General features: G+C 37.8%; 3 protein-coding genes and 1 pseudogene across 3 annotated transcripts; 3 read left to right on the top strand and 1 right to left on the bottom strand.

Moving 5' to 3' along the window:
• Positions 1 to 24,880: 24,880 nt before the first annotated feature.
• Positions 24,881 to 25,573, top strand: LOC150036913 (secreted RxLR effector protein 161 pseudogene; annotated as a pseudogene).
• Positions 25,574 to 49,529: 23,956 nt separating this feature from the next.
• LOC120075226 (pentatricopeptide repeat-containing protein At4g18520, chloroplastic-like) lies at positions 49,530 to 51,931 on the top strand. The gene is made up of 2 exons (XM_090312615.1): positions 49,530 to 50,618; positions 50,706 to 51,931. The coding sequence occupies exons 1-2, from the start codon at positions 49,673 to 49,675 to the stop codon at positions 51,542 to 51,544; spliced, it is 1,785 nt and encodes a 594-aa protein (XP_090168741.1). The 5' UTR covers positions 49,530 to 49,672; the 3' UTR covers positions 51,545 to 51,931.
• Positions 51,932 to 54,659: 2,728 nt separating this feature from the next.
• Positions 54,660 to 61,288, top strand: LOC120075979 (electron carrier/ protein disulfide oxidoreductase). The gene is made up of 7 exons (XM_039029743.2): positions 54,660 to 55,063; positions 55,469 to 56,881; positions 58,840 to 58,895; positions 58,973 to 59,206; positions 59,296 to 59,587; positions 59,981 to 60,177; positions 60,849 to 61,288. Exons 2-7 carry the CDS (start codon positions 55,553 to 55,555, stop codon positions 61,000 to 61,002), a joined length of 2,262 nt encoding a protein of 753 aa, XP_038885671.2. The 5' UTR covers positions 54,660 to 55,063; positions 55,469 to 55,552; the 3' UTR covers positions 61,003 to 61,288.
• A 1,872-nt stretch (positions 61,289 to 63,160) lies between these two features.
• On the bottom strand, positions 63,161 to 67,223 carry LOC120076615 (S-adenosyl-L-methionine-dependent methyltransferases superfamily protein). Its single transcript, XM_039030495.2, has 3 exons — positions 66,919 to 67,223; positions 64,556 to 65,670; positions 63,161 to 63,579 (listed from the first exon to the last, which is right to left on the bottom strand). Exons 2-3 carry the CDS (start codon positions 65,647 to 65,649, stop codon positions 63,492 to 63,494), a joined length of 1,182 nt encoding a protein of 393 aa, XP_038886423.2. The 5' UTR covers positions 65,650 to 65,670; positions 66,919 to 67,223; the 3' UTR covers positions 63,161 to 63,491.
• Positions 67,224 to 72,089: the final 4,866 nt, after the last annotated feature.

The following is a 72,089-nucleotide window of genomic DNA, read 5'->3' as shown; positions in this document are numbered from 1 at the left end:
ACCCTGAATATGTACATATCATCAATATACGAACATATTAACTCAGAACTTAACACATTTAAATTACAGGATTTCGCAGCATTGTTCATACATGAATATTACAACTTAGTGAGCTCCATCTAGAATACTAGTCATTAAACAGACACATATGTACTAACTAATACAGGTCTTCAATTATGCTTCCTTCAACCTGTTTCTTTGAGTGGCAGAGTAGCAGCAGAAAAGTCTTTTGGGAATTGACCGCTACCTAAAATGAAAACATTTGAAAACATGAGCTAGAAGCCCAGTGAGTGACTAACATATAAAGTATAACGTTCATACATAAATTTCATATTAAAATTGAAAGCCTTCACTGAAAACATAAACTTGGCAACTATTATTCATGTTATCATCAACATCATGTAGCACTATTTTATGCTTTGCTTGACTAGGCCTTAGTCCACCAGTCTAGAGTGGCCCTCTTGCTCACTTCTTGTCATCCTTTACTGCATTACAACTTAACTAGGAAGGAACCCTTTTTGTTCACTTCCTACAATCATAACTTGCATCCTTAGTTGAGAGAGTACCCTTACTCAATTCCTCAACGTCAATTCATAGCTAATATGGAGTGATCTCGACACTACCAATAACATTTTTTCTTACATTCATGTAAATCTAGTTTAAGTACCGTCATACCTTAGGTACTACTGCTCAGATACCTTCTCCGTGTACTTTGGTATCGAGCTGCTCGGATACCTTCTCCATGTACTTCAGTATCGAGCTATTCAAATTCTAAGACAAAGCTTCAGTACCTTTTCCATGTACTTCAGTACTGAGCTATTCACATTCTAAGACTGAGCTTCAGTACCTTCTTCGTGTACTTCAGTACTAAGCTACTTATACTTACTTGCATATTCTTATCTCTTAATGACTTAGTTGCCCAAATGCATCCCATACTAGCGCATCCTCATGGTCATTGTAAAGCATAGCATAAATATAAATTTAATGTGTGATGCGTTGCTTGGTAACTATTTGAGAATAGTTATCTTAAATAGCTTTCAGTAAACATGCATTGCTAAACATTCATAAGCATTAGCAATTTACTTAAAACATTTAAAGCATTTAGAGTCACTCACAGTCTTTAGCAATCCTCTTCATGTATATGCTTACTGTGCATTGAACACTTAGCCAAATTCTTAGGCCTTAACTTGACTAGGCAGTAACTTCATTACCATGCGTCCATGCCTTGCGTTAGGTGTTCAAGCCTCCTATGCGTCCAAGCCTTCAGCTCACGCCCATTGCCCATCGCATAGCAACCTTTGCACCTATCATTCAGCTCATGTGCCCGTCTTGTGACACATCGACACATGGCCCATGCATTTGTCCGATTGCACCCATCATTCGGCTTATGCGCCCGTCTTGTGGCACATTAACGCATGCCCCATGCGTTCGTCTGATTGCGCCCATCAACTCCAACGCAACCTTGCACTTATGGCTTCAATATGTGTTGCATGGTCTAATGTTTCTCAGCGCATCCTTGTGCCAATTCAACCTCCAACGCATGCGCTCATCATCATCATCAATCCCTTAAAGCTGCTTGCTGCCTGCTTGCTCAAAATTCCAGATTTAACTTACAATTTCATTAACTAATTTTCCAGGCCTTTTTCTCAAGAAATTTCCTTCTACAAACATTCTCCAAATTGTCTCAGTAAGCTTAACTTAAAATTTCAGCTCTGAATTCTTCATGGTTGTGCTGGAATCCTCAAATTATCAAGGCTAGCCCAACTTACCCGAGAATTTGACCTCCAGCCAGATTCTTCATACTCCAGCTCGATTCCGCTAGAATCTCCCTCTGCCATATTAACCTCAGTAACTAGACATACTCAGGGTTTGAATGGCTCTAGAATTACTTCATTTGCTCGAGCAAATTTCTCCAAACCTCTGCTTGATTTCGAGCTTCTCTTTTAAACTAACAGCTGCATGCTCTCCTTTTAACATCAAGCTGCCACCTCATCCTTAAAAGATAATGTCAAACCTGAGTATGTCAGCTGGCTTAGCTGATCAATCACCAAGATAATCTTTCCCTCTTGGTTATCAACACAAGGTCAGCTCCCAAGCCAACGCTTGCAACTCCATGGCCACCTACCTCCTCCTCAACGCATCGCCCAATCTGGCTAATGCATAACTCACTTAGAGGCTATTGCATCCATCCTTTGGTCGCATACTTCTAAGCCAACGCATGTCCTAGCCCACGCATAGCTGTCTTATCATATCAACCATGCGTTAAGCCTTCCTCGTTTCATAGCATAGCTTTAGCATGCATCACATACTCCATCGTCTAGTACTGCTGCCACATAGCACCAATGCATAGGCTGCATAGCACCAACGCATAGGCCGCATAGCGCCAACGTAGGCCGCATAGTGCCAACGCATAGTGTTGCCGCATAGCACCAACGCATAGGCTGCATAGCACCAACGCATAGGCCGCATAGCGCCAACGCATAGGCCGCATAGCACCAACGCATAGGCCGCATAGCACCAACGCATATTGTTGCCGCATAGCACCAACGCATAGGCCGCATAACGCCAACGCATATTGTTGCCGCATAGCACCAACACATAGGCTGCATAGCACTAATGCATAAGCCACATAGCACCAACGTATAGGCTTCATAGCACCAACGCATAGTGTTGCCGCATGCCATCGGGTAGCGTTGCCGCACACCATCGTGTGGCATTGCCGCATGACACCATCGGGCGCATACCTATGTACGCATATGTTAACTTGTAAAAATGCAAGTTATTTATACTACTTTATTTAGATATTGCGGTTAAAAGAGAGAAAAGTTGCGTCAATTATATGGAAATGGACTAAGAAATACAATAATTATAAGTTGTTGTCAATACACCCACTAACATCATTACGATGGTAGAAAAGAATATTTCAAGTCTATTTTGCAGGAAATCCAGTCACCATATGTGTTCATGGCTCAAGAGAAAAAGATTAACGCATCTACGTCGCATTGCCCCTATCATTCAGGAATGAATAGACGATCAATGCAATGACGGCGCATGCGACAATCGATCCAGAGCTGAACTTCAACTGCATGCGGTAATAAAAACAACACCACATGCGAGCATACGATCGAAAGACACAAATGAGCAACGCAATCGCGGAGGATTTTGACACGTGTACAACTAACCGTGGTGCATTTTTGACGGACTGATTGCATAACAGAAGGAATATTTGTTCCACCATTTTCGGAATTTCCATAACAATAAAGTGGGGACCACAAGTCAGAGAGTCAAAGCTTTTATCTATAAATACCCTCAAAGAATTCACTAAAAGATATACTTGATTCGGGGGATAATTGATACAAGGCTATTGAGAGAAAGGCTGATCTGAGTGCTGATCGGAGAAGATCTGGGAAGAAAAGAGACAAGGCCGAGAGGTGAGTCTCAGGGCGAATCATTCCAAATTCCCGCCGTGAAGCTCTGTACCTAGATCAACTCTACCGGTTGAGCAAGCCTGAGAGGGAAGCTCATCCTTCTGTTCACTCCATCTATGTCGGCAAGAAATCTCTCCATCCAGATCGGTGTCAAGACATTGACACTCTTCTGTATTTGTTTCTAACTCTTATTCATCAATTGTACTTCATCTTCTTAGTCTAAATCATTCACAACCATGTATCAAACGCTTGATTTTATAATTAATTGTCATGATCATTTTCATCTCCACATTTTTGTCTATTTCCGTTCCTCCATTAATCGCTTTCTCCATGATGTTTTCTTAATCCCTTGGTGATTAATATGAATTAAGCAAGTAATTTAATCTGTGCTAAAGAAATAAAGATGTTTAGCTAAAGAATGCTATACGGCATCTTCACCTGTGAGAGCAGAAGTGAAGATGCCATTCTGATCTGTCGAGAGAAAGTTAGAAGAATGCATTAACTAAAGCAAGAAGTACTTCCAGAGATGGAAGCAACCTTGCATTCACTACGTCTGTCCCTGTTTCACCATAGAGATGTGGGAAACGCGACCGATCACCGAGAGGTGTATCCTGTTTCACCATAGAGATGTGGGAAACGCGGCCGATCACCGAGAGGTGTACGCCAAGAGAAAACGGAACCGCTCTTATATCTTTAATGCAATTAAGGAACTTGCGATGTTTGTACTAATTACCATTTCTCTTTCTGCTTCGCACATAAGCCTTGCCATCGCATAACACGACCTTTGTATAATCTTCACAGTCAGTCTCAACCTCGATATCTTGTATCACGTAACCTGTATCTTGTATCATCATAGCTTAGGTTTATTTTATCGCACTTTACTTTTATTGCAACTTACTTTATTATCGCATTTTTATCGCTTATCTTTACTTTATTGTATTTTTAAATACCTATACACACAACTTTTATTAAATTGAAAAACCCCTGGTCGCATATATCACAATTGTAACGCAATTAACCTAAAACAATCCCTGTGTTCGACCTCGGATCACACCGAGAAACTTGCGGTGGAATTATACTTGGTTCCAACGCATAGTATACTACAAGATTCTCATAAATAACGCATATCTAGAAGTAGTATCGCATAAATAAAGTGTGTCTGAATAAGCATAACACAGCATCCACATTCCATTTCCATTCCAAGTCATTGAGTTTATGGTAACATGAGCTTGTATGACCCATCATTCATCACCATCCATATGCCTATTTAGAATCACCGCATCTTAAGCGTTGTAATACATAAGAAGATAAATTTTATTAATTCATATTCATATTTGTCCACATACTTAAAATAGAAGCATCAATTTCTATGTCAACAGCATACCATCGGCCGCATACCTTATCAACGCATCATGGCTTTCAGCTCATGTGTTCATCCTTAGTACCAACGCATAGCTTATCCTTGCCTTCAATACTTGGCCTGTACAAGCCTTGGTTGTTACACATGCAACCTCATGTGTCCACACTTCTCCATCAACGCATGCCTACACTTTGCTTCCATACTTAGCCAAATTTTTACTTGTTATATTATTTAAAACTTACCCAACTAAGTATTTCTAACACTTAGAATTTTTTTCCTCCATCTTCCTACTTTCTTAACCTCCTTTCATAATTTTACTTAATATGATGGTTACTCACTTTTGTAGGAAAAAAGGAGTATGGGGTTGACAGTTACGTTTCAGTTAACTTAAATACCCAAGCCTAGACAGAACCCGCCTTAGACAAAAGGTCCCTTATAGATATATTTGCTACACTTTAACCTTTTATTAGCCAATTTGATCCTCTTAAACTGATTAAAAGATTAAAGCCTTAGGGTTGCTAATCATATTAGAACCATGATCTCAGGTCTATGTTATCCAAGTTTTAAACATTTTAAAACCATGAATTAAACCTAAGTGAGCATGCATGTCTTTTTTATTTCTTTTAGTTCTAATTTCTCTGTAACTCTTAAAAAGAAACAACTAAAACATTATGCTCAACGAGACATTTATAACATTTATAAAAATAACCTATGTGTCATGCTTCATGCAATGTCCGGTCATTACTATATAACTCGTAATAACCAAGCAAACATGCTATCATTCACCCTTATACTATAACATTTATAATATAAAGATGATGCATGTTAATGCTTTTTATGCATGCATAAATATAACTCTTATATTATATGATGCATGAACGTGCTCTTACATAATTAAAAATCATGCTTCTCTAAATTATAACAATTACAATAAAGAGATGATTCATGATCATTGCATAACCTAAGGTGGGATTTACTATATGTGCATACCATATGACATATAAAACATACATCACATGTAATAAACAAAGGATTAATGGACCGGGATGAGCCTTTAAACCAAAAACAACAGAATGAAAAACCTTATCTATTACATTTTTCATCGAGCAAATCGGATCACAGGCGAACCGAGTCTTGAACCGCCAGGAGGTCTTCATCGTGTAGCAAATTCCAGCAGGTAGACAATCGTTCAGCGCGCAGTAGATGATAGAAGCATAAGAAAACGATCGCGTAGACGACGACGAGGCTGCAAAGCCTGTCCGTCCATGCGATCGTGTAGCGCAACGACAGGTAAACGATTTACCTTGCGTTACTAAGCGACTGTTTAGTCAGTTACTCAGCAATAAAGCTTGCTGACCTAAACGATCGTCTAGCATGCGCACTTTAAATAATACGCGAGCATCTCATCGTCTAACTGATGCGTGCAACTTGGTAAACGATGTACCTTGCGATACTAAGAGATCGTTTAGTCAGTTACTAAGTGATGAAGCCTGCTGACCTAAACGATCGTCAAACGCGCGTGCACATTAAACGATACTTAGTGATCGCGTGCCCGATCGTCAACCCGATACGACCAACTCTTGATCACATCCCCTATCGTTTAACCGATGTGTTCAATCACGATCACTTACTCCTCCATCTACATGATGCGATTGACAACGATCGAGTAGAACTTCTTCTGCACGATGCGATCAACCCTAGATCATCTCCTTCCTCGAAGAGCCGCAACCTTTGCCCAGAACTGACGAACGACTCAAGACTTCAAACAAACTTTGAATACAGACTCGATAACAATTATTTATGCCCAAAAACGTAGGGGCTTTTACAAACAACCGCAAATGTAAAAGGATTTATACAAACCGAGGCTAATCATCCCGAAAATATCCATTAATCCGGCACATCCACAGCAGGTTTAACAACTAAAACAGCCTAGAAATGCACCCACCATGAATGTATATGTTATTTCGTTGCAACAGATGAAATCGGAGTATCAGAAACCTGGCTCTGATACCAATTGAAGGATCTCATACCGAGAGTTCCATGAGAGTGTTCAGATCGCTCCAATTTCGCAGTGACCGAAATACAAATGATATACATTCAACACTAACAGTTATGCATATAAACCTAATTATCGGCATGCTCAGAACACAATGAATAACAGGGAAAGGGTTCATACCAGTTGAAGACTCTCTTCGCACTTCTGAACCCAATACAGCGGAAACCATCCAACAGATCTACCAATACCTGGTGGGTATGTCGACTGTAACAGCGCGATCAATACGACCACGAACACTGCAGTGGGGATGACACCACCACTAGTGAAACCCGGGTATCCTCAGAGTGAAAACCCAAAGAGTGGGCTTTGGTGAGTTTGGTAGAGGATGGAGGATAACGCGTCGTGTAGATAAAACTGTGCTATCGTATAGCGGAAGTGCTTTTCGTATAGAAGAGCTACACGATCGTGTATGAAAAGCTGAACGATCGTTTAGGAAAACGTATACGATTGTTCAGAGAAATCGTGAGGTAGACGATCATTTAGACGGAAGAGCTACTATCGTATAGGCTCTCGCGATCGTTTTCACGAATTCCTTTTTGGGCGTTCAACAAATATGAATGCACGATTTGAAAATGAAAACTCTTTTCATTTTTATCCCGCCGGTTACCACAACCAGCGCTATCCACTACCCACGTCCGAACGTGGAAGAATTGGTTAATTATCATATAATTAATTAATAAATATAAATTATATTATATTTATATCCTATAGTTTGATATCACATATCTACTATAGTATTTTCTCCTCTACTTGATATAAATCATATTTATATCTAATTTCCTCCAAATTAATGTATCTTATACATTTAGCCAATTATATCAGATATAATTAACCAGTCCAATTATATCATATATAATTGAACTTCCTCTTGTCAATTTGAACATTTCAAATTAACCCAAACATTGGTTCTCGACTTTATCCAAGCTACCCAGGTGACCTAATGGACCTATGGCTCGAAGCTCCAACGGTACGTGAATAGCTGACTAAACTCTTTAGCCACGAGATCCACCATCTGTTAACTGTCAGTGATTCCACTAAAGACCAACAGATGAACTCTTTTTACCACATATATATTTCTGTGTCCATCGGATATAACCAATCATGAGTACGATGACCTTTCACAGATGCTCGTAAGTACAGCTGGGCCAATTTACTATTTTGCCCCTATAGTTACATCTCATTCCTTAAGTACTACTGATTCCTCTAATGAATAATACAACATAGTCCAACTATGGTCATCCTAGTGAAGTGAAGTCTCTGTCATGAACAGTGTTATATAACGAGACATTAATATTTCATGGTTAGGTCTTATACAAACTGTTTGTATAGGACGCCCCCGCTCGCATGTCCCCAAAACGAATGATCAGGATCAGACCATCTGTGACAAGTCACAACATTTGTTACCATTCCACAAATCGGGCCACGTTCTAGCGTTACCAGGATAAGGTTTCCCTCCTTTATCCATTTACTACAGACCATTTTGGTTATCACTCAAGACATGATCTACTTGTATGTCACCACATACATGCTTGAGTCACGTATAGATAACTAGGGATTTTATGTTCATTAGTATGTGGTAAAGAAAATAAAACAATTAACCAAGAAAAAACAAGATGTGAAGTAAATATCATATATTAACAACACAAGTGCCCGTACATACTGTTTACAAACTACAGAACACGGGACTTTAGGGCATCAACCCCAACACGTTTTGGCTTGCCCCCACGGGTATCATGCGGACATCCAACTATGGGTAAGTGCCATTCACAACTTAACTCTTATCAACATAGGTTTCCCCCCATTGCGTTGACAGTGGAGTTGTTATTCTCAAAATTCTTTTTTTTTTCTTTTTAGAAAATGATCGCAATGTAATGAACACAATTCTCTGGGATCGCTGCCACCCCCAAATTTAGAGGTTGGCAGCGTTCCCACAGCAAAGCTAAAAAATAAATCACAAGAATGCGGTAACAACGTTTGAGCAAAGGTTTGCGCAAAATAAAACTTAAGACTTTGAAATTTTGAAGAAACTATTAAAAGTAAGGTGAGCCTTGCGATGCTTAGTTAGTGGATGCGGTGAATTATACGTACCATCATAGATGGATCGCAAAGGAACGCAATTAGACAAGGAGAATTTCGAAAGGATAAAGCATAAAGGATAACAAGAGAATAACCTTAAGCGAAATAACACATGCGATCATGCTTTGGAATTCACGCGATCAAAGCCATGCGTTGAAGGATGGAGGAATTCTTCCGCTGTAACTGCGCACCGAGGAGAATTATTGTTGCACCTACAAGAAGCAAATGCACCACAACCAAGGAAGCAGCCGCATATCCAAAATAATAATAAAAATAGAAATAAATTAAACTAAGAAAGCAAGGTAAAGATAGAGTAGAAGGCGTCCCTAGAGAAATTGGAGTGTTGTCACCGCAAGAAGTCTCCCATGCAGGAGATTGCTCTCAACTGTTTAGGTCAAGGGATTCACCCTGACCATTGGAACTTCCGGCAATTATTGGGCACATGTTGGCCACCATGTGCTTAGAACTACCTTCAGCTCATGCTACTGATTACCTTTCTATCTTGGGGTCAATACTGGCTTTTGGCGTATTGCCTACACTTCAATATTGGTTGCAGCTTGGTCGCACAAACTACAATACTCCCAAGATAACAAGGTTGCCTGCAAAACACAAAACTCAACAAACTATTAGCTGCCAAGTCCCTGGCAACGACGCCAAAAACTTGGTGACGAAAATTAGTGAATGCAATTGTGCGATGCATGTCTTAGGCTATGCGTTGATTCTCATGCGTCGGTGGTCATGCGTTGGAATGAAACTATGCGTTAACGAATGTATGCGATGACCATGCGTTCTCGTCATAAGTTTTCTTACGCCCGCGCCAAGTATAACGCGAACGCAAGTTTCTCAGGTGATCCGAGGTCGAACTCAGGGACTTGTAACTAAATGTATGCGGTAATATGTTTGCGGCGGATAAATAAAAGAATGATGGAGGGTATAAGTTACAAACTACTCCTACTCCTAACTAACAAATTAAGCGATGAGAATGAGAGGTAGAGACACGACAACTGTTGATGCGTCGTAAATGCATGGAAAAACATATAAAATGTGAGCATGTCTTCATCGCAACCCTAAGCTTGACCGTAAGGGCAAACCCAGCCGACGTCAACTAGCGCGTTCATGCCATACACGCCCGCCAAAAATGCACGTGATTTGTATTAGCAAATGGAACTTATTCCTAAGTCTCAATTCTTGCTATGCAATCTTAATCTAGCTCTCCCGAACATCAATTCTAACCTAGCTCTCTCAAGTCTTAGGTTCTTTCTTTAGACTTTCTCTCGAGTGGCTCTAAAGGTGTGATGGACGCATACATAAGACAACATAACCGCAAAAGCTTGGTTGACGTAAGATTATTTTTATCTCTAGTGAACACTTGCTTACACTGCTTGATGCGACCAACCACTTCCCCTCCTAGGAAGTTAGTTGTTGCTGATTTTACTCATAGATAAGCATTGCGTCCGCCTATAGACAGGCATTGCTACAGCTTCACACTTAACCAAATAAGGTTTTCTCACAATACTCACGCAACGCACACCTCCCGATGGTTTACTACATGCTTCATATTCCTAAGCCGCATGATTAAGTATGTGATACTCTAACAGTCTCACTAAGTGATGTGATGAAAGTTAAGGATGCTAAGTAAAGGAAGATGGAGATGGAATCGAAGGAAATATAGAAATGCATTGAACATATAATGTATTAATTTCTTAATCCAAAATGTAATACAATACAATATAAGAAAAGAAGAGAAAATGAAAGGACTAGCTGGAAACAATGTCTTGCTTCTAGCAAATGTGTGTCAAGGCTGTCGGTGGTGCCATGTATGGGCAGTGGAGCTATCTCTCTCGAGATCTAACTTCGTCGAAAGCTCCGGTCGTCACTCGGAATGGATGAAGGAGATATAGCACTCTTAAGCTTTCTTCTCACACGTTAGTCTGGATCACAAGGATCCGCCCGAAGGCCGAAACTTGGACAAAATGAAATTCTACTCAACGACTTCTATTTATAGAGCTGGATCACCGACAACATTAATGGACCTGCTCTGATTCTGACATTCGCGGCGTGATGGTCCTTTTCTAAATCTCTGCTGCTAACGGCATGGTAGGTGAAATGTCAACATCATCTTTTGATTTTCCCGAGATATGCGTTGATGCTTCCGTTCCACCAACCTTGTGTTCATCCCGTTATTATGGTTATCATCGTGTAGCCGTAATCTTGCAATGACCGCATTCGCTTGATTACCGCAACTTCTACACGATGACCACAATCGTTTGACGATCGCAACTCCTATGCGATGGGCGCATGCGGTAGATTACCGCAACACCCATGCGTTGAACGTATGCGTTCGCCTTTGCAATGGAGAATTTCTCCGCATGCAGTCGTCTATGTGATAGCCTGGCTTCCGCGTCTGTGTCCGATTCCTGCATTAGCTACAAAGATAGACAATTGAATGCATAATAATGCATAATAGTGGGTTAGCCGAGATTCTTAATGCTAAACGACGTAAACTCATTTTCTCGTGAATTCCTAACATAATCGTCGTATATTTCACTTAAAAATCCTCATAATTCTAAATAAAAGGCCTAAGATGGCGTGAATTTCTGCCTGTCATCAGTACACTTCAGCAAAATGGTATAGTAGAGAGGAGAAATAGAACCTTGTTCGACATGGTTCGTTCGATGATGAGTTACGCTTCCTTACCGATCTTGTTTTGGGGTTTCACAGTGGAGACTGCGATATACATTCTCAACTGTGTTCCTTCTAAGAGTGTTGCGAGAACACATCTGAAGTTGTGGAACGGGCGTAAAGCTAGTTTACATCACTTTTATTGGTGTTGATGCCCTAAAGTCTCGTGTCCTGTAGTTTGTAAATAGTTTGTACGAACGCTTGTGTTGTTAATATATGATATTTACTTCACATCTTGTATTTTTGCTCGGTTACTTGTTTTATTTACTTTACCACAAACCAATAAACATAAAATCCCTGGTTATTTGTATGTGACTCAAGCATGTATGTGGTGACATACAAGTGGATCATGTCTTAAGTGATAACCAAAATGATCTGTAGTATATGAATATAGGAGGGAAACCTTATCCTGGTAACGCTACTGACGCAACCCGCTTTGTGGAATGGTCACAAGTGTTGTGACTTGTCACAGATGGCCTGATCCTAATCATTCGTGTTGGGGACATGCGAGCGAGGGCATCCTATACAAAGAGTTTGTATAAGACCTGACCACGAAGTGTTAACGTCTCGTTATATAACACCGTTCATGACAGAGACTTCATTTCACTAGGATGACCATAGGTAACATGACCTCAATCCTGAGTGAGTTGGGAACTCCTGCCATTGAGGGCGATCCTTTGATTTGTATGGGTGCGAGTGGCCAGGTCGCCGATTCAAACCTACTATTTCGAGGATTCGTCTGATTTGGGAGCTGGGAACTTAGCTACACAAGAAGGAATTCACTTCTTCCCCCAAGCAGGGATAAGTAGATAGATGGCTCCCTTAAGGGCTGATTCCGGGGCTTGAACGATGTGGCGCTACACATCTTCTCTTGGCCTGAAAGATATTCACACATAGTTGGACTATGTTGTATTGTTCATTAGAGGAATCAGTGGTACTTAAGGAGTGAGATGTAACTACTGGGGCAAAATAGTAATTTGGCCCAACTATATTTACGAACATCTGTGAAGGGTCATCGTACTCATGATTGGTTATATCCGATGGACACATAAATATATTTGTGGTAAGAAGAGTTCAGTTGTTGGTCTTTAGTGGAATGCCTGACAGTTTACGGATGGTGGATCTCGTGGCTAAAGAGTTTAGTCAGCTATTCACGGACCATTGGAGCATCGAGCCATAGGTCATTAGGTCACCTGGGTAGCTTGGATAAAGTCGAGAACCAGTATTTGGGTTAATTTGAAATGTTCAAATTGACAAGAGAAGTTCGATTATATATGATATAATTGGACTGATTAATTATATATGATATAATTAGTTAAATGTATGAGATACATTATTTTGTAGGAAATTAGATATAAATATGATTTATATCAAGTAGAGGAGAAAATACTGTAGTAGATATGTGATATCAAACTATAGGATAAAAATATAATATGATTAAATTAATTAATTAATTAATTGATAAATTATATGATAATTAATCCTAATATCACATTTGGTCGTGGGTTAGTGGGCAGCGTCGATTATAATAATCGATGAGTTAAAATGAAAATAGTTTTTACTTTTGCATCGTCTGTCATTCACCCAAAAAGTTTTCGTGAGAGTGCGCTGGTGAAATTTCTAAACAATCACTTAAGAAAATCGAGAGACTATATTATAGCTCTTCTCCACCTAAACGATCGTCCACCTCGTGCTAAACGATCACACACTCTCGCCTACACGATCGGATAGCTTCGCTAAACGATCGTATAGTGTGCCGATTTGACAAAACGATCGTATATCTTTTCCTAAACGATCGTTCACTAAATCCTACACGATCGTGTAGCTCCTCCTATACGATAAGCATTTCTGCTATGTGATAGTGACTTTCTCGCTCCCACTTGCTTATCGCCTACACGATTCGTGTTTCCTCATTCCTTTACCAAATTCACCAAAGCCCACCCTTTGGGTTTTCACTCCAAGAATACCTGGGGCTCATTAGTGGTGGTGTCATCCCCACGACGTTCGTGTCTGCGGTCGTTCGTGCTGCAATTGTTGACGCTACTGCTAGGCGTTGGTAGATCTCATGGAGGGTTTCCGCTGCATTGGAGTTCCGAAGTGTTAAGAACGTCTTCAACTGGTATGAAACTCTCTCCCTTATTATTTATCTTGTTCTTAGCATGCCGTTAATTAGAGTTTATTTGCATAACTGTATATGTTGAATGTATAATGTTGCATTTCGGTCACGGTGAGATCGAAGCGATCCGAACGCACTCATGGAACTCTTAGATATGAGATCCTTCAATTGGTATCAGAGCCAGGTTCTGATACTACGATTTCATCTGTTGCAACAAAATGAAATTTACATTCATGGTGGGTGCATTTCTACGCTGTTTAATTGTTAAATCTGTTGTGGATGTACGGGATTAATGGATGTTTTTGGGATGTTTAGCCTCGGTTTGATTTAGATCCTTTTACATTTGCAGTTATTTGTAAAGGCCTCTGCATTTTTGGGTATTAATAATCGTTATCGAGTTTGTATTCAAAGTTTGTTTGAAGTTTTGAGTTGTTCGTCGAAGTTCTGGGCAAGCATTGTGGCTCTTCGAGGAAGGAGGCGATCTAAGGTTGATCGCATCGTGCAGAAGATGTTCTACGCGATCGCTGTTGATCGCATCGTAAAGATGAAGGAGTACACGATCGCGATTGAACGCATCGGTTAAATGATGGGGAATGCGATCAAGAGTTGGTTGCATCGGGTTGACGATCGTTGAGTATCGTTTAAAGCGCGCGCGTTAGACGATCGTTTAGATCAGCAAGCTTCATCGCTTAGTAACTGAATAAACGATCGCTTAGCATAGCAAGGTAAATCGTTTACCTATCGTCGTGCTACACGATCGCATGGACAATCAGGCTTCGCAGCCTCGTCGTTGTCTACGCGATTGTTTACTAATGTTCTTATCGTCTAGTGCGCGCTGAACGATCGTATACATGCTACAGTTTGCTACACGATGAAGACCTCCTGGCGGTTCAAGACCCGGTTCGCCTGTGAACTAGTTTGCTTGATGAAAAATGTAAAAGATAGGGCTTTTTCATTCCAATTTTTGGTAAAGGCTCATCCCGGTCCATTAATCCTTTATTTATTACATGTGATGTATGTTTTTATATGTCATATGTGTTGGGGTTGATGCCCTAAAGTCTCGTGTCCTGTAGTTTGTAAACAGTATGTACGAACACTTGTGTTGTTAATATATGATATTTACTTCACATCTTGTTTTTTGTTCGGTTAATTTTTTTATTTTCTTTACCACAAACCAATAAACATAAAACCCCTGGTTATCTATATGTGACTCAAGCATGTATGTGGTGACATACAAGTGGATCATGTCTTGAGTGAGAACCAAAATGGTCTGTAGTAAATGGATAAAGGAGGGAAACCTTATCCTGATAACTCTATGAATGCGGCCTGCTTTATGGAATGGTCACAAGTGTTGTGACTTATCACAGATGGTCTTTTCCTAATCATTCGTGTTGGGGACATGCGAGCGGGTGCATCCTATATAAAGAGTTTGTATAAGACCTGACCACGAAGTGTTAATGTCTCGTTATATAACACCATTCATGACAGAGACTTCACTTCACTAGGATGACCATAGGTAACATGACCTCAATCCTGAGTGAGTTGGGAACTCTTGCCATGGAGGGCAGTCCTTTGATTTGTATAGGTGCAAATGGCCAGGTCGCCGATTCAAACCTATCCTTTTGGGGAGTCGTCTGATTTGGGAGCTGAGAACTCAGCTACACAAGAAGGAATTCACTCCTTCCCTGAAGCAGGGGTAAGTAGATAGATAGCTCCGTTAAGGGCTGATTCCGGGGCTTGAACGATGTGGCGCCACACACCTTCTCTTGGCCCGAGAGGTGTTCACACATAGTTGGACTATGTTGTATTGTTCATTAGAGGAATCAGTGGTACTTAAGGAGTGAGATGTAACTATAGGGGCAAAACGGTAAATTGGCCCAGTTGTACTTACGAGCATCTGTGAAGAGTCATCGTACTCATGATTGGTTATATGCGATGGACACCGAAATATATCTGTGGTAAGAAGAGTTCAGTTGTTGGTCTTTAGTGGAATCACTGACAGTTAACGGATGGTGGATCTCGTGGCTAAAGAGTTTAGTCAGCTATTCACGTACCGTTGGAGCTTCGAGCCACAGGTCCATTAGGTCACCTGGGTAGCTTGGATAAAGTCGAGAACCAGTGTTTGGGTTTATTTGAAATGTTCAAATTGACAAGAGGAAGTTCAATTATATATGATATAATTGGACCGGTTAATTATATATGATATAATTAGCTAAATATATGAGATACATTAATTTGTAGGAAATTAGATATAAATATGATTTATATCAAGCAGAGGAGAAAATACTATAGTAGATATGTGATATCAAACTATAGGATATAAATATAATATGATTATATTTATTATTTAATTCAATTGATTAATTATATGATAATTAACCAATTCTTCCACGTTCGGATGTAGGTAGTGGACTGCGTTGGTTAAGGTAATCGGAGGGATAAAAATGAAAAGCGTTTTCATTTTTCAAGATAGAGCATTCATATTTTTTGTCTGCCCAAAAAGAATTCGTGAAAATGATCGCGAGAGCCTATACGATAGAAGTTCTTCCATCTAAACGATCGTCTACCTCACGATTTCTTAAAATGATCGTATACGTTTTTCCTAAACAATCGTTCAGCTTTTCATACATGATCATGTAGCTCTTCTATATGATAAGCACTTTCGCTATACGATAGCACAGTTTTATCTCCCACTTGCTTATCGTCTACACGACATGTTGTCCTCCGTCCTCTACCAAACTCACCAAAGCCCACTCTTTGGGTTTTCACTTCGAGGATATCCAGGTTTCACTAGTGGTGGTATCGTCCCCACTGCAATGTTCATGTTCGTTCTGATCGTGTTGTTGCAGTCAACATACCCCCCGGGTGTTGGTAGATCTGTTGGAGGGTTTCTGCTGCATTGGGTTCAGAAGTGCGAAGAGAGTCTTCAACTGGTTTGAACCCTTTCCCTGTTATCCATTGTGTTCTGAGCATGCCGATAATTAGAATAATGTGCATAACTGTATGTGTTTAATGTATATCTTTTATGTTTCGGTCACTGTGAAATCGGAGCGATTTGAACACGCTCATGGAACTCTCAGTATGAGATCCTTCAATATGGTATGCACATATAGTAAATCCCACCTTAGGTTATGCAATGGTCATGCATCATCTTTTTATTGTAATTGTTATAATTGAGAGAAGCATGATTTTAATTATGTAAGAGCATGCTCATGCATCATATAATATAAGAGTTATATTTATGCATGCATAAAAAGCATTGACATGCATCATCTTTATATTATAAATGTTATAGTATAAGGGTGAATGATAGCATGTTTGCTTGGTTGTTACGCATTATATAAAAGTTATATATAGTAATGACCAGACATTGCATGTACCATGACACATAGATTATTTTATAAATGATAAAAACGCCTAGTTGTGAGCAATGGTTTTAGTTGTTTCTTTTTAAAAGTTAAAGAGAAATTAGAACTAAAAGGAATAAGAAAGACATGCATGCTCACTTAGGTTTAATTCATGGTTTTAAAGTGTTTAAAACTTGGATCACATAGACCTAAGATCACGGTTCTAATATGATTAGCAACCCTAAGGCTTTAATCTTTCAATCAATTTGATAGGATTAAATTGGCTAATAAAAGGTTAAAGTGTAGAAAATCTATCTATAAGGGACCTTTTGTCTAAGGCGGGTTCTGTCTAGGCTGGGGTATTTAAGTTGACGGAAACGTAACACCCCTACCTGGGAACTTACCTGGAAAGGTGAATTAGATAGATTTGATGCATGCATGCAAGTTAAGGATAGTCCATTAAAGTGTTTAAATGTGACTACTTGAACTTGTTCATATTTCATAGACAAACGTTGTTTATGAGCAGAGTTTAAAAAGACGACTTAGACTAAAATTAGCAGTCGGATTTTCTAGGTTAATGAATCCCTAGGTAGAACATTCAGTGGGAGGTACTTGAGGCATAAGATGCTTCACTTAAACCTTTCACGTTTCTCCTAAATAGTCCACACCGTGAGATCTATCCTCGGCCTCGTGGCACTTTTGGCGTGTCCCCCCAACAGATGGTGTTTGGGTAGGCCAATATCAAGGTGGATGGAGAGAGTGTTCATAGTAAGTGGGAGCAGGAAATGCGACAGCATATCCCTCGGTCTCCCTCGTTAGATTGAATAACATTACTGCATGTCGTCTCGAGGAACCCTGGGAGTGTCCCCCTAAAGGATGGCAATTTTGCACGTTTCTTTATTTGATCTCCTGTAAGAGGATAAGGTAACTTGGTCTCTTGTCCTAATCTGGTTCTTCCCTATGGTGGGCTCATTAGGGTGGGACTCTGGCACCTAAAGCGAGGGGTTACACTTACGCGGAATAGTTAAAGGTTAACGATTCTGGACCGAAAATGGTGGTTGTTAAGTTCAGTTCCAAGAGTTGGTTCTGCCTAATGGTTGAGAATGTCTCATCCCAGCGAAGTGGCAACTGATCACCCTACCGGTGGCGTTTTTCCTGCCTCACTGGGGCATCATTGCAAAATAGAAGTCTATAACTTAAGGTACTTGAAACTGTTTTACAAAACTGATTGGTTTAAAAATGGTTTAGCAAAATTTGATAACGTTTTGTTCGTATTTTCAACAACATTTTCAAAATGGCAACAGCCACGTTGGCTTTCTTAAGCACCGAAAAACTAATTGGCGATAATTTCAGAACGTGGAAACACATGATCATGACGATCCTGATCATCGAGGATCTCATTTTCGCTCTCACGGAGGCTTGTCCTCCTATTTCAGCTCAATGCCGCTTGAAATGTTCGAGAGGCATACGAGCGATGGACAAGGGTGAATGAAAAAGCCCGAGCTTACATCTTGGCAAGTCTTTTTGATGTCTTAGCTAAGAAACATGAGCCTATGGTCTCAGCGCGTGAGGTCATGGAGTCCCTGCGGGGGATGTTTGGATAACCGTCTGAACAGCTTATACATGAGGCTCTTAAATACATATTCAACTCCAAAAGGCAAGAAGGCACCTCTATTCGTGAACATGTGCTAAGGCACCTCTATTCGTGAACATGTGCTAAACATGATGGTCCACTTTAATATGGCGGAGTTGAATGGGTCTATCATCGATGAGGGCAGCTAGGTTAGCATAATCCTGCATTCTTTGCTAGAGAGCTTCATGCACTTTGTTAGCAATGTGATTCTTAACAAAGTGAAATACAACCATACAACTCTCCTCAACGAGTTGCAGGCATACCAATTTTTACTAAAAAGTAAAGAGAGGCAGAAGGGTGAGGAAAATGTTGCTTCATCCTTCAGGATGTTCCATAGAGGTTCGACCTCAGGAACGAAGTCTACACCTTCTACTCCTGACTCTGCAAAGGGGAAGAAGAAGAAGGGTGGTAAGGGAAAAGGAAGGGACCTGTTAACCCACCGCCTGTCGCCCCAAGGAGGCGTCCACAGGTTGATAAAGGAAAGTGTTTCCACTGCAACCAAGATGGACACTGGAAGAGGAACTGTCCTCGGTATCTGAAAGAGAAGAAAGCAGCCAAGGTTAAGGCCAAGGCAGATAAAGGTAAATGTGATTTACTTGTGCTTGAAACTTTTTTAGTGGAGAATGATGATTCTGCCTGGATAATTGATTCAGGCGCCACTAACCATGTTTGTTCTTCTTTTCAGGGGATTAGATCTTGGTGACAGCTGAAGACTAGTAAGATGACAATGCGAGTAGGCACCGGGCACGTCGTCTCAGCTGTGGCAGTGGGAGGACTCCAGTTAGCTTTACAGAGCAGGTTTCTTGTTTTAAATGATGTATATATTGTTCATGAACTAAAGAGGAACCTCATTTTTGTCAAGTGTTTATTGCAATGTAAATATACTATCTCTTTTAATATGAATAAAGCGTTTATTCATAAATATGGTGTTTTTATTTGCACAGCAAATCTAGAATCGAATTTAAATGTGCTAAGGCCGTTAGCCATTAATTCCCTCCATAATACTGAATTATTCAGAACTATCGTAACTCAATCAAAACGTTGACGAATTTCTCCAAAAGAAAATGCCCAACTCTAGCATCTACGTTTAGGGCACAACAATCTCAATAGGATTGAGAGATTGATGAAGAATGGACTTCTAAGTGAGTTAGAAGAAAATTCTTTATCTGTGTGTGAATCTTACCTTGAGGGTAAGATGACTAAACGACCTTTTACTGGAAAAGGTTATAGAGCCAAGGAGCCTCTTGAGTTAGTACATTCTGACCTTTATGGTTCTATGAATGTGCGAGCTCGAGGTGGCTATGAGTATTTTATCAGTTTTACTGATGATTACTTCAGGTGCGAGTATGTTTATCTTATGCAACGGAAGTCTGAATCCTTTGAAAAGTTCAAAGAGTTCAAGGCTGAAATTGAAAACGCATTGGATAGACGGATTAAAACACTTCGATCGGATAAAGGTGGAGAGTTTTTGGACTCAACATTCCAAGACTATTTGATAGAACATGGAATCGTTTCCCAACTCTCAGTGCCGGGTACACCTTAGCAGAATGGTGTAGCGGAGAGGAGAAATAGGACCTTGTTAGAAATGGTTTGCTCGATGATGAGTTACGCTTCCTTACCGGACTCGTTTTAGGGTTTCGCAGTGGAAACTGCAGTGTACATACTCAACTGTGTTCCCTTCAAGAGTGTTAGAGGAACACCTCTGGAGTTGTGGAACGGGCGTAAAGCTAGTTTACGTCACTTCCACATTTGGGGTTGTCCAGCACATGTGCTTGAGGCTAATCCCAGGGTTAGAACCACGGTCGAGGTATGTCTCTTTGTAAGCTACCCCAAAGGTACACGAGGGGGTTATTTTTATAATCCGACGAAAAATAGGGTGTTTGTTTCAACAAATGCTACTTTCCTTTAGGAGGATCATATAAGGGAGCACAGTCCACGAAGCAAAGTCGTGTTGCGTGAGCTTTCCAATGAAACTACTAAGACTTCAACAAGAGTTGTTAAAGTGCATGCAAATCTGCAAGAGTTGTTGATGGGAGTTCATCCAATAGGTCAGTTCCACCTCAAGAGTTGAGGAAACCTCGACATAGTGGGAGGGTTGTGAACCCACCCGTTCGCTATCTGGGTTTCACAGAAACCCTTACTATGGTAACAGATGGCAACGTTGAGGATCCGTTGTCTTATAAGAAGGCAATAGAGGATGTTGATCGGGATGGCGACGTTGATGAACCTTGTGTCTACAAGAAGATCATCAATGCTTCAGTAGTCTTCTTAGTTGTAAGTAGACGATATCCTACTCATTGGAAATGATATAAGTCTACTGACTGCAGTTAAGAACTGGCTAGTGACCCAATCCAAATGAAAGATTTGGGAGAGGCTCAGTTTGTTCTAGGTATATAGATCTTTCAGGATCATAAGAACAAAGTGCTAGCACTGTCTCAAGCTTAGTACATTAACAAAATGTTGCTCAGGTACTCGATGCAGGACTCCAGGAGAGGCCTACTACCATTCAGGCATGGAGTCCTACGACACCTCAAGAGGTTGAGGAGATGAGACGGATCAGTCTAACCCAGGCCATTTTAATGGAGGCTCTCACGGCTATAGTGTCTGAGGGTCACCTATGGAGCATGGGTCTATAGGATCGCCCGCGGTTGGACTAGGGCAAGTGGGAGATTTTCTTGTACTGGGCTTTAGTTTTTTGTACACCCCACTTCGCTTTAGGACAAGTGGGAGATTGTTGGGGTTGATGCCCTAAAGTCTCGTGTTCTGTAGTTTGTAAACAGTTTGTACGAACGCTTGTGTTGTTAATATATGATATTTACATCACATCTTGTATTTTTGCTCATTACTTGTTTTATTTTCTTTACCACAAACCAATAAACATAAAATTCCTGGTTATCTGTATGTGACTCAAGCATGTATGTGGTGACATACAAGTGGATCATGTCTTGAGTGATAACCAAAATGGTCTGTGGTATATGGATATAGGAGGGAAACCTTATCCTGGTAACGCTACGGATGCGGCCCACTTTGTGGAATGGTTACAAGTGTTGTGACTTGTCATATATGGTCTGATTCTAATCATTCGTGTTGGGGACATGTGATCAGGGGCGTCCTATACAAAGAGTTTTTATAAGACCTGACCACGAAATGTTAACATCTCGTTATATAACATCGTTCATGACAGAGACTTCATTTCACTAGGATGACCATTGGTAACATGACCTCAATCCTGAGTGAGTTGGGAACTCTTGTCATTGAGGGCAGTCCTTTGATTTGTATGGGTGCGAGTGGCCAGGTCACCGATTCAAATCTACCATTTTGGAGATTCATCTGATTTAGGAGCTGGGAAATCAGCTACACAAGAAAGAAATCACTCCTTCCCCAAAGCAGGGGTAAGTAGATAGATAGCTCCCTTAAGGGCTGATTCTGGGGTTTGAACGATGTGGCACCACACACCTTCTTTTGGCCCGAGAAGTGTTCACACATAGTTGGACTATGTTGTATTGTTCATTAGAGGAATCAGTGGTACTTAAGGAGTGAGATGTAACTACTGAGGCAAAACAGTAATTTGGCCCAGTTGTACTTACGAACATCTGTGAAGGGTCATCGTACTCATTATTGGTTATATCCGATGGACACATAAATATATCTATTGTAAGAAGAGTACAGCTGTTGGTCTTTAGTGGAATGTCAGATAGTTAATGGATGGTGGATCTCGTGGCTAAAGAGTTTAGTCAACTATTCACGTACCATTGAAGATTCGAGCCACAGGTCCATTAGGTCACCTGGGTAACTTGGATTAAGTCGAAAACCAGTATTTGGGTTAATTTGAAATGTTCAATTTGACAAGAGGAAGTTCGATTATATATGATATAATTGGACTGGTTAATTATATATGATATAATTAGTTAAATGTATGAGATACATTACTTTGGAGGAAATTAGATATAAATATGATTTATATCAAGCAGAGGAGAAAATACTATAGTAGATATATGATATCAAACTATAGGATAAAAATATAATATGATTATATTTATTTATTAATTAATTGATTAATTATATGATAATTAATTCTAATATCACGTTTGGACGTGGGTTAATGCACAGCATCGGTTATACTAACCAATGAGTTAAAATGAAAATAGTTTTCATTTTTGCATCGTTCGTCATTCGCCCAAAAATTTTTCGTGAGAGCGCACTGGTGAAACTTTTAAGCGATTGCTTAAAAAAATCGAGAGACTATATGATAGCTCTTCTCCACCTAAGCTATCATCCACCTCGCACTAAACGATCGCACATTCTCGCCTACACGATCGGATAGCTTCACTAAACGATTGTATAGTGTGCTGATTTGACTAAACATCGTATATCTTTTTCTAAACGATCGTTTAGTAAATCCTACACGATCATGTAGCTCCTTCTAGACGATAAGTATTTCTGTTATGCGATAACGGCTTTCTCCCTCCAACTTGCTTATCGATTCGTGTTTCCTCCTTCCTCTTCTAAATTCACCAAAGCCCAGCCTTTGGGTTTTCACTCCGAGAATACTCGGGGCTCATTAGTGGTGGTGTCGTCCCCACAACATTCGTGTTCGCGACATTCGTGCTGCAATTGTTGACGCTGCTCCTGGGCATTGGTAGATTTCGTGGAGGGTTTCCGCTACGTTAGAGTTCCGAAGTGTGAAGAACGTTTTCAACTGGTATGGAACTCTCTCCCTTATTATTTATCTTGTTCTTAGCATGTCGTTAATTAGAGTTTATTTGCATAACTATGTGTGTTGAATGTATAATGTTGCATTTCGGTCACGGTGAGATCAGAGCGATCCGAACGCGCTCATGGAACTCTTAGATATGAGATCCTTCAACTTTCGCATATGAGGTTGCCCAACATATGTACTTCAGGCAAATCCCAAGAAGTTGGAATCACTATTGAGGTTGTGCCTTTTTGTAGGCTACCCCAAAGGTACACGAGGGGGTTACTTTTATAATCCGTCTGAAAACAAGGTGTTTGTTTCCACGAACGATACTTTCCTGGAGAAGAATCATATCAGGGAGCACAGTCCACATAGTAAACTTGTGTTAAGTGAGCTTTCCAAAGAAGCTACTGACACTTCAACAATAGTTGTTGAAGGACCTGCTTCATTAACCAGAGTTGTTGATGATAGTTTATCTGGTAGGTTGGTTCCACCTCAAAAGTTGAGGAAACCTCGACACAGTGGTAGGATTACAAACCCAACTGATCGTTATTTGGGTTTCACGAAAATCCTAACTATGGTGGCAGATGGCGTCATTGAGGATCCATTGTCTTATCAAAAGGCAATGGAGGATGTTGACTGGGATGAATGGGTTAAAGCCACGAATCTCGAGATGGAATCGATGTACTTCAACTCGGTATGGGATCTTGTAGATCATCCTGATGGGGTAGGACCTATAGGTTATAAATGGATCTATAAGCGCAAACGGGGTACTGATAGGAAGGTGCAAACCTTCAAGGCTCGACTTGTGGCAAAGGGTTATACCCAAGTGGAGGGAGTCGACTATGAAGAGACTTTCTCACTTGTTGCCATGTTAAAGTTGATTCGTATCCTCCTGTCCATTGCCGCTTATTATAATTATGAGATCTAGCAAATGGACGTCAAGATGACTTTTCTGAATGGCAATCTTGAGGAGACCATTTACATGGTACAACCCAAAGGATTCATTGCCCAAAGTCAAGAGCAAAAAGTTTGCAAACTAAATAGGTCCATTTATGGGCTAAAGCAGGTCTCTCGATCTTGGAATATTTGGTTTGATGATGTGATCAAATCGTATGGCTTTGACCAAAACATTGATGGACTTTGTGTTTATAAGAAGATAGTCAACAGTTCAGTGGCTTTCTTAGTGTTGTATATAGACGATATACTACTCATTGGGAATGATGTAGGTCTACTGACTGCAGTTAAGAACTGGCTAGTGACCCAATTCCAAATGAAAGATTTGGGAGAGGCTCAGTTTGTTTTGGGTATACAGATCTTTCAGGATCGTAAGAACAAAGTGCTAGCGCTGTCTCAGGCATCGTATATTGACAAAATCTTGCTCAAGTACTCGATGCAAATCTTCAAAAGGGGCCTATTACCATTTAGGCATGGAGTCACTTTATCTAAAGACATGTGTCCTAAGATGCCTTAAGAGGTTGAGGAAATGAGACGAGTCCCATATTCATCTGTCGTCGGCAGTTTAATGTATGTGATGCTCTGCATTAGGCCAAACATATGTTATTCTGTGGGAATAGTCAGTAGGTATCAGTCTAACCCAGGCCAGGGTCACTGGATCGCAGTTAAGAATATTCTCAAGTATCTTCGGAGAATGAAGGACTACATGCTTGTGTATGGGTCTAGGGATTTGAACTTTACTGGATACATGGATTCTGACTTTCAGACTGATAAGGACTCTCGAAAGTCCACTTCAGGGTCAGTATTTACTCTTAACGGAGGAGTTGTGGTGTGGCGAAGCACTAAGCAGAGGTGCATCGCCGACTCCACAATGGAGGTCGAGTACGTAGCGGCTTGTGAAGCTACTAAAGAGGTCGTCTGGCTCAGGAAGTTCTTGACAGAGCTGGAAGTTGTTCCAGATATGTCTAGGCCCATCACCCTCTATTGTGACAATAGCGGTGCTGTGGCAAACTCCAAGGAGCCCAGGAGTCACAGGTGCGACAAACACATAGAGCGAAAGTATCATCTGATCCGCGAGATAGTGCATCGAGAAGACGTGATCGTCACGAAGATCGCCTTAGAGAAAAACATTGCTGATACGTTTACAAAGGCTCTCACGGCTATAGTGTTTGTGGGTCACCTTCAGAGCATGGGTCTACGGGACCGCCCACGGCTGGACTAAGGCAAGTGGGAGATTTTATTGCGTTGGGTTTTACGCCCTAGTTTATTGTTTTGTACTTGTTTTTATTTTGTACTCCCCACATCACTTTAGGACAAGTGGGAGATTGTTGAGGTTTGTTCCCTAAAGTCTTGTATCTTGTAGTTTGTAAACAACTTTGTAAGAATGCTTGTGATGTATAATATATATGATATTTATTTTACTTCTTGACTTTACACATTTAGATGTTTTTTATTTTACCACAAACCAATAAACTTAATATCCCTGGTTGTCTTTATGTAACTTAAGCATGTATGTAGTGACATACAAGTGGATCATGTCGTAAGTGATAACCAAAATGGCCTGTAGTATATGGATATAGGAAGGAAACCTTATCCTGGTCACACTACGGACGCGGCCTACTTTATGGAATTGTTACAAGTGTTGTGACTTGTCACAGATGGTTTGATCCTGATCATTCGTGTAGGAAACATGCGAGCAGAGGCATCCTATACAAAGAGTTTATATAAGACCTGACTTCAAAGTGTTAATGTCTCGTTATATAACTCCGTTCATGACTGAGACTTTAATTCACTAGGATGACCATAGGTAACATGACCTCAATCTTGAGTAAGTTGGGAACTCTTACCATTGAGGGTGGTCCATTGATTTGCATGGGTGCAAGTGGCTAGAGCGCCGACTCAAACCTACCACTTTGGGAATTCGTCTAATTTGGGAGCTGGTAACTCAGCTTCACAAGATGGAGTTCACTTCTTCCCTGAAGCAGGGGTAAGTAGATAGATTGCTCTCTTAAGGGATGATCCCGGGGCTTAAACGATATGGCACCACACACCTTCTTATGGCCCGAGAGGTGTTCACACATAGTAGGACTATGTTATATTGTTCATTAGAGGGATCAGTGGTACTTAAGGAGTAAGATGTAACTACAGGAGCAAAATGGTAAGAAGAGTTCAACTGTCGATCTTTAGTGGAATGCCTGGCAGTTAACGAATGGTGGATATCGTTGCTAAAGAGTTTAACCAGCTATTCACGTACCGTTGTAGCTTTAAGCCATAGGTCCATAAGGTTCTCTTGGTAGCTTGGATACAAGTTAAGAGTCAGTTTTTAGGTCAGTTTGAAATGTTTAAATTGACAAGATGGAGTTCGATAATATATGATACAATTGAACTAGTTAATTATATATGATATAATTAACTTTATGTATGAGATACATTAATTTGGAGGAAATTGGATATAAATATGATTTTATATCTAGTGGAGGAAAAATACTATGATTGATATATGATATTAATTCATAAGTTATGAATATGATGTGATGATATTCATTGTCTATTAATTAGACGGTTAAAAGGGTAATAGGACAGTGTCTCTTCTGTTTTCATAACGGATGAGTAAGTTGAAAGATCACTTTGAGACGCTTAAATAGCTCATAGTGTGTTAAACATGGTATGCGGGAACATTGTGTTGAAGAGTGTCATCGCTTAGAAAAACCTATGCCTATACGATAGTATTTGAACGATCGCTTACCTATACGATAGTGCTGAGCGATCGCTTAATGATTATACTCGCACGTGCTATTTACTAAACGATCGTTTACATTTTTCTAAGCGATCATTTAGCGATTGATACTTACTAAACGATCGTATAGACGATCACTTAGTTTTTTCTACACGATCATTTAGACGATCGCTTACTTTTCCTACACGATCGTATACTTCACCTAAACGATCAAGCATTTTGTCTATACAATAGACGAACCTAACTCCCACTTGCTTGATCGTTGTATACGATGTCCCTTCCTCCCCTCTACCAAATCCAAATAAAGCCCACCCTTTGGATTCTCACTCCAAGAATATTGAGGGCTCTTAATGGTGGTGTCATCCCCGTTTTCTTCTGTTCATGTGGAGACTGTTCGAGATAGACAATTGGGTTTTGCTGAGCAATAGCTTATTGTCTCAGCAAAAGCGAGATTTGCTGTGAAGAATAAATCTTCAACTGGTATGATCTCTCGATCTCTTATTTATTGTTCTTTTAAGGATGTCAATAATTTAGTATTATGAATGCATATTAGTATGTTTGAATGTATATGTGGACATTCTGTTACAATGAATTGGAAAGATCCACTTCCGCTCGTAGGTACTCTTGAATAAGAGTTCCTTCAATATCAAATACATCTCTTCCTCCCACTAAGTATTTTATAACTTAGGGTTTACTTTACTTAGAAAAAACACAGCTAAGGATTTTAACAAAGTGACTTTTAGGTTTGCTCAAGTGTAACTTTTACCTTGAATAGTTAAACAACTTTTGATCATCATCCATTAAACTCTTTAACGGAGTCTTTGACCAAACTGTATCATGCTTGTTGAAAATATATTTAATTCACCTTTCTAGGTAGGTTCCCAGGTAGGGGTGTTACGTTTCCATCAACTTAAGAACCCCAACTTAGCCAGAACCCGCCTTAGACAAAAGATCCCTTATAGATAGATTTAAAAAAAATTAATCTTTTATGCCAACCAATTTAATCCTATTAAACTGATTTTAAAAGATTTATCTAGGCTACTAAACTCTCTGATACCATTTGAAGGAAATCGAACACGAGGATTTCCATAAGCAGCGAAAGATCATTCCAAATTACAATCGTATATGAACTTTACAATTACAATCTCAAACAGAAACATACGGTTAAGCAAAATATATAAATTACAGCATGCTATACAATTGATCAAGGACGAGAGAAACACACTTTTGCAAACTCATCACAAAGCTCCTTGATCACGAATGCTCGATAACAGAAACCACAAACATTCATCCAACACGATCGCTACACACAAACACGACGCACTCGAACTAAGCGATCGCCTTGGTCACGAACACCCCGAACAACACGAACGGCCTCCACAAAACCTCGACGGTGTCGAGTTGAGTATGACACCAACAAGAAGGCTACCTTGGTATTCTCGATGTGAGAATCCAGAGGGTGGGCTCTATGTGGACTTGGTTTAAGGCAGAACACAGGAGGAAACCACAATCGTGTAAACGATTGAGCAAGTAGGAGATGGAAGAACCTATCGTATAGGTCTATGCCTAATCGTTTAGGAAAAGCTAAGCAATCGTCTAGAAAAAGCTATGCGATTGTTTAGCTCATCACTTAGCTGAATGTTTGTCGCTTACTAAACTCCACGATCGTTTAGCTAACTCCAAGCTATCGCTTAGTAAATCCAATTTACTTGACAACTTCCGTGAGAATATTTTCGAGAGAGGAAATCTCAAAAAATCTTTTTAAAAAACCTACTAAAATTAGGAAAACATTTTTCCTTTTATCTTACGATTACTATTAAATCACCAATAACCTTCCACTCAATTAGTTATTAGAGAAAAATAGATCATTATCCAATAATTAATATTATTATAAATATAAATGATAACTAACTTACCATAATATATTTATAACCTATAGTTTTAATATTTCATCTCATGAAACATATAAACCATAGCTCTTTTTCTATTCCATGGCTCTTAATGTAAATCTCATTTACATTAATCCTCCACTAGATGTATCTCATACATCATACTGATCATATCATATATAATCGAATTACCTTTTGTCAATATGAAGATTTCAAATCAACACCAAGAAATGATCCTCAACTGAATCCATTGAGCTACCAAGGGGACCGTATGGACATGTAGCTCAAAGCTCCAACACTACGTGAATATCTGACTAAATTCTTTAGTCACGGGATCCACCATCTATTAACTGCCAGGCACTCCACTAAAGACCGACAACTGAACTCTCCTTACCACAGATATATTATGTGTCCATCTTAACCAATCAACAATGCGACAACCCTTCACAGATCACTCGTAAGTACAGCTCGGCCAATAACCATTATGCTCCTGTAATTACATCTAACTCCTTAAGTACCACTGAATCCTCTAATGAATATAAGTCATAGTTCTATTATGACTGAGTTCTCTCTTCAAAAGAGAAGTTGTGGCCACTATGTTTAAGTCCCAGAATCAGCCCTTAAGGAAGCAATCTCTCTACTTATTCCTACTTCGGAAAGGAGTGAATTCCATCTTGTGTATTGAGTTCCCAGCTCCCAAATCAGACAAGTCCCCAAAAAGATAAGCATGTTGAGTTGGCAATCTGGCCACTCTCACCCATACTAATCAAAGGACTGCCCTCAAAGGCCAAACACTCAGGATTGAGGTCGTGTCACCTATGGTTGTTTAGGTGAGATGTAAATCTCTAGTATCAATGGCGTTATATATAAAGTCTAGTCATCTCATTGTCCGGTCTTATACAAACTCTTTGTATAGGACACCCCTGCTCGCACATCTCCACATGAATGGTCAGGATCTAAAATTTGTAGTAGTTTATAACACTTGCAAACCTCTACAAAGCAGGTCGTATCCGTAGTGTCGCCAGGATCAGGTATCTCACCTTAATCCTTATACTACAGACCTATTTAGGTTATCACTTGAGTCATGATCCACTTGTATATCACATATACATGCTTAAGTTTACATAAGATAACCATGAAGCTTTACTTCTTGGATATGAGTAAATGCCAGAATGAAATAACATTTATTTTATTCATAAAACAATGTGTATCATTACAAACAACAAGACTTCGGGAGAATTAGGATACCAATCCCAACAATCTCCCACTTGTCCTAATGCCTCGAGAGACTAATGTACAATACAATATAAAAAATGTACAATATACAATAAACTAGGGCATACCCCTGTATCAAATCAAAGGACTGCCCTCAAAAGTAGAAGTTCCCAAAACATTCAGGATTGAGGTCATGTCACCTATGGTCGTTTAGGTGAGATGTAAATCTCCAGTATCAACGACATTATATACAAAGACTAGTCATCTTGTGGTCCGGTCTTATACAAACTCTTTGTATAGGACACCCCCGCTCGCATGTCTCCACATGAATGGTCAGGATCTACCATCTATAGTAGTTCACAACACTTGTAAACCTCTACAAAGTGAGCCATATCTGTAGTGTCACCAGGATCAAGTATCTCTCCTTAATCCTTATACTACAAACTTATTTAGGTTGTCACTTAAGGCATGATCCACTTGTATATCTCATATACATGCTTAAGTTTACATACAATAACCATGGAGCTTTGTTTAATGGATATGAGTAAATACCAAATAAAATAACTCTTATTTTATTCATAACAATGTGTATTGATTACAAACGACAAGACTCTGGGAGAATTAGGACACCAATCCCAACACTTATAGCATGTTGTAATTTCTGTTTATGCATAATCTGTATGTTTCCGATTAGACTGTGATTGTTGTGTTCATTATGAATGGGATTTGGAACAATCCACTTATGCTGCTCATGGAGATCCTCGTTTTTTATTTCTTTCAATTGGTATCAGAGCCAGGTTGTTCTGATATTCCAAATTCCATTGCCATATTGAACTTCTTTTACAGTTGTGGTGGGTTTTAAGTTTGTTCTACAATGCGTTTAAGAGTTAAATGTGTTTTTGGATGTGTTGATGGATGTTTACGGGATGATTTCCTATATTTAAAGCTTTCTTTAAGTTTATAAAGTGTTAATTTTTAAGGGCCCCTGGGCATAATTAACAAGCAATCGAGTCTGTATTCAAAGTGTTTGAAGTTTTTTTACTCATTCGTGATAAAGTTTCGAAGCATGGAGATGCACTTCTCATGAGGAATAAGACCAAAGATTGGTCGTATCATATAGCCCAGGCTAAACGATCGTTGAGATTTGGCTAAACGATCGTGTAGAAAAGTTCTGTCTGATTGTGTAGTATTTACTAAATAATTGTATAGCTAATGCAAAATGTAGGGTAAAGAGTTTACTCTATCGTGTAGCATTGGCTGCTCGATCGCGTGGACTCTTGAGGTAAACGATCACATAGAGTTTTTGACACTCATCGTTTTAAAGGCACATGCTCTAACGATCGTGTAGTTCAGCATGCTTCATCGCATAGTCACTGACTACACGATCACCCGATATACGATACCTTACGCTTGCTCAGCGATCGTTTAGACGATTATGCTTCACCACATCATTGTTGTCTACTCGGTCATTTAAGGCTCGTGTTACACGATGTGCGCTGCACGATCGCGTGACATTCATGCTCATCGCATAGTCAAAGGTACACAATCGTTGCTCGTTTATGCTCGTACAACATTGCTAGACGATCACAAGGAGTTGTTACACGATCAAGGAGATGCGATCTTCGCCTGGATGGTTCAAGACCCGATTTGCCTGTTTGAACTGGATGACCCATTGTTCTTTGTAATAGTTAGCTTTTTCTTGAGGATTTGAGGCTAATTATCCCTGTTTATAAACTTTTACTTAATGTACATGAGATGTATGTTTGTTTATATGTCATAATGTATGACATATAGATTTAAAACCCACCTTAGGTTATGCATTTTATTCGTGCATTATATATTATAAGTGTTATAATATAGTAAATGGCATGACAAAATTACAAGAAAGTATGCTCATGCTCATTGCTTTGTTATATAAGTGTTATATACCAGTAGTAATGAATGAACAATGCATGGAGCATGACACTTAGGCTTATTTATAAGAGTTATGAATGCCTTGTATGTGTTGCTTTGCATTGTGGTTAGTTTTAGTCGTTTCCTGTTATAAATGTTATAATGGAAATTAGAACTAAAATCAATAAGAAAGAGTTGCATGCGAACTTAGGTGAACTCATATTTTAAAAGGGTTTTAAAATTTGATTGAGATAGACCTAAGTTCAAGGTTCTAATGAGATTAGATACCTAAGTTTAATCTTTTGAATCGGTTTAATAGGATTAAATTGATTGGAATAAAAGATTAAATTTGTATTAAATCTATCCATAAATGACCTTTTGTCTAAGGCTAGAGTCTAGGCTAGGGTATTTAAGCTGACGGAGACGGAACACCCCTACCTGGAAAGGTGAATTAGATAGATTTACTACAAGCGTGCAACAGTTGATCAAAGACTTCGTTAAAGAGTTTAATGAATGATGATCAAAAGTTGTTCAACTTTCCAAAGTAAGAGTTACTTTTGGGCAAACCTAAAAAGTCACTTAGTTAAAATTGTTAGCCGTGTTTTTTCTAAGTAAACTAAACCCTAGGTTATAAAATACTCAGTGGGAGGAAAAGATATATATGATATGTCAATTCCACTCACGTTTCTCCCTGAATGTTCACGCCGTGAGATTCATGCTTGGCCTCGGGTGTCCTGGGAGCATCCCCCTTCGGATGGTGTTTTCATGAGTCAATATCAAGGTGGACGGAGAGAGTATTTAAAGTAAGTGGGTGAAGGATGTGTGTCAACATGTCCTACGGTCTTCTTCATCGGTTTGCACCGTGAGATCTTCTTGCAGGCCTCGTGGCGCCCTAAAAGCATCCCCCTTCGGATGGTTTGTGCGGTTGGTCAATATCAAGGTGAACTCCAAAAATGGATAGGGTCGCTTTAGTTTTTTCCCCAATCGGATTTTTTCCTTTTGGATTGGCTGCTTGGGGCAGAACTCTAGGATCTAAAATGAAGGGTCACACTTATGGGAAATTGTTAAACAAGTTAATGATTTCTTGACCAAATCAATGATGGCTAGTCGTTATAGGAACAAGAGTTGTTCTAGTATTAATGGCTGGTTGAGAGTGTCTCAATTCAGAGGAGGGGTAAATTGACAACCCTTCGATGGCTTTTGTCCTAAACCACTGAAGCGTCATTGCAAAACTAGATGTCACACGGGGTTCATTTAGATTTTGCTAAACCAGATTGGATTTTGTTTTAAAAAGTATTTGCTAAAATCTAATGTGGATCAATGTGTTTGTTTTATCAGCAACATGTATGATTTTTTGTTAGTTGCCTCTTTTAATTTGACTAATTACATACAATGGAAAGAGTCTCTTAAAATATATTTCATGGTAAACGACCTCGAGTTTGTCATGGTTGAGGAGTGTCCTCAAGTCCCAACCCTTGATGCACCGTGAAATGTTCATAATGCATATGAGGTGTGGATGAAGGCTACTCGTTGGCCCAACTTCACATTTTAGCTAGCATACCTGATGCATTGACCAAAAGGGTTGAGAACATGGTCATTGCACATAAGATCATGGACTCGTTACAAGAATTGTTTAAACAATAGTTCCACTTTTTTAGCAAAAAGAGATGGATGACAAAGAAACCAATAGTGTCAGTTCCAAAGATAATCTCCAGTCTTTCTTGAATGTCAAAGGACTAAAAGAGAAAGTAAGTGTTGCTGACTCAGATGAAGTTCTCAACGAGAATTGTTCTCTGAAATGGAAACTGGAGCTTATTGAGGTTCTGATACTGATCCCACTACTCTCTGGAAGAGGAAGAAATCTAAAGACAGTAAATGTGATTTATTTGTCTTGGAGACGTGTTTGGTAGAGAATGATGATTCTTCCTGGATACTTGATTCAGGTGCTACTAATCATGTAAGTTCTTCCGACCAAGGATTTAGTTCCTGGAAAACGTTGGAAGATGGAAAGTTAAATCTTCGAGTCGGTACTGGTGAGGTTGTTTCAGCTGTTGCTATAAGCAAGCTGAAGTTATTTTTGGACAAGAAACATTATTTATTACTGGATAATGTTTTTGTAGTTCCTCATATCAAGAGGAACTTAATCTCGGTTTCTTGTCTGATTGAACAAGGTTATACCGTCTCCTTTTTTTTATAATAAAGTGTTTATTTTCAAGAATGGTATGGAGATTGGTTTTAGTTCAATAGAAAATAACTTATATGTACTAAGATCGCTAGTCATAAAAGCCTTGCTTAATACTGAAATGTTCAAAACAATGACAACTGCAAAAAAGACCAAAGGTTTCTCCTAAGGAAAACGTCCATCTTTGGCATCTAAGGTTAGGTTACATCAACCTCGATAGGATTGAGAAGTTGGTGAAATGTGGACTTCTAAAAAGTTTAGAAGAAAACTCCTTACCGGTATGTGAATCATACCTTGAAGGCAAGATGACCAAATGACCTTTTACTGGAAAATGTTATAGAGCCAAGGAACCTTTGAGCTTATACATTTAGACCTTTGTACTTCGATGAGTGTTCGAGCTCGAGGCGGGTATGAATATTTCATCTCTTTCATAGATGATTATTCAAGATATGGGTATCTATACCTAATGCAACATAAGTTTGACGCTCTTGAAAAGTTCAAGGAGCATAAGGCTGAAGTTGAAAACTTGTTATGTAAGAAGATAAAAACACTACCATCTGATCGTGGTGGAGAGTATATGGACTTAGAATTCCAGAACTAGATTATAGAACATGAAATCACATCCCAACTCTCAGCCCCAGGTACACCTTAGCAGAATGGTGTATCAGAAAGGAGAAATAGAACCTTGTTGGACATGGTTCAGTCTATGATGAGTTATGCTCATCTTCTAGACTTGTTTTGGGGATTTTCAGTGGAAACTGCATGTTATATTTTGAACAATATTCCATTGAATAGTGTTTCTAAAACACCTTTTGAGCTATGGAGAGGCCATAAAGATGGTTTATTGACACACCCCGCCCCGAGCCCGCACTCTCGAGCCTGAGGAGAGGCGTGAGGGACCGCAGATACCACCCTTTTGTGATACCTACTGTCCAACTGAACCTCTTTATTACACTCAGTAAACTTTAAGTCAAGGAGATAACAACAACTGATTAAGTAGGCCCATTTTATATTACAACAATGTAACGTTTATACAACACCAAGACTTAACTACAAAGTTTACAACAACCACTCTTTAAAACCCTTCGGAAGTGTAACTGTGGCTTATGACAGACCTTGACCTTAACAGCACCCTGGAATTACTCACCTTTCGCTACCTGGGGGGGAGGGGAACATAAAACATGGAAAACGTGAGCTACAAAGCTCAGTGAGTGGCAGCTTTAAATAAACATAAGTTTGATTACAGAAATTCATTTTTGGGAAAACAATTCCACAAAAAACAACAATCACATAACAAAATGTAATTACCCTAGCTTGTCAAGTGGATACTCTTGGAATGATCATGTATCTTCCAGGTACTCCCGTACGTACCCCAACACAATATACAAAAAAATCTCGTGGAAACCTCCTTAGTACCCCAATATCTCGCCGAATGTGCACATCGACTAACTCCCTCTAGCTATGCTTAGGTATCTTGACTATATTTTTCTCGCCAGTGAAGCTAACTAATCCCGCCAGTTATATTGACTAATCCCGCCAAGTACCTTTTTCAAGCATGCTAACTAAATCTCGGGTACTAGTTTAGTTTCCAGCACAATCACAAGCAATATTTCAACAAGCATAATAACAATTAAATTCAGACAATCACATTTCCCGATCATGCAAATTTTCAAATACAACCTATATATAAAGTTATATATATATATATATATCAACCATACAAACAATGGAACAACCACTCACCTTGGTTGGTTAGGAACTTTCCTCTCCGAAGTTCCTTAGGTTTCCTTGGTTTTCCTTTTGAACCCTAAATTCCAGATTCAATTATCAGCTTAGATTACGGATAGTTCTAGCTCTTATTTTAAGATACTTCCTTCTGTAAACATGTTCTAAATTTCTCAGGAATCTTACCCTAAAATCTTAACTCAGAAATAATTGTGGTTTGGCCGGAATCATCAAAACATCAAGACTGGCCCAAGCTTACCCGACAGCTCAACCCTTCTGTCTTTTCCTCACTCTCGTAGCTTTTAGGTGGCTTTGGAATCACTCCAAACGCATGAGTATTCTAGGAGAACTCCTCGTCCCAAATTGATGCTACTTCTAGACTTCACTGTCTGATGGAACTTCATGACCAACGCATGGTTTTGCTACCAACGCATGTGTTCCTTCATCAACGCATAGTCCTCTCACAATCGACCCTCCTGCACTCTTCTTAATGTCCTTTAAAGAGAATTCTAATTATGATTTGAAGAGAAGTCCTTGACCCTATTTATAGGCGTCCAAAAGCTCTCCGAGGCCGACACCTCCTGCTTGGCCGCATGCCCAAGCGTCCTTTCTTCCCTAAGCCAACGCAACTCCTTGCCACATCAAGGTTGAAGTGTTCTCCTTCAACCAGCGCAACTTAATCGGTTTGCAAGTTCTTTGGTGCATCCATCTCACTTACTTGAAGCTCAAGATTTCTCCCCAACAAGCCACATGTTCGGATGATTTGGTATCACCATTGGCGCATTCCACATCCTTATGGTCGCAAGCCATCTTGGCTGATCGCTCCCTCATATGGCCTATGCATCCATCCAACCTCAAATGCGTCCATCTAACTTCATATGCGTCCATCCAACTTCATATGCGTCCATCTAATTGTCGCAACTTGGTCACATATGCTAGATGCTCGCAAGGCTCATCCTTGGCCACATATTCTTCTCTTTCGCATGGCTTACCTTTGCCCTATGTGTTCAACTAGGATAATGACCAACACTCTTCCAACGTATACTATTTGCTCAAGCCTTGTCCTATGCACCCACATACCCTCGGATGTCCTTGGTACATAGCACATCACCAATGCATAACAACCCTTGCGTCAATGTCACACCCTGCTCCAGATTACCCTCTTAACCTGGATGGAATGGTGACTGCAGCAATTACCAACCCTTTTGCTGGCACTTACTGCCTATCTTACCTGTTAAGTATTGCTCAAACCCTGAATACATACATATTAACTCAGAACTTAACACATTTACATTACAGGGTTTTACAGCATTGTTTATACATAGATAATACAACCTAGTGAGCCCCATCGAGAATACTAGTTACTAGACAGACACATGTGTACTAACTAATACAGGTCTTCAATTACCCTTCCTTCAACTTGTTTCTTTGAGTGGCAGAGCAGTAGCAGAAAAGTATTTTGGGAATTGACCGCCACCTGAAAAGGAAAACATTTGAAAACGTGAACTAGAAGCCCAGTGAGTGACTTAATAAAAACATAAATCCCATGCTTTAAACTAAAAGCTTGAAAACATAATACTGAAACTAAAATATACCAAGCAAACGTGTACATAAAACCTTTAAAACCACCATTAAGATAATTATTCCTTAAACGAGCATACATCGCTCTAGCTCCCAACGTCTGTTACCGGTCAAGAGACCCATACTTCGGCCTCCCTTTGCTCGTATATAGTCTAGGAGACCCATACTTCGGCCTTCCTTTGCTGGTATATGACCTAGGAGACCCATACTTCGGCCTCTCAGTCAGAACTACCTACATGCACATGGAGTTTTCTATGTACGTCAACACCTTAGGTACGTTTATTCATATACCTTCCTTACCTTTAGTATCCGGCTTACTTAAGCTATCAAGTTCTTGAAGAGCATTAAAAGAATAGTTTTCAAATATAGCATAGAAAACTCTTTAGGATACCTTCCTTACCTTCAGTATCCCTTTTCATTTTGTTTAGGAATACCAACGCATGTACTTTGACAACCTTAGGTATTTAAAACATAGTACATCAAGCTTCATTCAACCTTAGCTTTAATCCTAACGCATGCTTCATACTTTGTGAAATAAGTTGGCTTAAAACATATTGAACTAGCTTGTAAAAACCTCTAGCATGCGTTAGGCATGGAAAACGTACTCGGAAAACCCATACCTTAGTAAACATCATGAAAATGGAGTTACTAAAACATGCTAAAAATATTTGGACAAGATAACATATTTAAATCGTGTCAATTTCCATGGAAAACATGCTTTACTCAGCATGAGAAATAGCTTCAAATATATGTTGCTTGGCACTTCATTTGAACACTTAGCATGAGAAATATCTTCTAAGAAATCATAATTTCTAAATCATTAAAACATTAAAGCATCACATAGTCACTCACAACTCGTTGGTCTCTTAACGGGTTATATGCCTCTCCTAGCTCTTCTTGGCCTGAAAGGACATAATTCCCGGTTAAACTACTCAAAATTCTTAGCAAAATACCTCAAATAGTTCATTTACTAATGGAACCTTCATCAACAAAGACAACATTACTAGCGAGATACTCATCATGAGTGAATCCTTCCTCATGAGCGAGATCCTTTCATCCTAGCGATACTCACCTTTCCAGCGAGATTCAGCCCAATTTCTAGCGAGATTTCCTTCTAGAGCGAGATCCTCATCACAAAATTAGCGAGATTTCCTTCATTAGCGAGATCCACATTCTCCATATGAGTTGTTTGCTTGTTCTTCCCAAGCAGTTGTCTGCTTATGCACAGCTTCTCTATTACAAATTCAAAAATTCATAACTAAAACTCAAGCCCTCTTTTGAAGAAACTTCCTTCTAAAAACATGTTTAGAATTGATTTTATTTCTTACCTTAAAATTTCAGCCAAAAATTCCTTATAGTTTGGCATTCTTTACCTCGGGCCCTGATTAACCCGAGATTTTGTCTCTTCTGCCATTTCCTCACTTTTTGTTCTTCTTCTTCTACAATCTTTCTCCGATAAGACAACCTCGAAAACTAGATTCTCATAGATTTCAAATGGCACCAGTTTCACTAAATTTGCTCATGTAGTTTGCCAAAACCAAGCTTTTGAAGTTCATCTTCCTTTTAATCTTCCTGCCGCCTCCCGAGTTCAAGGACCAATCGCCATATCACTCCATATTTAGTGCCTCCAGCCCAAGCCAATAAATGGACTTCCTTATTTAATATATTTTTCTTTCCCTTTCTCAACAACTCCTATAAACAACATGGACTTTCACTTATTAGATATTTAATATATCATTCCTTTGGCTAAACATGCTTGTTTAGGAAACTTAGAATTTGGGGTTTACACTTAGCTACACAAGAGCTTATTTTTTCTTGCTTCCATCCTCTATCTCCCTAAAACATGGCTTCATTTAACTCATTAGAAGACATCACATTACTTACTCTTACTTAAAGTAATTAGGGTTCGGGTTTTACAGTCAAGCTAGGTCTCAACTCAACGCCTCATGGTATATCTTACCATCGTTTAGCCTCTTACTAATGCATCCCCCATGACCAATGCATGTATGTCCTTGTTGCTTGTCAACATCCTTAATCTCTTGCTCAAGACCAACGCACACTAACCTCATAATCCTTATGTACCACCAGCCTTAGCAACGCAAAGACATTTCACCATGCGTTCACCATAGCTTGTCTCATCGCCTAGCTCATCGTTTAGCAAGGCCGCCGCATAAACCATCGCATAGCACATAGCCTACCGCACGGCTCTTGCTCATTGTGTAACGCTGACGCCCATCATCTAGCATATCACAACTATCGTCTAGCGCATCACGCCCATCGCGTAGCACCATCGCCCAACGTCATCGTCTAGCGCTGATGTCGATCGTGTAGTGCCAACGCCTCATCGTCTAATGCTATCACCTATCGCATAGTGCTATCACTTAGCGCGACCTCTGCATCGTCTAACACCGCACTGTGCTGTATGATCACCTACCGCATTGCTTAGCCCCGCGTATTTGCTACACGATCGTCCAGTGCTGGCCTACACGATCGCCTACCGTGTAGCATCGCTCACTTACTAGACGATCGCATACCCCATCATGTAACGCCGCTCATTTGCTACACGATCATCTACCTCATCATGTAGCACTGCTCATTTACTACACGATCGTCCCACGTGCACAACTCTAACGTCTAGCGCCTATGTCCGTGCACACTTGAGGCTGCCGCATGCTTGTCCTCGCATAGCCTTTCCTCTCGGCCACACTTTAGCCTCTTTCAATGCCCAAATAAACTCTCAAGTGTTCATGGCCAACGCATGGCACAACACCAACGCTTAGCACAAGGCCAACGCATTGTCAAATACTTAAGCCATTTCTTTCTTGGCTTCCAACACATAATTCTTTTTGGCTTCCTACTTAATCCAATTTTTACTAGTTAAAGCTTATCTCAAAGCTACTTAACAAATCTATTTAAACACTTACAATTTTCCTTCTCTTTAACATAGGATTTAACTTTCACTTAGTTAATTCCTTTAATCACCTGCTTAAGTAGGGAAAATGGAAATCCGGATTTCACATTTACGCCACTTAAGGATTTGGGGATGTTCGACCCACGTGCTTGTGGCTAACCCTAAAAAGTTGGAACCACATTCGAAAGTTTTCCTCTTTGTAGGCTACCCCAAGGAAATGAGGGGTGGATACTTCTATGATCCGAGTGAGAATAAGATGTTTGTGTCGATAAATGCTATCTTCTTGGAAGAAGACCACATAAGGGATCATAAACCATGAAGCAAGCTTGTTTTACATGAGATTTCTAGTGAGACTACTGAAAGTTGAACAAGAGTTGTCGAACAGACTGATAGATTGATAGGGCTCCAACTATATGGCAATATCAAAACAAAAAGAATAAAAGAGAAAAGGGGAAATCGGTGGTTAAATCGGTTAAGAGTTATTGTCAAGGTTGTTGGGAGAAGTTGAGGTTTAAAAAAAAGGAAGGAAACAGAAGGAGGAGGGGGGGATTTTCTAAATATTCAGGAGTGAGGAAGAGAAGCTCTCGAGAGTGAGAGTTCAGAAGATGTTGTTGTGGAAAAGCCATCGTAGTGTGTCGTTTATCGTCTACTTCTACTAGGCGATCGTGTAGCAGAACTAAGTAGTCATGTAGCGAACCTCAGTGATCGTGTAGCATTTGGTAGACGATCGTATAACAACTGGTAGGGGATTGTATAGTAACTGGGTAAGTGATCGTGTAATAGTTTGTAGGCGATCGTGTAGAAGTTAGGAAATCACAGAGGATTTAATGAGTGATCGTTTTGTAAGACTGGGCGATCATGTAGAAATTGTAAATGATTGTTTAATGTTTTTGTAAACGATCGAGTGATAATTGTAAGCAACCGTTTGGTTTTGTTGACTCATTTTGTTTAATAAAGAAGTTGTTCATAGTTTAACCGCTTTTCAGGAGATTAAACCCATCTATTACATTAATAAAGAATTTCAAGAATCAGTTTCCTAACAATTTGGTATCCGAGCAAACACCTGGGCAAGCATTGTTCAGAAACATTTTGAAGAAAAACTGGAATTACTAGAACGAGAGATCTCAGGGTTCAAAGTCGAAATACAGAAATTTTCGACCACAAAGGAGAACTTGGCGTTGTTGGCGAAAAACGTAGAGAATTTTGGATTGCAAGCAGAGAAGCATCAACAGATGCTCTTCTCTCATGTTACGGAACTGGCCAAGGGAAAGGAAAAAGTGACGGAAGAGGTAGAAATATCGAATACCCATAATGTGTGCAAAGCAAATAGTTCAGGGAAAGCCACCGGAGAAGATGCGATTTGCTACCGAAGCAAATTCAAAAAAGTCGAAATGACGATATTTAGCAAAAGCGATCCAGATGCGTGGTTTTAGAGAAGACTGCTATTTTCAAATTCATAAGTTGACGAAAACAAAGAAGATGACAGTGGCAATTGTGAGTTTCAACGGTGCAGCATTAGATTGGTACCGGTCGAAGGAGGGGAGAGAACTGTTCAAGGACTGGGAGGACTTGAAGAAAAGGATGCTTGTGTAATACCGATCTTTAAGAGAGGGATCGATCTGTGGAAGATTCCTGGCTATTAAATAAGAAACAACGACAGAAGCATATCGAAATTTGTTCAATAAGTTAGTGGCACCGTTGCTATATCTACCGAACGAGGTTCTTGAAAAGACATTCATGAATGGTTTGGCACCATGGATAAAGACGGAAGTTGAATGCTGGGAACCCACTGGGTTAACGCAAATGATGTTATTGGTACAACGTGTTAAAGATAGAGAAAATGCATGAGCCAAAGTCGAACGAGCGCAGATATATGGGGGTAAGTTCCACAATTCGAACGCTTCAAGATCCAATACTAACAATGTGAATAAATCAGTAAGCGGGAATTATTCGAAAGAAGGGGAGAAGACCAGAGAGTCGTTTTCGATGAGGACCATTACATTGCAAGGAACATCAAGTAATGATAATCGAAGAGAAATCCCGGCGAGAAGATTAACAGATGCTGAATTTTAGTCGAAGAGAGAAAATGGGCTCTGTTTTTGGTGCGACGAAAAATACACTGTTGGACATCGGTGCAAAGGGCGAGAGTCGAGAGAATTGAGCTTGTTGGTGGTGCAGGCGTCTGGAGAGGAGCGGGAGTTGCATGAGGAAGACGAAGCAAGAGAAACGATGTTAGAATTGCGTATGCTGACGCTAAGTAAGAAAATTTCATCTATTACTGAACTGACCGTGAACTCAGTTATGGGGTTGACGAACCCACAAACAATGAAGATTGGAGGGAATATCAAAGGAGAATCGGTAGTGGTATTGATAGACTGTGGATCGACACATAATTTCATATCAAAGAGTTTGGCAAATCATCAGCAGTTGAACATCACAACCACGACCAGTTATGGAATAGTTTTGGGATCAGGACCTACTCTGCGAGGCAAGGGAACCAAAATGTGGAAATGAGGTTGGGAGATTGGAGAATGTGTGACAGTTTCATTCCCCTGGAGTTGAAAGGTGTTGACGTGATTTTGGGGATGCAATGGTTACATTCTTTGGGGAAAACAGAGGTCAATTGGCAGAATCTGACAATATCATTTGTTCGTGAGGGACGAAAGATTACTCTGCAAGAGAATCTGAGTTGGACAAAGGCTAACGTTAGTCCAAAATGTGCGATGAGGATATGGGATGGGGCTCTGCGAGTACTTCAAAAGCATTGGGGGATGACTCAAGAGAAAATGAAGAAGACTAGCAAAGAGGTAGCTGAACAAACAGAGCTTTACCTTAAGAACAAGGTGAAAATGGTGGGCGGGGGTAATGATAGGGCTCCAATTATATAGCAATATCAAAACAAAGAGAATAAAAGAGAAAAGGGGAAATTGGTTAAGAGTTATTATCAAGGTTGTTGGAAGAAGTTGAGGTTTAAAAAGAAGGAAGGAAACAGAAGGGGGGGATTTTCTGAATATTCAGGAGTGAGGAAGAAGAGCTCTCGAGAGTGGGAATTTGGAAGACGCTGTCATGGAGAAGCCATCGCAGTGTGCCGCTTATCATATACTTCTATTAGGCGATCGTGTAGCAGAACTAAGTGGTCGTGTAGCGGAGCTCAGTGATCGTGTAGCATTTGGTAGACGATCGTATAGCAACTGGTGGCCGATCGTATAGTAACTGGGTAAGTGATCGTGTAATAGTACGTAGGCGATCATGTAGGAGTTAGTGAGCGATCGCAGAGGATTTAGTAAGCAATCGTTTTATAATACTGGGTGATCGTGTAGAAATTGTAAACGATCGTTTAGTGTTCTGTAAGCGATTGGGTGATAATTGTAAGCGATCGTTTGGTCTTGTTGACTCATTTCGTTTAATAAAGAAGTTGTTCATAGTTTAACTACTTTTCGGGAGATTAAACCCATTTGTTACGTTAATAGAGAATTTCAAGAATCAGTTTCCTAACATAGATCAATAAGAGTTTTTTATGTCGGTTCATCTAGTTAACCATCTCAAGAGTTGAGACTGCCTCGACATAGTGGGACAATTGCGAACCACCGAAATGCTACATGGGTTTGACTGAAGCCCAAAAAATCATGTCTGATGATGGAGTTGAGGATCTATTTTCTTATAGGCAAGCAATGGAGATGTTGACAAAGATGAGTGGATTAAAGCCATGAATCAGAAAATGGAGTCTATGTACTTCAATTCTGTTTGGAAACTTGTGGATCAGCCTGATTGGGTAAAACCTATAGGGTGTAAGTGGATCTACAAGAGAAAACGAGGTGTAGATAGAAAGGTGCAGACCTTTAAGGCTAGACTCGTGGAAAAGGGTTATACCCAGATCGAGGGAGTGGACTATGAGGAAACCTTCTCACCTGTTGTCATGTTGAAGTCTATCAGGATTCTTCTGTCCATAGCCACATTTTATGATTATGAAATGTGAAAAATGGACGTCAAGACTGCCTTTCTGAATGGTAATCTTGAGAAGACCATCTACATGGCTCAACCAGAGGGGGTCATTGTTCCAGATCAAGAGCAAAGGGATTGCAAGCTTAATAGGTCCATTTATGGGCTAAAACAAGCATCTAGATCGTGGAACATTAGATTTAATAATGCAATCAAATTGTTTGGCTTTGATCAAAATGTTGATGAGTCTTGTGTTTACAAGAAAATCATCAACAACTCAGTAGCTTTCCTGGTGTTGTATGTGGATGATATCCTGCTCATTGGGAGTGATATAGGTTTTCTAACTGATATTAAGAAGGGGCTAGTCACCCAATTCCAAATGAAAGATTTGGGAGAGGCACAGTATGTTCTAGGCATCCAGATCATTCAGGATTGTAATAACAAGATGTTGGCCTTGTCTCAGGCATCGTACATTGACAAGATGTTGATCAGGTACTCGATGCAGAATTCCAAGAGGGGTTTATTACCCTTCAGGCATGGAATTGTTTTTTCTAAGGATCAGTGTTCTAAGACACCTCAAGAGGTTGAGGAAATGAGACGGATTCCCTATGCTTTGGCTGTTGGAAGCCTTATGTATGCAATGTTATGTACTAGACCTGATATTTGCTATGCAATAGGGATTGTTAGTTGATATCAGTCCAATCCAGGATTAGATCACTGGACGACGGTCAAAATGATTCTTGAGTATCTTAAAAGAACGAGAGACTATATGCCCGTATATGGAGATAAGGATTTGATCCTTACAGGATACACAGACTCTAACTCTCAAACTGATAGAGATTCTCAAAAATCGATATAAGGGTCAGTGTTCACTTTGAGGGAGGGGCTATAGTTTGGCGAAGCATCAAGCAAGGATGCATTGCAGACTCCACTATGGAAGTCGAATACGTAGCCGCTTGTGAAGTTACTAAAGAGGTTGTTTAGCTTAGGAAGTTCCTTAGAGATTTAGAAGTTGTTCCAAATATGTCTTTTTCGATCACTCTCTATTGTGATAACAGTGGGGCTGTGGCAAATTCTAAGGAACCTCGGAGTCACCAAAGAGGCAAGCATATTGAACGGAAGTATCATTTGATCAAGGGATTGTGCATCATGGTGATATGATAGTCACGAAGATCGTGTCAGAGCACAACGTTGCTGATCCGTTTACAAAGGCTCTCACGGCTAAAGTGTTCGAGGGTCATTTAGAGAGTTTGGGTCTACGAGACATGCGGCACCTTGTCTAGGGCAAGTGGGAGATGATACTGGGGTATAGAGTATTCCCTAGTTTATTATATATTGTACTGCTTTTATGTTGTACATTAGTCTCCCGAGGTATTAGGACAAGTGGGAGATTGTTCGGATTAGTGTCCTAATTCTCCGGGTGGTATTGTAGTTTTTAAACTTTTTGTACACATTGTTATTAATAAAATAAATGTTATTTTATTTTCATTTATTCATGTCCAATAAACTAAGATCCGTGGTTATTTTATGTAACTTAAGCATGTATGTGAGACATACAGGCGGATCATGCCTTAAGTAATAACCTAAATGGTCTGTAGTATAAGGATAAATGAGGGATACCTTATCCTGGTGACACTACGGATACGACCCGCTTTGTAGATATTTACAAGTGTTGTAAGGTGCTACAAATGATTTGGTCCTGACCATTCATGTGGAGACATGCGAGCAAGGGTGTCCTATATAAAGAGTTTGTATAAGACCGAACCACGAGATGATTAGTCTCTTTATATAACGTCGTTGATTATTGAGAATTACATTTCACTAAAATGACCATAATTGACATGACCTTAATCCTGAGTGAGTTGGGAACTTCTGTCTATGAGGGACGGTCCTTTTATTAGTATGGGTGAGAGTGGCCAGATTGCCAACTCAACAAGCCTATCTTTTTGGGGATTCGTATGATTGGGGAGCTGGGAACTCAGCTACACAAGACGTAATTTACTCCTTCCCCAAAGTAGGGGTAAGTAGATAAATTATTCCCTTAAGGGCTAATTCCAGGTCTTGAACATAATGGCCACACCCTCTTTTTGGAAGAGAGAACTCAGTCATAGTAGGACTATGACTTATTGTTCATTAGAGGAATCAGTGGTACTTAAGGAGTTAGATGAAACTACAGGGGCAAAACGATAAATTGGTCCAGCTGTACTTACAAGCGATTTGTGAAGGGTTATCGCACTGTTGATTGGTTATATGGATACAGAAATATATCTGTAGTGAGAAGAGTGCAGCTGTCAGTCTTTAATGGAGTGACTAACAGTTAATGGATGGTGGATCTCATGACTAAAGAGTTTAGTCAGTTATTCACGTACCGTTGCTATAGGTCCATGAGGTCCCCTTGGTAGCTCAATGGGTTCAAGTTGAGAATCAGATTTTTGGGTTACTTTGAAGTGTTCAAATTAACAAGAGGAAATTCAATTATATGTGATATAATTGGTGTGATGTATTAGATACATTAAATGGAGGAATTAATATAAATATGATTTATATTAAGTACCATAAAATAGCAAAAAGAACTATGGTTTATGTGTTTCATATGATAAAATATTAAAACTATAGGTTACAAATATAATATGATAAGTTGGTTATCATATTAATTTATAATAAATTAATTATATGATAATTAATTTTTTTTCTCTAACAACCGTTTTGAGTGGGAGGTTATTGGAAGTTTTATGGTAACCGTGAGATAAAGGGAAAATTTTTTTCCAAAATTAGAAGTTGAATTCATCTGAAAATTTTCACGAAAAAAGAATATCAAGTAAAAAGAGTTTTTTTACTAAGCGATAGCCGTTGAGAGCATACACAATCATTTAAGAGTTGACTATACAAAGTTACTCGTTGATCGTTGCTACACGATCGAGTAACAAAGTTTATGCGATAGGCTTTCGTTTACTAAACGATCGAGTACATCGTCTATGCGATAGATGATGTTCTTGTCGCCCATTTACTCGATCGTATACCTCCTGTCTTCCTCAATCCAAGATCATATAGAGCCCACAACTTCTAGATTCTCACACCGAGAATACCAAGGTAACACTTGTGGTGGTGTTCTAACTCCGTTCATGAATCGAGTTGGACTCGATTGGGTTCGAGTAACATGAAGTTGTTCGTGTTGTTGGCATGTGTTGTTCATTGCGTTCGAGTGCTACTTTGGGCGCATTAGAAACTAATCGAGGGATATTTGAAGAATAGTTCTTCAAAGGTATGCATACTCTATCTCTTGAATCTTCTTATAGCATGCTGTAATTTCTGTTTATGCATAATCTGTATGTTTCCGGTTAGACTGTGATTGTTGTGTTCATTCTGAATGGGATTTGGAACGATCCACTTCTGCTGCTCATAGAGATCTCTATCTTTTATTTCCTTCATGAGATAGATAGAGACAGAACTCTATAAATTTCTATCTCAGATAGACAGAGATAGCACTTTATCACTGTCTATCTCATATTTGTCTATATCAATTCAAAGTTATGAATAGATCTACTCAACTAAACAAATATAGAGTGCAAACCATATAGAAAATATATAAACAGATATTAGTGTTCAATGTCTATCATTGTCTATCTGAGATAGACAAAGATAGAGTTCTATCTCTGTCTATCTGAGATCACTACCTATCTGAGATAAACAGAGATAGTATTCTATCTCTGTCTATCTGAGATAGATAGTGATAGAGTCCTATCACTGTCTATCTAAGATAGATAGAGATAGTGCTCTATCACTGTCTATCTCAATTCAAAGTTATGAATAGATCTATTCAACTAAACAAATATAGAGTGCAAACTATATAGAAACTATAGAAACAAATATTAGTGTTCAATGTCTATTATTGTCTATCTAAGATAGGCAGAGATAAAGTTCTATCCCTGTCTATCTTCATTCACTGTCTATCGAAAATAGACAGGATAGATTCTATCTTTATCTATCTCAGATAGACAGTGATAGAAGATAAACGTTTATCTTAGATAGGCAGTGATAGAATTCTATCATTATCTATCTCAGATAGACAGAGATAGCGCTCTATCACTGTCTATCTCAATTCAAAGTTATGAATAGATCCACTATAACTAAACAAATATAGAGTGCAAGCCATATAGAAACTATAGAAATAGATATTAGTGTTCAATGTCTAACATTGTCTATTTGATATAGACAGAGATAGTATTCTATCTCTGTCTATGTATAATCTATCTCAGATAGATTGTGATAGAAGATAGACATAGATAGAACTCTATATCTGTCTATCTTAATTCAAGTTTATTTATAATAGATTGATTGATGTTAAAATTTTTACTAAAGTTCCTAAGATAGATAGTTTACATAATGCACAACAAGTATGTATTAATGTTAAAGCTCTATTGATAGTTTACCTTCTTCTTCTCTTCAGATTTGTTTACTTTTGCTCTGATTATTGATGATTCAGCTTTCATTATTATTTTCTTTGTCTTTGTTTCCATCAACTTTGACTATTTTTTGCACCATCTAGTTAAACAAAATTAGGTTCAATAATGTTTAATGAGTATGATTAAATAGAAGAATTAATGAAAAGAAAAGAGAATGATTATTACTTGAAGGATATGATGATAGATTGTAACCTTGAAAAATTGAAAGCAACAACAAAGAAGAAGATAAAGATGAAGCAATGTGGATATCGGTAGAAGCCGATAGAGATCTTTTGCCGTTGAGATAGAAAGCGGTAGGAGAAAAAAATAAGGAATGGAGGTAGAAAAGCGGTAAGATAAAGGGCGATAGACAGAGATCTTTTGTCGTTGCAAGAAGACGTGGAAGACGGACGTGGATATTGGGCGGATTTGGATAGTCCGATTTAATCGTTATTGGGTCGCGATTTTTTGTGTGAGCAGAGATAGTTTCGATATTTCACTCTTTAGATTGAGCTTTCTTCCACCGATTTTGATTTCTTTTTAAATTCTGCTATCTTCTGTAAATAATTTGGGCATTTTTATTAAATTTGGAAAGACCCCTAAAAAGTGATGGGGCAAAAAATGTAAATAAAGTATTCATTTTTTAAATATCCGATGACAGTTACCAATTTTGCCCCCTGAGCCCGACGAGGGAAGCCTAATCCAACTGACCAACGGCTCTGCTTCAAATTATCCTGTGAAATTAAGGCATACTAATTTTCAACCCGAATTGTGGACGTGGCGGGAAGTTCAAACCAGTTTCCGGCTATGCTCTCGCCGGCGTTCATCTCAACGGCCACCATTTCTCACCCACCGCCTTGTTTCTCTGTTCAACCACCGCCGACATTACTAACCGCACGGCGGACCTGTTCCAAATGGAACTTCACTAGTATCGACCATTGTAAAAGCTCCACAAATTTCCGGTTAAATTTTGTCAAAGACCTATCCAGAGCTTCGCCGGTCGCCTGCATAGCAGAAACATTTACTACTCAAGAATACGCCAATGTCGAATCTTGCAGCAGTCAGTCGGTGAGTGGATGTTTAAGTCCCTATTTGATTGCCGTTTGGCTTCGTTCTAGTCGTAGCGCCAAGGAATTAAGGGCAATACATGCTTTCATTTTGCGGCATATTACAAGTTTTGAGATCTATGTTGGAAATAATTTGGTTAGTTCTTACTTGAGATTCGGAATGTTGGTTGATGCTAGAAAGGCGTTCGATGAAATGCCAGTGAGGAATGTTGTGACCTGGACGACTATTATAAATGGATATATTCATTTAGATTTTACTGAGGAAGCTTTAGGGTTGTTCAGTGATTCGGTCAAGAACGGGGTGCAAGCGAATGGGAAGATGTTTGTTTGCATCTTGAACTTATGTGCTAAGAGATTGGATTTTGAGCTGGGGAGGCAAATTCATGGCGTCATTGTGAAAGGTAATTGGGGGAATTTGATTATTGACAGTGCCATTGTTTACTTTTATGCACAATGTAAAGATATTTCCAGTGCTTTTGTTGCATTTGAACATATGCCAAAGCGGGATGTTGTTTGTTGGACTTCCATGATTACTTCTTGTTCCCAACAAGGGCTTGGACGAGAAGCAATTTCATTGTTTTCAAATATGCTAAATGATGGATTTCTACCAAATGAGTTTTCTGTATGCAGTGTTCTCAAGGCTTGTGGAGAAGAGAGGGAGTTGAAGATTGGGAGACAATTACATGGTTTGATAATTAAGAAAATAATCAAGAATGATGTTTTTGTTGGGACTTCATTGGTTGATATGTATGCTAAGTGCGGGAATTTGGCAGATTCTAGAGAAGTATTCAATGGGATGAGGAATAGAAACACGGTAACATGGACATCAATCATAGCTGGTTATGCACGAGAGGGGCGCGGTGAGGAGGCCGTCAACCTCTTTAGGTTGATGAAGAGGCAAAGGATTCCTGCCAATAACTTAACCATTGTAAGTATTCTCCGTGCTTGTGGCTCGATTGGGGCGTCATTGACTGGGAGGGAAGTTCATGCCCAGATAGTAAAAAGTTCATTTCAAACTAATATACACATAGGAAGCACTCTAGTTTGGTTCTACTGTAAATGTAGGAATCGACTCAAGGCCTCCATGGTTCTTCAGCTGATGCCGCTTAGAGATGTGGTTTCTTGGACGGCTATCATTTCTGGATGTGCTCATCTTGGGCACGAGTCCGAGGCTCTCGAGTTTCTAAAAAACATGGTAGAGGAAGGAGTTGAACCAAATTCCTTTACCTATTCATCGGCTTTAAAAGCGTGTGCGAAGATGGAAGCCATCCTTCAAGGGAAATTGATCCACTCCTCTGCAAATAAAACATCTGCTTTGTCTAATGTTTTTGTGGGAAGTGCACTGATTTACATGTATGCAAAATGTGGATATGTAACCGAAGCTTCTCAAGTTTTCGACAGCATGCCGGTGAGGAATTTGGTTTCTTGGAAGGCCATGATTTTGTGTTATGCTAGGAACGGTCTCTGCCGAGAGGCGTTAAAGCTCATGTATCGAATGCAGGCTGAAGGTATCGAAGTGGATGACTACATTCTTGGAACAGTTTATGGAGCTTGTGGAGATGTGAAGTGTGATGTGGATTCATCACTTGAATACAGGTTGCAAACTTATTGATCTCCCAGTTTGAATGGTTATCTAGATTTGATATTCAACGACGAAAATCGTGCTATATGGTTCTCGCCATCTCAAAGAGCCTTGCACTGGTGCATCCTGTTTTGAATGGAATGACAGTGATCTGAAGAACAACTTTCCTGCGCTCTTCTTTCACTCCAAAAATAAAAAATTTTGCAGAGGGGAGAAAAAGGTATATAAACTCCTCCCACCTGTCTGAGATGTTTTATCACCTCTCTGCAACACGTATTTTACAACCTAGGCCTAGTTAATTGTAAAAACATTCAATGTAATCTTTGTAAATCCATAGCTATTTAGCTGCATAGTTTTATGGACAACCCTACTTTAAATTTGCTTTTCATATAATAGAACACAGAGAATCTTCAAGAATGTCTTTTTTTTTTTCTTCTTCTTCTTTTTTTTTTTTTTTTTTTAATTCATAAATACAAAGATTCAAATTTTTAACCTTTTGATCAAGAATATATGTCTTAACGAGCTTAACATTGCTCAAGTTGACTTCTCCTAATTGGACTTGGAAAAGAAAACAATGGTTTTTTGTGATAGATTTTTAATTTTTTTTTCCTATTATTTGATCCCTATTTTATTATCTTTACGAAACATGGTTCTTTTTTTTTTTTTATCTATTATTCGATCCCTATTTTATTATCTTTACGAAACATGGTTCTTTTTTTTTCTGACACATCCATCAAGGGTGTTCAAAAAATCCGATGACCCAAAAAAACCCGATAAACCCAATCTAACTCATACGGTTTAGATTGGATTGGATTCAAATGAATGAAAATTTTATGAATTGGGTTGGTTCATGAATTATCTAAAATAACCCGAACCAAACTGAATTTAATATTAATTTTAAAATGTATATTTTGTTTTCATTTATGGTACAATTATTTTTATTTTATTTTATTTCATGATTTTTTCTGTTAATTTATTCTCAACAACTCTTAAAAATAATTTTTTAACTCTATGGAAAGAAAATTTTGATAACATAAATTAAAAAATTGAGTTATTGATCTTAATTTATTATATGAAAATAATTAGATAAAATTTTCACACATTAACATTTTACTACATTTAGAATAAAAAATTAAATAAATGATCCGGCTAATTCGAACCAGCCCAAACCAAATGTTTATGGTTGAATTGGATTAGATTCATTATTTAATAAGTGTCATTTAGGTTGAAGCGTCCTAAAGAATTAGGTTTGACCTAAAATGAGTTTCAACTCAACAAGTATCTCCTAACATCCACAAATAAAAGGGCTCGTGGCGATGCTTTTAAAATTGAATTAAGAATAATTCATATAAAGAAAAAAAGATTGAATAAGGAAAAATGGACAACGGATACAATTAGGGAAAACTTCGATTTGAGAGATTGATTGCACTCGCAATTAGGTCAACACTCGAAATATGGCTCAAGTTAGGAACCATTTTTGTTTTCTTGTCTTTAACGAATTTAAATGTTTCTTTCTTTGAAAATCAAGCTCATGAATATTAAATTCCCCATTTTTATTTTATTTTATTTTATTTTTTTGTTTCTTCCTTTTGTGATTAGTATTCATATTTTAAAGTTAATTACGGAGGAGGATTTTTTTAATGCTAATTGTAACCTAACCTCTCAACTTCATTACAATATAACTAATGATATTTAGTTATATATCATCAACCAACGTAACAAATATTTCAAAAAAAATTAATAAAGCCTAATTAATATTTAAATTCTCATTTTATATCTTCTATTAATTCATAATACATCATTCGATAAAATAGTGCATCTTTTTTATGTTGACTCTAAAACTAAATGTCAAAACAAACACAACTCAACAATAAACTAAACGTTTCGACTATTTTCTTTGAGACGAATATAGTCTTTTAAACCTTCGGCTTCAACATAAAGAGTATATATGTCAACTAGTTATACCCATGTTGGCATATAATTTAAAATTTAGAAAAAAAAAAAACATTTTGTTTCCTAGATTTCGGGTCTAGTTTCCATTTAATCATTAAATTTCATAATGTTACACTTTTAGTCATTAATTTTAGAGTTTGATATCAAATTAATCTCTAAGTTTCAAAATGTTATAATTTTATCTTTGAAATCTGAGTTTTGTTTCCATTTGGTCCCCAAATTTCAAAATTTACACTTTAACCTTGATCTTTCACTAAATACTCACTTTAAATCATTTTAAAAGAATTATAAAATTAAGTTTCAATAAATTTTCATCACTATTAAAATTAATTTAAAATTTTCAATTCATAATTATTTTAAATTATGTTATAAATACCAACATGCTAAAGATTGAAGTGAGTACCTAGTGAAACATCGAAGTTAAAAATGTAAATCTTGAAATATACCGATTAAATTGAAACAAAACACCAATCTCAAAAGTAGAGATAAAAAAAATTGTTACACTTGAAAACTTGTGAACTAAATTGAAACCAAATTCAAAATGTAAAAACTGAAAGTGTAACTTTTCGAAAATTAGAACACCAAATAAAAACTAAATTCAAAATTTAGGGACCAAAAACTTGATCTTCCTTTAAAATTGTAAACATTAAAATATGTGTACAGATGAAGTATGTAACTTTTTTTTTAGTAACAAAGTATGTTACTTTTTTCTTTTTTAATAACAACTACGGAATGATAGATCGAACATCAACTACTAAAGAAGATTTTTTTTTTTTTTAGTAATAACAATAAAATTGGAGGTTAAACCTTCAACCTCTAATAAAAATGTCATACAAATTACTTTTGAGTTAAGCTCACTTTGATATGTACGTAATTAAGTTGAAATATAGATTACATTGTATATAGTGGAAAATTCTTATAAATAAAAAAGAGAATTAAAAAATATTTATAGTTCATAGTAAAAAAAGTTCAAAAAATGTGGTGTAATTTTGAAACTTTTTACTATAAAGTATAAATATTTTTAAATATTTTTTTTATATTTAAAAAGGGACTTGTAGAGTTGTATTTTAGTAAGGTCAACGCATTAAAAAAAAAAAAAGTTGGAAAAGGCTTGGCGGGCAAGTTCAAAAAAGAAAACCCGTTTACTGTCAGATTTTCTTTTTTAATTATTATTATTATCTATTTTCAGCCCACGGACTTCCCGCTTCTCACCCATTCTTTATTATTATTATTATTTTCTCTTATTTCTTTCCTTTTTTTTTTTTTTTTCGTTTTTTCATTTCTTTCTTGCGAACTCCTTCCGGCGGTTTCTATTCAAATACAAAGGGTTGAATAAAAATGAATTAAGGAAATTTTCATCACAATTAATTCCTACCCATAACCTTCAATCCCCTCTACATTTTTTTGATCCGTTTCTTCTTATTTCTACCATGTTTCTGCAGTTTCTTCTCAATTCAAACGCCTTTAGATCCTTCAACCCTGTTCATCACTCCGTTTTCGTCAAGAAAGATCTGTTGCTGAATTCTCGATTCTGGTTTCGTTTTTCTCACCCCAGACGGTATTACAGTGTTCTGAATTCTCACCCTCATCAATCGTGTATGTACTTTCTTCTTCTTTCTCTTTTCTTTCCATTCATGCTTCTTTGATGATTTGAAAATCAACGATGATTTTTTTTTTTTTTTTAATTTGTATCATGTTTGAATTCGGAGGTGGAATATTTCTGGAAATGGAAGTGAACGAGTTTGATATTTAGTTATGTGTGTGAGTGATGATGCTAGTGAGAGGATTTCACTTTGACTAACCCTCGTTTTTATGCAAGGCGTTGAGGATGCTGTTGTTTATCATGTTGAGAAGTTTTGTTTCTGTACTCTTCTTGGAGTTTAAATTTATAGGGATGCTCTTTGTTGGACTTGCAAAGATTTCTTTCCCCGAAGATATGATTGGATAACTTCTATATTTTATTTTGCATCAACTCTTTCCATTGTGTCAACCGTTTCGCAGGCTCTTGAATGCTAGATTTGAAAGGTGCTGAGGGAGTAAGGAGACACTTGCTGTACTAGAGACGACTGTTACTTTAAGGAAGAGATGGCGACTTCACCGGCTGCTGGAAGGGATGAGGAACATAGCCTTTCTAAACAGAATGATGGAGGAGAGCCTACAGTGGAGATTGAACAGTCCTTGTCAGTTAATGAGGATAGCGCCACTCAAGCAAAGGATAAAGGGCTTGATGAAGTAGCAAAGGATAAGAACGTTGATTCAAAATGTGAGGCTCAAGAGGAAATAGTGGAGAGGGAGACCGTCCAAAGTGAAGTGTATCACGAGGTGGAAACCAAAGTGGATTCCCAGTCTAAATCTGAAGGTGAAAAGTTGGATCAGATTAACAGAAATGACGATTCTAATGAAAATCTAGATGAGGGTAAGAATGCAGAATCTGAAACGTCGTCAGATGATTCAGATAATGATGGCGTCGACTCAAAGGCTCAAACTGGGACAAACCAACCAACTGGAGAAGTTATTGGCGAGGAGAAATCTCCAGAGCCAGTCTTTGATGGGACTGAGATTCCTGGGATTGAAGGTAGTGGGAGTTTGTCAAACCGTTCCATGGATAGTGATTCAGAGAGTCAAGGTGTTGTTGACAGGGCTTTGGCACTAAAAAACTTTGTTAAAGAAAAGGGTGTTGTTGCAGTGTCTAATGTTTTACGGCGTTTTTCGGGAAAAAAAGATGAAGAAAATCAGGATATTCCTAATGACGAGACTAAGGATGATTCCTGTTCCAATAAAGAAAATGAAGCCAAGGAAATCCCTGAAAAACCTTTGGAAAGATCTGCTTGGAATCCCCTCAACTATATTAAGATATCACGTGATGCTGATGCACAAATCAAAACTGAGCAGGTGGAGGATGGTGCTGGAGAACAAACCTTAGATGTTGTTCTAAAAGGCAGAATTGTTCTATACACACGGTTAGGTTGTCAAGAATGCAAAGAGGCTAGATTATTTTTGTTTTGGAAGAGACTTAGGTACGTTGAGATCAATATTGATGTTTATCCGGGTAGAAAGTTGGAGCTTGAGAAAATTGCGGGGTCTCCTGCCGTTCCAAGGGTATTTTTCAATACAGTCCTTATTGGAGGCGTAAACGAACTAAAAGAGTTGGATGAGTCTGGCAAGCTTGATGAGAAAATTGAGTATCTGAAAGCCGAAGCTCCAACCCTTGAAGCCCCTTTACCACCTCTTTCTGGTGAAGATGATGTCTCCAGTAGTGGGACTGTTGATGAATTGGCTATGATTGTTCGGAAAATGAAAGAATCTATTGTTGTTAAGGACCGGTACTGCAAAATGCGACGATTCACCAACTGTTTCCTTGGCTCAGAAGCTGTGGATTTCTTGTCAGAGGATCAATACTTGGAAAGAGAAGAGGTGAGTTGGACTCTTTTCCTTTGTCATACTTTCAGAAAGAAGAGACTTCTCATTCAAATAACAATTTCACTATTTATCTCTCTCGAGTGCACAATGCAGCTAGGCATCAGAGATGGTAGTTTGTCCTATTTTCTTAATCTTACGTTGAGTCTTTTAAAAAATTATTTTTATGAAGCTTAAAGGCTTCTCCAGATTCTTGGGTTTTGGCGTTCTTTTATTATGATTATTATTATTATTTAATGAATTATTGGAGTTTTCTATAATGCTTTGCAAAACCAAGAAACCTATACGGATTATTCAAAGAAAATTACTCTTTCTTGGTCTAAACAAATAATTGGGAGTTTATACTAAAATTGGATGCTGTTCTCTCCGTCCTCGAATAACTTCTAGGATATCATGGTACCCTGTGTCTACTCCAAACTTTGTAGTGTTTATGTTCATCAAGACCCTATTTTTACTTCAAAGGAATTGGAACTGGAACCTTTCAGTTTTCAATCTCATTATTAGTCTTTTCACTGTGTGACACACCATGTTAAATATATCTTCCTTTCCTCTGTAGGTACACTCTATTAAAGCAATTTAAATTGGTTTTTGTTCCAATATTACTAGATCAGATCAATGGTGGGACACACTATTAAAGCAATGTGTTCTGAAAAAACTTTTTGTACACTGTAGTAAGGAAGCTCTCCACATATTAGGAGGCATGTAGAGATTTTAGTTCCAGTTTACTTAAATTTGTGCTTGGTTCGTAATTCAGATTCTATTTTCTGTCTTCAGATTTATTGAATTTAGTGAATATGTGTTTGGCATACAATCCGAATTCTGTTTCTGAAAACCGTTTTCGGATTTTGTGATCCAAAGAGTGTAAATTCTAAAAGTAGCATTTTTATGTTTTCATTATATCTAAAATTTGAATTTTAAAATTTAAAATGCATAATTATATTAAATAATGTTAAAAACATTTAGAAATATAGTGTATGCCATGTTATAAACTAAATTCAATTTTTAAAAAATTAAAATATTTATTATGTAATATATTATAAATTAGGTTCAATTACAAATTTGGTCTCTATGGTTAGGATAAAGTTAAAATTTAGATTTTAGTTCCTATGATTTGATAGAACTTCATATATAGTCTCTGTGATTTGTTAAATCCTTTTAAATAATCTCTACCATAGGGACTATTTGTGAAGTTTTTATCAAATCATAGGGGTAAATTCAAATTAATTATAAGACCTAAACTTTAACTTCTTTCAAACCATAGGGACAAATTCAATTTATCCTATAAATTTTATATTATTACAAAATAATAATTTTACAATTTTTTTAGGGAAATTCTTATAAATTAAGAAAATCTAAAAAATATTTGCACTTTGTAGCAAAAAGTTTCAAAAATGTTTAATACTTTTTGGAACTTTTGTAAATATTTGCGAATATTTTTTTATATTTAAAAATGTCCCTTTTTTTAACATAAAACATGTTCATAAATGAATTAATAATAGTTTATTATCAATTAATAATGAGTTAGTGACTAGAACTAGTTTTCAACTATTTTAATTAGAATTCAATGTCTGAGATCTGCTACTAAATACATATCTGAAAACATGAAATACAACTATATTTTCATTTAATCCATTGTTTTCAAATTTCTATTTTCAGATTCTCTACCAAACAGATCCTAACTTTTTCGATTTATTGGTTTGTTGAGTAAAGAATGAACATACTGAGGATATTGTATGTTTTCTCAGTAGCTGTAGCTGTAGAAAATGGGGCTTTAAAATACTAACATTTTTGTAGACACGGCCGTTCCAGTTTTCTTTTCTACAAAAATATGTGTTAAGTAACTGCATAACTTTGCTCTTTATTTTGGTGTCACTTTAGATCTGCTCTCTAAATGATCCTATGTTATTATTATTATTTGAAAAAAAAAAACAACTTTTGTTTGGTGTAATGACCAGGCTATTGAATTTGGACGAAAGCTCGCAAGCAAACATTTTTTCCAACACGTTCTCGAGTAAGTTATTCCAGCTTCTCCTTTCAGTTTCCATGGCTGCCGCCCATTTCATTTGTCATTAACAACTCTGTTTTCAGGGAAAATCTGTTTGAAGATGGTAGCCACTTATACCGGTTCTTGGATGATGATCCCGTCGTGGCAACTCAATGTCACAACGTTGCAAGAGGTATAATTGAGGTGAAGCCAAAGCCGATAACAGATATTGCATCAAGGCTGAGATTTCTATCCTTCGCCATTCTGGAAGCCTATGTATCAGAGGATGGAAAGCATGTAGATTACAGAAGTATTCATGGGAGTGAGGAATTTGCTAGGTTAGTTCGTTGAATAACTTGTGAAAAAAGCACGTTCAAGTGTTTTGCAGCATATTCAATAATCTTGATTTGACGGCAATATTTGACAGGTATTTGAGAATTGTGGAAGAGCTCCAAAGAGTTGAAGTGCACAATTTGGCTCGGGAAGAGAAGCTCGCTTTCTTTATTAATCTCTACAATATGATGGCAATTCATGCAATATTGGTATGTGGACATCCTCTTGGAGCGCTGGAAAGAAGGAAACTGTTCGGAGACTTCAAATATGTTATTGGAGGGGCCACCTATTCACTTTCAGCTATTCAAAATGGAATTTTGAGGGCCAATCAGAGACCACCTTACAATCTCATGAAATCATTTGGTGCAAGAGATAAACGTTCTAAAGTGAGAAATCCCCTTTCTGATTTCTGGTACTAATTTTATGATCTAATGGAACAATATTACATGTCAATCTGGTAAAAAGATATTTGATTTATTGAATTGCTGATTATCCATGAAAGTCATTAGCTGTATGTGATGTTCGTTAGTCTTTTTTAATTAAGATTTTGAGATCACGCCCTTTATTGGTATACAAGTTTTAACTCAAGTACAGTCATCTGGTTCTTTTATGATGGTTGATCATTAGCTCAAAATGAATAATTCTTGCTTTCTTTCAGTTTCTCTTCCTGTTTATATTACAAGTGGCCAATTGCCGCTATGAGCTTTAGTCCCATATTCTTCTCTTCAGGAATTCAAGTTTTCGTAGTCTGACTAATTTTATTTTTCTTATTTTTATAGGTTTCTCTTCCGTATGTAGAGCCTTTAATTCATTTTGCACTAGTATGTGGTACCCGATCCGGGCCTGCCCTTCGATGCTATTCTCCAGGCAATGTAGATCATGAGTTGATGGAAGCAGCACGAAGTTTCTTAAGAGACGGAGGACTTATCATGGATTTGAATAACAATTCTGCATCAGTTAGTATGATTCTTAAATGGTAAGATGAAAACAGTTCCTCAGAAACCACCTGTTTTATTTCGAACATTTATCAGTATTTTAGTTTCAATCTGTTGCCTCATGAAATTTTCATTTAGAGTCCTACTTTATGCTAGACTTGCTCCCTTCCTAGTTACACTTACATTGACACGTTCATCATTTCATAGTTAAATTTTTGAAAATTTTAATTTGGTTAATTTCTCTTGGAAGAAGCACTCTCTTTGTTAGAAACTCTGGCAGTACGTAGATCGTTGGGCGTGGAACAGCATTGTCCTGATCTTATGTCCACTCTTTTGGATAGAAATTTCTATAAAAGAATAGTCTTGACATATCTTGGAGATGAAATGTCTTCCCATGCTAATATCATGGATGAATATATTTGGCCTTGTAGATCACTTCAACAAGAAATTAGACCATTTAGACAATGCCCTAGAAAACCTGACAGCATTTTAGACTAGATGGAAACTTTTGAAAGATGAATCAAAGCCCAGTTTTCTTGTGTATCCAGAGTTTAGGAACCAATCATAGGGGTGGAGGTCGAACATACTTAAAACAAACACAATATCAAAGACATTTTACAGTAATAGTACTTCTGTGATTGTTAGTTACTTTTTATTCTTCTTTCAGATATTGATCAGTCAACAATTTTATTTCACATTCATCATTGCACAGGTTTAGCACGGACTTCGGTAAGAACGAGCAAGAAGTCATGAAGCATGCTTCAAACTACTTGAAACCAGAAGATTCTCAAGCATTGCTTGAATTGCTTGCCAGTTCCCAATTGAAGGTAGTATATCAAACATATGATTGGGGTTTAAACTGTTAACATAGCTGGCTCCAAATATTAGTAAAAATGCTGCTTTAGTCAAACAAACAAACTTAAAGGTATGAATATTGGAAGTAAGTATTGCCTCAGATCCATTATAGCGAACCAAAAGGGCACATGAGACGGTGCAGGGAAAGGCAAAATAGTGCATTATTACCCTTTGGAGTTTCTTTTCTTAATTGTTTACTGTGTAGTTGTGCGTCCGAATGTAGTGTGTATATTCATATTATATTGAAAGAAGTATGATACAACCAATATACAAAAAGTAATGCCTGTTTCTTGATCACTCTCGATTTGTCTTGTTGGGGAAATTACTTAGCCGAAACCTTCATGGGAAGGAAGGCATTGAGACGGTATAAGTATATGACTAAAATTCATGGCTTGTTTGGAAAAACTAGTTTTAAATCAGTTCTATGTTAGAAATATTGAATGACTTGAAGTAATTTATGTACTATTTTGGTTTATATACTTTTTACTTTAGTTTATTTCGACTTGTATTTTAAAATGTTCATTTTGGTCTTTGTAGTTTTAAAAAGTAATCATTTAAATGGATGGACCAAAATTAAATAAAGAAGAATAGTACAACTACCAGACTATTACTTAAATTTATAGTATCTAAACCTACATGTTTCAAGTTGCTGTCTGAAAATTCAATATTTGGAAATATTAAATCTAATGATGGTTGGTTTACTTTTTGTTTTGTTCGATTTTATTTGGCGAATGATTTTGTCAGTTCTCTAAGTTTGGGGTTTTTTTTTTTTTTTAATAACAATAATACATTAAAAGTATTAATTTGGTCCAGTATCTCTGATCATTTATACTGTGGTTTTAGTTCTGAACTTTCAATAAAGCTGAAAGATTAGTTCAATGGTATTGATATGTGTTCCTACTCTGGAGGTCGGTTTTGAATTCTCTCATCCTCAGTACTAAAAAAAATAGTCTTACATTCAGCTGAGTTGGCACAGATGATAAAAGAATAAAACATTGCCAATGAGTTGAGTTGGAAGGGAAATGTCGGGTCGGGTTATTTTAATGGGTTGTGTTAGAGTTCTAAACCCAGGACAATCTCTCAAATCCCACGAAAAATAGTTGAAAGGGGAAGGTCTCAGTAATTTCACTCTTCGTCATCGGTGGAGAGGATGGAATTCTTCACAAATACAAACCAAATTGCAAGAGACTCCAGTAAACTACAATCTACAGAATGCTTGTTACATGGGGCCCAAATTATTGCTTTGAAGATGCACCGATTTTCTTTCTTTCTTTGGATCAAGTAACAAGCCTTTCGTACATTTTATGTTTAACACATATTTACTTACTTTGCAATTTCCTATCCTATTTAGCATTCTTTTATTATTTTTCTTTGCCAACTCAGGTGAATTTCAAACCGAGTTAATGACTACATTTGATTTAGATAACCTAGCTACATTTGCAACCATTGATTCAGACCATTTTTGAGCTTTTATTGGGCACATTGATTTAGATAACCAAGCTACATTTGCACCCACAAAGGGTTGCCTAATAAAAGTCAGAAAACTGTCTCGGCTATCCAAGGACATGTTAAAATAACTTGTCAGGTTCAAAATTTAAAAAAAAAAAAAAAAAAATGCTTCCAATAATTTAAAATCAATTTTATAGTATAAAAATAACATTTAAGGGGCTGTGGTGGAGTGGGCTATAAAAGTACTACTTTATAAAATCACAATTTTATAGCTCACTCCTCCAACAATATCTATCAATACTACTTCAAAACTCTTTTTGTTACCGTGTTTATTATTTCCTACTCATCCTCTCTCTCTTGTCACAATGTTTACTATTAAACCCAGACTAATAGTCTGCATCCAAAATACAGATTATTACAATTCAAGCTAAAAATAATCAACACCCCAAACACAAATTATTATAACCCACACTATAATACAGCTCAACTGCCCAAATACCTCATAAAAGTGTAAAATCAAGCACTAAATTGATATTGAATAAACAAAGGCATGTTTCGAAGTGATTTTAAACATAAAATAGTGATTTTAACTATTTTATAATCACTCTTAAACATACAAACTATACTATTAGTATAGTTGGTGTTTTCAAAATCCAGAAAATCTTGCACCAGAAACCTTGAGCCTAAAAGGAAATAACCGTCAATAACTTTCTCAAGAGATGAGTCGGTAAAAACAAGTTTTTATTAGAAAGAAGCCGAACCTTTTCAATTCAAACAATTTAGAACTGAACCAAAGGGCAATCCAGCACATTATTAATCATAATACAATTGTAAATCCTTACAGTGCGTGCATTTCCTGCAAGAGAGCCTGCAGATCTCCATCCCCAAACCATGACTGGACGACAAGAATGAAACCGAGATCGCAACAGTGATAAATATCAGGGACCCCCTTCAGCAAGGGGATTTATCTTGAAAGCCCGACTTTAGTTCGCACAGCAGGCAGACATGCTTGAATCATATCTTCGTAAAAGCAATGAACTCGTTTAAATACTCACACCGTCTTCTCAAGAACTATACACCAGTTTGATTTGTCATAAAAACGATCAACTACTACTGCATTGTCCATACCAGAAACCAACCTGCAAATGCACCCAAAATGAGAAAGCTGTAAAAAAAAACCAAATTATGCAGAGACGTATATCGAGGGGATAATGGAATCAAATAAAATTTTGTCTTGAAGTTCGATATACTGAGTTTCCTAATTCTACAGCCAAGGCATCTCAAGTCAAAAGATGGAATGATACCAAAATAGCAAATGACCCAGATTACCAGTTATAACCTCATCACATAGTAATGGAACTGGAACTAGTAACAAGGAAATGCTCTAGGAACAAATTAATATATGCCACTGATACCCCAAATTAGACATCTAAAGAAAATTAAGCTTAATTTTAGGCACCTTTGCTTAACTCCCCGTCCATATCCTTCTTTTTTTCTCCTTTTGGCCTCAAAACTGTATTCTCCTTTTCTTTTTTTGCTAAAAATTGGGGAGTTTAATTGTGATCTTTCTATTTGTCTTGCATATGGATGTCTTCTTATCTCCCCTCCTCCCTATCTGTGAACCTCTTTTCTAGGAAGGATTTTCTGTTTCGATTTTGAATGTACGGAAACAACAATCTGTACAGCCAAAGCTGGGAGAAGTACAATGTTCCTTTTCCATACATGTCTAAAATGGACGATGAGTAATCAACGTGACCAGCATCATCTCCCATGTGCAAAAACAAACTTTACAGATACTGGCGCATCTTGCGACTTTGTTACTTAGTACATTACGATTTATTTATTTATTTATTTATTTTTGCAGACATAAAAATAAACGTCTACATCATTCCCCTTCTGTTTAACTTTCATCCAGCTAATTTTTGAACAATAAAAATTTGGCTTATGTAATGTATTGAGTAGCAGAGGGAGGGAATAAGAGACACAGTTGAACACACTAGATCTAGAACAGCAAAGTCACATCTGAAATGAGATGTATTCAAGAGGTTCACTCATACCCAATCACCGAAAGAAGAGAGAAAAAAATCATACAATAGAGATGAGGGAGAGGAATACCTTTCAAGTTCGCCTTCACTGAAAACATGATAGTATCTGTTATACACAACAGCTGCTTTCTTATCATCCTTTTTGGCCAAACCACTAGCAAGGGCACTGGCAGACGTGCCACTGACTTCTGCACGATGATAAGGTAAGTGCCATGGGACAAAATACTCTTGCTGGGTCTTCAACAAGTTTTCATGGTTGCAATCAGCCAAATCATTTTCACATTGAGAGGGTAGAAGTTTTTCTTCTGGTATGCTTCCAGTAAAGTTTTCCTTGGAATCCCCCCTTAGACAAATACCTGAATTATTTTCATTCATTTCAGGAATGCTTTCAAGTGCCAACGACGTTGGACTGCGTACGCGCGGGCTACCAGGTCCAACCCACTCTTCAACATACTTCTCTGAAAGGGGCATCCATTTTGTCAATAAAGATTTGTCCTCTTGTTCAACAGCCCAGACCGTTATTAAAACCAGGCCACCTTTTTTTACAACACGTATTAATTCTTCAATTGCTTTCTTCCTCCTGTTCTCAGTACTTAGATGATGTAATACAGCTATAGAGATTGCTGCATCACCAAAACCAGTTCTGTAAGGAAGATTTACAGCGTCAGCCACCAAAACTTCATGCCCCCTTTCATTACAAATTTTAATAAGTTGGGCACTAATATCACATCCAATAAAAAAGCAGTTGGGATTATAACCCAAGTACTTTCCATTACCACAGCCAGCATCGAGGACGAGAGACCCTAGAGGTAAGGAGGATAAGAATGATGCAACTTTTGGCCACTTTGCAAATCGAGTGGAACTAAAATGGGGTGCAATGGCATCATAAACACGATGCACATACTTCTTTTCAATTTCCGGGGTGCATTGCACATTTGATGCTGAACATCCCTGATTTGCACAGGACAATTGTTGTGCATGTGCTTCATTCTCCAACGGATGAGGATCTGCATTAGAACCACCTTTGACTTTAATCTCTTTCATAGCACTAGAAAGTCTAAAATGATGGCCGCTGCCACTTACAACAGAGGGTAAACCAAAGATCTTGCTATTGTGACAGAAGCGTTTGATCACTCTTGATGCACGATCAAAATCTTGAGGCATAAAACTTCATTTAGGTGTGCTCTGCAAGAAACCAAGGCTCTATAAAGTCTAAATATATCACAGTTCTATCACCATCTAGAAAGACAATTAAATATACATATACACCAGCTTTTTTTCATAAGAACAAAAACATATAAAGAAACACAATTAGCTAGCTAGAACCCAAGGTTACAAAGAGTAGGCTGAAAAAGGACATCTCCCCAGCCAGAAAATGGGTGATTATAAGAAGCACCCGTGATATATATTTATTAAGATAATCGCTGCTGCAAGTTCAATCCAAGGTACTCCAACTAGAGGCTATGTATTATATAGAAATTAAAAGTTCCAAAAATCCCTGTGTTTCACTTCTGCAACATCTAGGGCTAGTGGATTTTGTTTCTTCATTAATAACAACAACAATCCTTTGTGCTTTTTTTTCTTTTTCCAAATTTCATTTTCCATTTAAAAAGGTGCTGAAACAAGTCATTACGTATCTTTTCATTTCCAAAACTAAAAGGACGAGGTAAAAGTTGCATTCAACTATCAACCACTTAGTTGAATTCAATTAAGTTGTTGCATGGGCTCAATTACTGCCATTCAAATTGCAACATTACACACTAGAGGCTTGAAACCTCAGTTATTTTCTCCATCAAGTCCTTTCAGTGACTTAATATGAGACAGTGCACCTTCCCTGCAACTCTTCTTTAGGATCTTTTACTCCAAAAAATTCTATGCTCTGACAGTACAAAACCATAGCCGGACATCAAGCCTTTTCAGTGACTTAATAGATTGTTTATTCATTCACTGTTAATACACGACAAGGATTTTGGGTCTTCTCAGTTCCTTCAATCTCACCAAATAGCTCCCTCTAAAATCAAAAATTTGATTCTTCAGATTATAGCGATGTCTTTATCCAGAAGGAAAGCCAAGCTCATTTAGACAGGTCTAGTCAACAACTATTTGTGGAAAATATGGACAGATAGAAATAGAAGACATCGGAGGATTGAGAAAAGGACAAGGCAATAATGAAGTGGGTTAGCATTAATGTAGCATCTTGGTCGTATTATCATAGCAAGAATCATCGCTTTCATTATTGAGTTTTCACAGATTTCCATGGGGGGAAACAAAACTCATTATCATAAAACAGGGTAAGAACCAAAAACATTCAAGCGATTGAAATGTAAGAAAAAAAACATAGAACACCAATCCGCAGGTGGTGAAAACATCGTGTAAATAATAGAATCTAAAGCATGATTTAAATAGATCTAGAAAACGAGAAAGAAAACTCACCAAACTCAGGTACGGCGTGGCTGCATGATTGAACTAGAAAAACAAATGGAAGGTTGAGATTGTGGAATCTAATTCGTGATTGGAAAATGAAAGAAGAAGAGAGGAAAGAAGAAGAGAAGATCAAGGCACAAATCTCGCAACGGCAGCCTTCAAGTGATTGCCTGGTTGGTCGTCTTCGTCGTCAAGTGAAGAGGAAGAGTGCCCTAGTTTCACTCTACATTGATTTTGCAGTGTTGTCAAAAACTAGTTAATTATTTGGTTAAATTATAAGTATAATTCCTTAAAACTTCTATAAAATTTTTAATAAATCTTTAAATTTCGGTTAAATGGCAAATTAATTCATAGGTTTATTTATTTATTATTATTATTATTTTAATTTAATCATGTGGTCCGATGAAAGTTAAAATTAGCATGGCTCAACTGACATAGAAATTGTATTATCAACCTCGAACTCACATCTAATATGTTTTAAAAAAATAGTCGGGTTTACAATTATAATTTAGTCTCTAACTAAATTCTAATCCTTTTCAAATTATAGAAACTAAGTTTATAACTCAATTTAAAATTTTTATTTTATATTTAATAAGTGAACTTTCTCGTGCCTTAAAATTATATAAATTACAAATAATCTTTAGACATTAAGCATGAACATTCATTTGTGGTTTTTGAGAAATTTGAAATTTTTAAAGATTATATAAATTTAAATTTTATGTCTAATTAACTTTAAAATTACAATAAAGCATAGAAATTAAAGTAGAAATTTTCTCCAATATTTATTTTATTTCTCATTAATCTCTATAAAATCCACAAACAACCTATTTATAGGAATTGAAAAATTGGTTTTTTTTCCAATTCAAAAGTAACCTCATTTTTAGAAGCTACTTTATTAACCTTTTTCCATCTTTTTAGATTTTAAGTGGGGGGACCCACCACATAAAAAAAATATCATTTTGCTTCTCAGTTTAAATCAATATATTCATCTTCCCGTGGAAGTTAGGGTTTTTCTAATTCTTTTTTTCTTCTTGTTGACTTCAATCTATTCATCTTCCCATAAAAACTTCAACTATTGTTGGACTCTCTTCTTGCAAAGAAGGCCCATCTTTCATGGTCGTTAGACGTATTCCATTTTCCCTTCACCTGATTCAGATTTTGATAAAAGGTACACAAGTACCTTTTCCATTTTCTTTCTTTCTAAATGATTAATTGATTGTATTGTTTAGATAGGGGGGAGGGGGTCTATGTGATTTCTAGTAGGAATCTGTAATGAAAAATCTAAAACCTTTTTTCATCCTTTGAACTTTGACAAATTTAAAAGAACTTCACAAGACAAATATCCTATGTGGTGTAAAGGGGTAAATGTTCGACTAGGTTTGATTTTGCATTTTTTAGGTGTATTGAACTTCACAAGACAAATATCTTGCGAAGTTGTTGCAAATATTCATCTCATGAAAGCATTCGCAATAATGGAAAATTTGTAAAATAGCTTGAAAGCTCTATATCATTTGTCTTGTAATGTTGTAAGTTTGTCTCGTGAACAAAAAACAGAAATGAACTCAACTTTATGAAAGACAAAAATCAATCTTTTGTCTCGTAAAGTTGGGTACATTTCTGTCTTTTATCTTGTGAAGTAACTTCATAAAACAAACTTATAACTTTATGAGACAAATGACGGACTATCTCGTTTGTCTCGTAATCTGGTTAAGACCTGCATGTTGATTCTCATTCATAGTCTGAATCGTCTTCAGTCATATTTTCCTTTTGGTTCACGTTATCCTCTCCTACACTATGCTAAAAAACACCTTCAACACGTACTTCTTCATCTTCTATCTCATTCTCCTTACTTATATTATGCCCAAACCCCCCATCTGTACAAACATTATCCTCCTTACCGTACATTAAGGATGATGGATCGTTGTCCTCGGAATTGTATGGATAAATAAATAAATTGTCATCAGATAGGTTATATGGGGTAACTTTAATATCTAACGAGGTTAGTGATGTAGCATAACCTGATGGATAATTTTGTTCGACGGAAGGTTGTATAGGATAATAAGGGGATGGATATTCTTGGGCTAAATTGTATGGAAAGCTTGGTTGATATGAGCAACTAGGGTTCTTGAAGTCAATGTCGCCACACATAGGTTTCGACGTCGTTGATAAATAGATAGGGAGACTGTATGCGTCCTCACCATTTAAAAAGAATCTAAGTTCTTGATCATTTCATATCAAATACGTAGGAACCCTGGATCCAAAATTGTATAAACATCTTAGGGTGTGGTCATGGTTGTTTAGGTAAATCCCACTTAGATTATACAACTTCAACAAAAAGGTCCTGAAAGCAAATGTAACCTTTTACGTCCAAACCCCCTAGATTATCGCCTACGTATTCTCGTTCATCCTCATTCCAAATACCACCATAGCAAACAAACATGCAAGACATTTTGCAAGTGAAGATAAAACTTACTAGCCGAATAAAAATGTATAAATAAATATTTAAAAAAAAGTTGACTTAAGTTGACCAAGTCAACTTTTACGAGAGAGTTGACCTGGTTAACTTTACGAGAAAGTTGACATGGTCAACTTTACGAAATAGCTTGATTGGTACAACTTCACAAGACAAAAGTTAAACAAAGGAGCTATCTCGTAAATTTGAACCAAATCAACTTTCATATAAAGTTGGACAAAATCATCTTCATGAGAAAGACAACTTCACGAGACATTTGTTTTGAACTTTATGAGACAAATCACAGAACACCAACAATAACTTTCCTACGTTCAATTATGTTCTAGTACTTTTCATTTTTCAATTTTCTCTCTACTTTTTATCCTAAGACATAAGAATTTTCCTTTATAACGTAAATAAGTGAAAGAAATAAGAATTTAGTTGGTTACTGAAAATTTTCTTTAAAAAGTATCTTTTGGCTCTATTTTGCTAACTTTCTAAAAAAATAAAAGACTACTTTTTAACATACCTATCTCTTTTGGAACTCTCAAAAAGGAAAGAAATTGTTCCTCTAAACTTGAGACCCTATGAACAGGATTATTCCTTTGAACTTGGGACCTTCACGTAAAACATTTATATCTTAACAAAATGTGAAACTAAAGATTGAAGTTTCTAATTTAAGATATGTCAGTTAGGTAAATTAGGTGATTTCATATTCAAGACAATTAAATGATCATTTATTGAGAGGAAAAATGGTATTTTCACGTGGTGGGTGAAGGATCTCATATCTAAGAGTTCCATGAGCACGTTCGGATCACTCCGATCTCACAGTGACCGAAATACAACAATATACATTCAACATACATTTATGCAAATAAATACTAATTATCGGCATGATTTAACAAGATAAATAATAAGGGAGAGAGTTCCATACCAGTTGAAGACGTTCTTCACACTTCGGAACTCCAACACAGTGGAAAACCTCCACGCGATCTACCAACGCCTAGTGGAAGCGTCGACTGTAGCAACACGAACAACCGTGAACACGAACACCGTGGGGACGACACCACCACTAAAAAGCCCCGGGTATTCTTGGAGTAAGAACCCAAAGCGTGGTATTTGGTGAATTTGGTAAAGGAAGGAGGAAGCACAAATCGTGTAGGCAATAAGCAAATGGGAGGAAAAAAGATGCTATCGCATAGCAGACTGCTTGTCGTTTAGGAGAAGCTACATGATCGTATAGAATTTACTGAACGATCGTTTAAGAAAAGGTATACGATCGTTTAGTAAAATCGACACACTGTACGATCGTTTAGAGAAGCTATGCAGTCGTGTAGGCGATAGTGTGCGATCGTTTAGATGCGAGGAAGACGATCGTTTAGGCGAATAGTGCTATCGTATAGGCTCTCAATTTTCTTTAAGAGATCGTTTCCTATTCTCAACAATGCGCTCTCTCGAATTCTTTGGGCGATTGAACTCCAGGCGATTCAAAATGAAAACATTTTTCATTTTAATTCATCGGTTACAAATAACCGACGGATCCCACTAACCCAAGTCCAAACGTGATTTTTGGATTAATTATCATATAATTAACCAACTAATTAATTAATAAATATAATCATATTATATTTTTATCCTATAGCTTGATATCACATATCTACTATAGTATTTTCTCCTCTACTTGATATAATCATATTTATATCTAATTTCCTCCAAAATAATGTATCTCATGCATTTAGCCAATTATATCATATATAATTAACCAATCCAATTATATCATATATAATCGAACTTCCTCTTGTCAATTTGAACATTTCAAATAAACTCAAATACTGGTTCTCGATTTTATCCAAGCTACTCAGGGGACCTAATGGACCTGTGGCTTGAAGCTCCAACAGTCCGTGAATAGCTGACTAAACTCTTTAGTCACGAGATCCACCATCCGTTAACTGTCAGGCATTCCACTAAAGACCAACAACTGAACTCTTCTTACTACAGATATATTTCTATGTCCATCGGATATAACCAATCATGAGTACGATGACCCTTCACAGATGCTCGTACGTACAGTTGGACCAAATTACCGTTATGCCCATGTAGTTACATATCACTCCTTAAGTACCACTGATTCCTCTAATGAACAATACAACATAGTCCAATCGGGCCAAGAAAATGTGTGTGGCGCCACATCGTGCAAGCCCCAGAATCAGCCCTTAAGGGAGCTATCTATCTACTTATCCCTGCCTCGGGGAAGGAATGAATTCCATCTTGTGTAGCTGAGTTCCCAGCTCCCAAATCAGACTAATCTCCAAAATGGTAGGTTTGAATCGACGAACTGGCCACTCGCAGCCATACAAATAAAAGGATCTCCCTCAATGGTAGGAGTTCCCAACTCACTCAGGATTGAGGTCATGTTACCTACGGTTATCCTAATGAAGTGAAGTCTCTGTCATTAACAGTGTTATATAACGAGACGTTAAAACTTCGTGGTTAGGTCTTATACAAACTCTTTGTATAGGATGTCCCCGCTCGCATATCCCCAACACGAATGATCAGGATCAGACCATTTGTGACAAGTCACAACACTTCTGACCATTCCACAAAGTGGGCCGCATCCGTAGGGTTATCAGGATAAGGTTTCCCTCCTATATCCATATACTACAGACCATTTTGGTTATCACTCGAGACATGATCCACTTGTATGTCCTCACATACATGCTTGAGTCAC

Source organism: Benincasa hispida, chromosome 4, assembly GCF_027475165.1.
Source record: "Benincasa hispida cultivar pf3 chromosome 4, pf3_genome.v1.1, whole genome shotgun sequence".
Classification (NCBI taxonomy): Eukaryota; Viridiplantae; Streptophyta; class Magnoliopsida; order Cucurbitales; family Cucurbitaceae; genus Benincasa; species Benincasa hispida.
Note: the sequence above shows the minus strand (reverse complement) of the source record. Positions and strands in the feature narration are given on the sequence as shown.

What these genes read in the sequence shown, in the direction of transcription:
- LOC120075226 (XM_090312615.1), top strand. Translation starts at nt 49,673, where the DNA reads ATGCTCTCGCCGGCGTTCATCTCAACGGCCACCATTTCTCACCCACCG. An exon ending in GATTGGGAGACAATTACATG is followed by an intron (nt 50,619 to 50,705) that starts GTTTGATAATTA and finishes GGAATTTGGCAG; the next exon opens with ATTCTAGAGAAGTATTCAAT.
- LOC120075979 (XM_039029743.2), top strand. Translation starts at nt 55,553, where the DNA reads ATGGCGACTTCACCGGCTGCTGGAAGGGATGAGGAACATAGCCTTTCT. An exon ending in GGGAGTGAGGAATTTGCTAG is followed by an intron (nt 59,207 to 59,295) that starts GTTAGTTCGTTG and finishes AATATTTGACAG; the next exon opens with GTATTTGAGAATTGTGGAAG. An exon ending in GTTAGTATGATTCTTAAATG is followed by an intron (nt 60,178 to 60,848) that starts GTAAGATGAAAA and finishes ATCATTGCACAG; the next exon opens with GTTTAGCACGGACTTCGGTA.
- LOC120076615 (XM_039030495.2), bottom strand. Translation starts at nt 65,649, where the DNA reads ATGCCTCAAGATTTTGATCGTGCATCAAGAGTGATCAAACGCTTCTGT. An exon ending in AGTGAAGGCGAACTTGAAAG is followed by an intron (nt 63,580 to 64,555) that starts GTATTCCTCTCC and finishes GTGCATTTGCAG; the next exon opens with GTTGGTTTCTGGTATGGACA.